The sequence below is a fragment of the Dipodomys merriami genome, unplaced genomic scaffold (genome assembly GCF_024711535.1).
Source record: "Dipodomys merriami isolate MVZ:Mamm:240054 unplaced genomic scaffold, mDipMer1.0.p SCAF_712, whole genome shotgun sequence".
Taxonomy (NCBI): Eukaryota; Metazoa; Chordata; class Mammalia; order Rodentia; family Heteromyidae; genus Dipodomys; species Dipodomys merriami.
Window position 1 is genome coordinate 317,705 of NW_027206305.1, and position 68,789 is coordinate 386,493.

The following is a 68,789-nucleotide window of genomic DNA, read 5'->3' on the forward strand; positions in this document are numbered from 1 at the left end:
CATGGTCTTGGCTGGATCTGAGGCTCCAGAGCTCTGGTATTTTTGTTTTGCCCCCAACTGACCCATAGTTGACACGGTGCCCGACAGAAAGAAGTGTTGCTGTGCAGAAGGTGCCCTGTGCCCCACTTTGGCACATGTGCTTTTCCCAATGCACCCCCCCCCACCTTTCTGCGTGATAGTCCTAGGGCTTGAATTCAGGGCCTAGGCACATTCCCTTAGACTTCTCTGCTCAAGGCTAGTGCTCTCCCACTCAAGCCACTGCTCCACCTGTTTTTTTTTTTAATTGGAAGTAAAGGTCTCATGGACTTTCCTGCCCAGGCTGGCTTTGAACTGCAGTCCTCAGATCCCTGCCTCCTGAATAGCCAGGATTATAGGCGTGAGCCACCAGCACCTGGCCCTTTCCTTTACCTGGCACCCTGGAATTTGTTTAGCACAGAGAAGTCCACTGTATGGAATGGATTCAGGTGACAGGAGGATTTGGGTGACAGGAGGCCAGGCCTGGGAGGGACTGAACCTACAAGGGGCAACAATGGCATGTAGGAACAAAGGGGTGAGGAAGGGTCAGGTAAAGAGGCGGCAGAGCCCGGAGCACTTGCACAGCCGGGCTGCCCTGCCAACCCTCTTATTCTGGGCCTCAGGTGTCACCAGCCCCAGCACCCACTGCCTCAACCCACAGCTGCTATGCTCTGCTGCCCAGGAAGGCATAAAGTCCTCCAGGTGTTGGTGAAGGCCAAGACACCATAGCTCCTCCTCTGTCCCACTGTGGGTCCTTGGAGAATCTAGCCACCCCCTACCCTCTTTCATCTGTGTCTGCTGTCCCTTGCAAAGAACCCACCCAAGACCCGGGGGTGGGGGGGAGAGGCGGGAAGGATCCTAAACTTCCATGCTCATGTCAGTCTCCCCCTTCCTCTGTATTGGCAAACCAAACCAATGGATCCTGCACTGCCCACAGGCAACCTGGATGCTTCAACTCTGGACCCCAAGGCTGCTGCTATCATAGACTGGAGGTCATCATTCAGGGGTGGAGGGACCCCGAGGTAAGGATTGGGAGAGGGAGGCTGCCCCCCACCCCTGCAATACTGAGGAGAACTCCAAAAGTCTTCAGTAACAGCAGGAAAAGTGACCAGCAGGATTTGGGGTTAATCCCAAGCACGAGGGCGGGCAGGGAAAGGATTTGGTTTCATTCCTTCAGATGCCCAAGCCTTGACCAGAGCTCCAGGGCGCAGGAGTGAAGGCAGGCCACCCCTGTCCAGCCCCTACCAACAAAGCCTTCCTTTATTAAATAGAGATTGTGTTACATTCCGTCCAAAGGAGGAAATCGGGACATGGTGAGGGACATGTCCAGGTTAGCGCCCCTAACCCTGGTCTGTTCTGAGTGGGCCGTGACAGGTGGGCTTGGGCCCAGGTCCTGCCCACTTCTCCTAGTCCCACATACAGGGACCCTCCCTTCCCCCTCCCCCCACTGTGGCTGCGAATATGTCCTGAGGCCCCCTCTGTATCACACTCTGGAAGGAAAAGGGCTCCAGTCCAGCAGCTGTTTCGGGAGCAGGAGCTCCTGAGGCCAGGAATGAGATGGAAAGGTCAGGGGGGACAGGGCAGCCTGAATGCACAGGGAAGATGGAGGGGCCTGGACCAGCACTTGTGCAGGTTGGAGGAGAGAGCTGTTAGGAAGCCCTGCTTGCACACAGGCCCTCAGAATAACAAGAGCCACTGGGGACAGTCCCAACACCCAAGCCCACCAGGGAGCAAGTTGAAGGATGGACACAAGGGGGCGCTGGTAGATGGCAGATACCCTGATATCACCATCAGCCCCTTTGTGGAGCTGTGGCAGTAACAGTAGCAGCTCCTGGGATGGGGGTGGGGAGCAGCTGTCTCCAGGTGTCTTCTCCCAAGGGCCAACCCCCCCCTTAAATATGGCTCAGGGCTCCTTGGTCTTTGGTGCTTTCTGGAAATTCTTCTGGTGGTTAGTCAGTGGAGAAGATAAAGGGTCATCTCATGCTGTCCAGGCCAGTTTGTCCCTCTGTCTGTCCTGGGAAGGACATTTGGTCCTGGCTCAGTGGTGCCTTCATAGCTTGGCTGTTTGTCCTTTTCAGCTTCTGGCTCAGGGCTGTTTTCAGGACCCTGTCATCCTGTTTGTCATGAGGCAGATGTCTTGCTCCAGCTCAGAGTCCCCCTCCAGGCCATGCGTGCTAGGCCTCCTGGGGGAAGAAGCCAAGCTTGGCCAGTGACATTTCCTTTCTCAGCCTCATGATCTCCCAGAACATTGGCTCGGCTGGGAAGAGAAGGGAGAGAGGGAGAAAGGGAGAGAAGGGAGAGAGGGAGGGGGGGAAAAGAGAGAAAAGAGAGAGAGAAAAAAGGGAGGGAGCTCATGGTCACCTCGAGCAGTGACCACATTGCCACATACTCTTCAGTGATAATGGGGAGAGACACAGCCATGGGGAAGTTTCTATAGAGCTTCCTTGGCAGAAAATACCTCTGGACCCAGGTACCCCGGTACCCATGCCAGCTGCAGGCCTCTTCCACCACTCTTTTCCCCATGGGACTCAGCACCAAGGAGGATTAAAAGCTAACCCACAACCTTAACCATCTCCTGGGGGAGCCCCAGTGTGCTGCCACTGTCCAGGGCAGGTATTCCCCGAAGGCATTTGTCTGCCCTGTCCCTCCCCTCGTCTCCCTGTTCCGCCTCTCTCCACCCATCCCGGCCCCTCAGCACCATTCCCGAAGCCTCCACCAGGGGGCGCTCACCATCCTGTCGCACCAGGCCTTGCTGGATGTAGCGAATGTAGGTGAAGAAGTTGCACACTGCAGTTATCTGTGGGCAGAAGGAGAGTGTGGCCTGATACCAGAGCAGGAAGCCCCAGGGACCTGAGTAGGAGTCCCTGGGAGTAGAAGTCCACTAATGTCCACCCATGGTCTAGAGGCTAGTGAGACACCATTCTGGTAGCCACCGGGAAGGACCCATCTGCAGAGATGCCAAGCAGATGGGGATGGACCTCTTATGGTACATGGGGACCCTACTGGAGCCTGTCCCCAGGTCAAGGCCCCATCCAGATGCTGAGAAGGTAGGCTGGTGTTAGCTGACAGGTGCCTTCTTCTGCACCCCTACCCCACCCTGCAGACCTCAGCCAATGACAGTTGACTGACTCAGAGGGAACTCAAAGCCACCAACTCGCCTGGTGGCACCAGCTCTGCCCCAGTCCCTAGGGATCTGACAAGGTGGCACAACTTGGCTCCTTTCCTTGTGCCCACTTGGCTTCTTCTGCTCTCAAGAGTTATGGGAGGGGCTGGGAATGTGGCTTAGTGGTAGAGTGCTTGCCTGGCATGCATAAAGCCCTGGGTTCAATTTGTACAGAAAAGGCTCAAGTGGTAGAGTTGCTAGCTTAAGCAGAAAAGAAGATCAGTGACAGTGCCCAGGCCCTGAGTTGAGTTTAAGCTCCAGGACTGGCAAAAAATAAAAGTTACAGAAAACTCAGTGAGACCAAAGAAGAATACGTAGGAGAGGAATACAAAGGCACAATGCTTATGTGACTCTGATGGTATAAAATAATATTTATAGGAATGAACTCCAGGTAATGGAAATAAGAGGCTTTTTTACTTTGTTGCCATTTTCGTTTTCTCTTTGTCTTGTTTGTTCATTTATCTGTCTTTGGGAGGGTAAGGGGGAGCACAGAAATGGAGGGACAAAGGGTGAACAAATGCAGCAGTGGTACTCACCGAGCACTATGTTGAAAATGAGCTATACAACTTGTGGGTGGGGATGGAAGGGAAAAACAGAGCAAGTAAGGGAAGGGGCGACATTGGCTAAAAAGGAATATAATCTTTTTTGTGGGGTGGTCAGTCCTGGGGCTTGAACTCAGGGCCTGGACACTGTTCCTGAACTTCTCAAGGCTAACATTGTACCATTTGAGCCACTTTGTGCTTTTTCTGTTTATATGTGGTACTGAGGAATTGAACCAGGGCTTCATTCATGCTAGACAAGTACTCTACCACTAAGCCACATTCCAGCCCAGGAATATACTCTTTACTTGACTTATATAATTGTAATCTCTCTGTATTATCATCTTTACAATAAAAAATTTTTTAATGAAAAAACACACATATATTCAATAACTTAAAAAAAAATCTCCTACTAGCCAGGTGCTGGTAGCTCACACCTGTAATCCTAGCTACTCAGGAGGCTGAGATCTGAGGATCACAGTTCAAAGCCAGCCCAGGCAGGGAAGTCCATGAGACTCATCGCCAATTAACCATCAGAAAACTGGAAGTGGCACTGTGGCTCAAGTGGTAGAGTGCTCACTTGGGCTGAAGAGCTGAGGGACAGCGCCCAGGCCAAGTTCAAGCTCCACAACCAATCCCCACACCCCCAAAAATCTCCTACTATATGTCAGAGATTATGCTAGCTAAAATTCTAAATAAGGAGCGCTTACAGTTCATGACTACAATAAAATGTTTCTGGTCCTATAATAGAAAAATAGAAAAAAGAAAAAAGAAAAAAAAAAGAAAACGAGTCACAAGGAAGTCTGTCACTCCAGGCTGGCTCTAGGGAATCCAGCCGAGGTAGTGGGAGGTAGCTGGCAGCTGGGCCCACAAGAGCCCCCACAGGACACCTAGGAGGAGCCCTATGTGTAAGGCACCCACAGGCTAGAGAAGCAAGGCTGGGTGGTGTGAGACTGAGCCCAGTGCCACATGGGAAGGGGAGGAGGGGAGGCTGCGGTGGGGTGGGGTCACTTCGGACAGTAGGTAGGTAGTGGACACCCATGAGAGATGCAAGGGCAGAGAGTGGGGGAAAGTGGTAGCTGAGATCTGAGGACTGTAGTTCAAAGCCAGCCCAGGCAGGAACGTCTGTGAGACTCTTATCTCCAAAAAAAAAAAAACCACAAAAAATACCAGAAAACCAGAAGTGGCACTGTGGCTCATGTGGTATGCGCTAGCCTTGAACTGAAGAGCTGAGGGACAGTGCTCAGGCCGAGTTCAAGCCCTATGACCAACCAAAAAAAAAGGAGGAAGAGAAGGAGGAGGAGGAGGAAGAGGAGGAGGAGGGGGAGGGGAAAGGAAGGGGAGGAGAAAGAAGAGGAGGAGGAGGGGGGAGGAGGGGGAGGAGGAAGAAGAGGAAGAGGAAAGAAAATTAAAGGAAAGAGCCAGGCACTGGTGGCTCATACCTATATTCCTAGCTACTTGGGAGGCTGAGATCTGAGGATTAAGGTTCAAAGCCAGCCTGGTAGGAAAAGTCCATGAGACTCATCTCCAATAAACCACTCAGAAAACCAGAAGTGGCATTGTGGCTCAAGTGGTAGAGCGCTAGCTTGAGCTGCAGAGCTAAAGGAGAGCACGCAGGCCCAGAGTTCAAGCCCTACGACCATCAACCAAAAGAAAAAAAGAAAAAAAAAAGTAAGAGTGAGGGGACTTGTGGCTCCCAAACAAGGGTGTGGACAGCCATCTACGGGGCAAGGGGTGCAGACGTGGTGGCTAGAAGCACCCAGATTGTACCCTGGGGTATATCTCTGTCCAGAGAGATCACATGGCAGGAACTGTGGGCAATCTTTAGCAGCTGAAGGGGTCGCTACCCTACAAAGACCCCATCCTGCAAGCATGTGGGACTGAATTTGACCACATTAAGCCCAGCCTGAACCACATGAGCTCAGAAGGGAATCCAGCCCTGCTTGACACCTGACTACAGCCATATGGAGTCACTGAGTAAAACCCCACTCCTAGCCCAGGGGACCGGTGAGAGCCATTGCATCTGGAACAGCAATTATGTCCAGAACGTTATGTCTGTCACACAGCAGTAGCAGACTAAGACACCTGACTTCGCTGTGGCTCACATTCATCTCTCCGTCTCTGAGCCCGAATCTCACACCCTGCAGATCTAGGCGAAGTCTTGAGTTGTGCTCCAGGCCTGGAGCCCCGAGTCACCCACCCTGGTGTGGCCCCAAAGTGTGACTCACCCTGGCCCGGGAGGATGGCGAGATGTAGTAGTGGCTTTCCGAGTCCCCTAGCCGGATGCGGTGGTGACAGGTGCGGGCCAGCCCGCTCAGGGCACACGTGCTGGAGGGGGCAAAGGTGGCAGCAGGAGCTGACAAGACTGCCTCCCCCCCCCCGCCCCACTCCCCGGTTCACAGAGAGGAGATGGCAGCAAGAACAGGCATCCAAGGAGTGGCCGGCCGGCCTGCCTTCCCACCCAGCTTCTGAAGGAGCCCACGGTCAGGCAAGTTGAAGGGTGGTCTCAGGAATCCATGCAGCAGACCTTAAATCCTGGGCCAAACCCCTTGTCTCCCCCTCTTTTACTGGGAGCTTCAGACCTGGCCACCTCTTTCCCCACCCGTGCAGGAACTGAGGTACTCAGCTGACACTAAATCAAGCCCCTCCAGAGTACTCAGTGGCCTGCCCGCCAGCCTCACTAAGGATCATTGGATATTTATTGGCAGGAAACACAGCCAACCACTGACAATTAGGGCCCAGAACTCTCATAGGACAGAGCGTGGGGGGGGGGGGGCGGGGAGACAGCCAACACGCATGCGCTAGGCTGGTCAGAAAGAGACACATCTCCCAGCCTCTCTGGAAAGCCTGCAGGAAGAGGTGGGGGGGGGGGGGAGGAAAGTCCATGACTGGGGGAGGGGGGACGGGCAGGCATTTTTGCCAAAAATGCTACCTGGCCCTCTCATTATGTCTCAGCATTGCCAGGCTAGGTCATATACCCCAGGGCTGAATGCCACAGACCTGCCCACCCTCAGGCCCCACACCAGGACTCAGGAGCCCTGAGACTCAGCCCATCCAAGCCCTGGGTACAGACTCCAGGCTGGGCGTCCGTGCATGGGCAGGGAGTGGACAAGGCCCTGAGCTTACTTGCTGCTGGAGCTACCACACTCAATAGTGGCCATCTTCACTGCGGGCAGTGTCTGCGAAGCAATGGGCTCGATGGTCAGTGTATTGTCTTCCACAGCAGCCCGGACAAGGGCGGAGAGCTGTGGTGGACCAAGGAGAGAAGTGGGGTGGTGAGGTAGGGTCTCTGGGTGTGTGTGGGGTCCCTGCCAGCCCCCCCGATCCACCTCACCTCATGCATGGAGAAGTCCAGGCAGGGGCCCACATCCTCTCGGTAGACTCTTTCCAGGAAGGGGCAGGTCTTGTCGAGGGTGGGCGATGCCCTCCAGGCCTGGAACTCTGCAAACAGGGTTGTGTCCACCTAAGGGGAGGTGAGCCAAGGGTGGGGACCGTCAAGGTCGAGGGCCAGTCAAGGGGCCAGTCAAGGGGAGAGGTGGGAGGGCCCTCTGTGTGGCTGGCAGCCATGCAGACAAGGACACCAGGGCTTCCCATCTGCCTTTGCACCCAAGACGTCGGAGCTGACTGTTCTCTCAGAGGAGTTTAAAATGTCTGGGTGCTTCAAGATCGCAGAACTGAGCCAATGGCTAATACCTGGAAACCTAGCACTCAAGAGGCTGAAATCTGAGGATTATGGGTCAAAGCCAACCCAGGAAAGAAAAGTCTCCACCAAAAAGCAGACATGGAGCTGTGACTCAAGTAGTAGAGCATTAGCCTTAAGCAAAAAAAGCTCAGAAACAGAGCTCAGGTCCTGAATCCAAGCCCCAGGACTGACACCAAAATAATAATAGTAATAATAATAATAATAATAATAATAATAAGCCGGTGCCAGTGGCTCACACCTGTAATCCTAGCTACTCAGGAGGCTGAGATCTGAGGATCACGGTTCAAAGCCAGCCTGGGCAGGAAAGTCCATGAGACTCTTATCTCCAATAAACCACTAGAAAACCGGAAGTGGTGCTGTGGCTCAAGCGGTAGAGCGCTCGCCTTGAGCTGAAGAGCAGAGGGACAGTACCCAGGCCCAGAGTTCAAGCCCCATGACCAACAATAATTATAATTATAATAATAATAATAAAGATTACAGAATTGGCATCATCCTAAAGACCCACATGGAGCCTGTAAGAATCCAATCTGCAGGTCCCTGAGGGTCAGGACATACACACAGGTACAAGCGTGCGCACAGGGGAAACACAGGTACATGCATGCACACAGAGGAGAAAACACTGGCACACGCATGCACAGAGGGGAAAATGCAGGCACACGCATGCTCCCAGAGGGGGAAACGCAGGCACACACGTGCGCACAGAGGGGAAAAACACAGGCACACGCATGCACACGGAGGGAGCACACCAGGTTGCCCTGCTGTATACTTAGAGGAGGAGAAGCCGGCCTGCCCGGGGCTGCATGCAGTTGAGTGAAGCCCAGAGGAGAACAGAAAGGGAAGCCCCTGGTCTGCAGCCATTACCTGTCGGAAAAAGGAGGAAGAGGTAGCAGAAGTAGGGGCTGTGACCGGCTCTCCAGGCAGGAGCTGCCAGGCCGGCTCATAGGTGAGGTGGATGGCCTTGCTGGGGATGACACAGAGGAGCAGGGAGAGTAGAGGAGGGAGCCCAGGCTGGGCCAAGGGAAAAAGACAGACACACAGACAGACACAGACAGACACACACACACACAGAGATAGACAAGAAGGAAGAGGACGTATCAATTTCTGGTTAAAAGCTCAGGTCAAGCCGGGCGCTGGTGGCTCATGCCTGTAATCCTAGCTACTCAGGAGGCTGAGATCTGAGGATCACAGTTCAAAGCCAGCCCGGGCAGGAGAGACCATGAGACTCCTATCTCCAATAAACCACCAGAAAACCGGAAGTGGCACTGTAGCTCAAGTGGTAGAGCGCTCGCCTTGAGCTGAAGAGCTGAGGGACAGCGCCCAGGCCCAGAGTTCAAGCCCACGACCGACAAAAAAAAAAGGGACACAGGGAGGAGAAGGGCTTTGCTTATGTTTCCTGCAGAGATGGAGGAGTGCACTAAGCTTGGGGGGGCTGGCTTGAGAACCCCTAAAAGCTGAATTCCTCCCAGTATTTCTCTCCAGTGTCTCTCCCAATGCAGCCCCGGCCGGCTCTGGCCTTGGGTCTTGGTAGTTCTTCCTGTGGCATAAGGGGTTCTGAGGGATGGCCTTACTTTCCCACTACAAGGCCAGGGCGACAGAGATCGCTGAGATCAAGGGGTGGTCCTAGGCCTCAAAGCTATAGCCATACAGGACCCAGGGGGCCTCACAGTCTACGCCAAGCCTTTTAAGGCTCAGGCAATGTGTGTCTTCCCGGAGGACCTAAGGAAAGATCCTCTGGGTTCAAAACCAGATTCCCATTTAGAGACCACAGGCCACTGCATGGAGTCAACAAGCAGTATCAGACCGCTCATGTTACAGGAGGCTAAGAAGATGGAACTTCCCAATCTTCATAGCTCAGAGAATATGGAGGCCCAGAGAGGTGCAAGGCAGGCTCGGGGGCACACAGCGGGAGGGGGGCGCGGCGGGGGTTAGGCTGGCTCTCACTGGCTTCTGATCTAGCTGGCACAGGAGCCCTTTCTCCATCCGGTGCCCATCGCCGGCCTGCCATCTCACCTCTTTGCCCTCCTTGTCTGGGGTGAGCGTTCTCCCTGCAGCGGGGCATACGACAGGGCAGAGGGCATTGCTGGTGCTCTTATGGCGTGAGTGGCCCTTTCGGGGCCCGGTCTTGGTAGGGCTCAGCAGTTGGGGGTGGAGTTCACGGTTGGGAGAGGCTGGCGTGGACGTGATGACCAGGGTCTTCAAGGCCGTCACCTCTGCCTGTAGCATGTCAATCTGGCAGGGATGGGAGGGAAGTCAACGTTAACTTAATGCCAGCCCATCCCCAGGGGCAGCTGGTACCAAACCCTTCCCGCCGCAGGGACCAACACGCCCCATTTTATAGATAGGAAAACTGAGGCCATATTCTGCGAGGTGGTTAGGACCAAGTGTCTAGAAGCTCCTGGGCTCTCCATGAGTGAGGAACAGCCCTGGCCTCCTATGGGGGCGGGGGGGGGGGGGGCGGGGGGAGAGGGAAGAGAGTCAAACAGCCTGTGAGAGAGGAAGCTACTGGAAGAAGGTTCTGCTTTGTAAGGGGTTTGGGAGGAGAGAGAGGAAATGACACAGTGTCCTCCAATTCCCTGGAAGGCTCAGGAAAGTCTCTGTTACAAGAGAAACACGGAGTTGGGGTATGGGCTATGAGATCTCAGACCCCTGGCCTGCCCTCCCTGGACCTGTGGTGGCCAATGACGGTTGAGCCGGGGGCCAGGCCAGAGCCCTGTGGTCCAGGCAGACAAAGAGCGGTTCTCACCTTGCCCCAGGCCTCCTTGAGCTGTTTTTCGGACGTAGCCTGCTTCATGTTGGCCTCCCGAACCATCTTATGGGCTTCCTGGAAGAGGGCAGCCTCTGCATCAGCGGTTCGGGAGTCACTGGACACCTGGGCCACCCCTTCCCAGGCTCCCCTGCCCGCCTGCCCACCCGGGTACCTCGAACAGGCTGGCTGTCAGTTCCTCTAGCTCCCGCTCCAGCTGTTCACGCACCTTGTACAGTCGCTCACATTCCTCATCCTTCAGCTTCAGCTCCTGTGCCGGGCAGAGGCTGTCAGCCCTGGAAGACCCTAGCCAGGCTCTGGTGGGGGGGGGGGGATTGGCCCCCCCAACCAGGCTCTGCCCCACCCACAAGCATCTGGTAGGTGACTCTGGACACCAGCCTACTTTCTTGGTGCCTCAATACTTTGAACTATTTAATTCATGGCACAAGGGTAAAATCTTGCGTGTCAGCCCATCAGAGCTTGGAGCAAGGTGGTTGTTGTTTTCTTTTGCCTATACTAGGTTTTGAACTCAGGGCCTAGGTGCTGAGCGTTTTTGCCCAATGCTAGTGCCCTACCACTTGAGCCATGCCTCTACTTCCAGAGTTTTTGGGTGGTTTATTGGAGGTAAGAGTCTCAGCCTGATGCCCGGTGGCTCACACCTGTCATTCTAGCTACTCAGGAGGCTGAGATCTGAGGATCATGGTTCAAAGCCAGCTCAGGCAGGAAAGTCCATGAGACTCTTATCTCCAATAAACCACTCAGAAAACTGGAAGTGGTGCTGTGGCTCAAGTGGTAGAGCACTTGCCTTGAACTGAAGAGCTGAGGGACAGCGCCCAGGCCCAGAGTTCAAGCCCCACGACTGACCACAAAAAAAAACAAGAGTCTCACAAACTTTCTTGCCCGGGCTGGCTTCCAATCACAATCCTCAGACCCCAGCCTCCTTGGGTAGCTAGGATTAACAGGCATGAGCTACCCAGGATGAATTTGGAGCAAGTTTTTTGATAGATCAGGATACAGCTCAATAGTTAAAGCAGATGTTCAGCAAGTCAAAGAGGTCCTGGGTTCTATCCCCAGCACCAGAAAGGAGAAGACATAAGAACTGGGCTCTTCCATGTCATTTCTGGTTGCACAGCACTGACTCAGTGTACAGTAGGCCTGGGTAAGTTTGCATAGACTCATGACCCCTTCCCTTGGCCACCTCCATGGCTCCTCTTCACTGAGCACCCCACACACTGCCTTGGGCCCCCACCTTCTGGGCTTTGTGCAGCTCCTCCTTCAGGAACTCTGAGCCCTTCTCTCGGATCTCCATGGAGCTGCTGCGCAGGCGTGACACGTCCAGGTGGGCAGCTGTGGGGCCCTCCTCGCCTTGGGCCTTCTCCCCTGCAGAGGTCTCCACCAGGGCTCCTGGGGATTCCCTGTGGCTCTTGCAGGGACCCACGCTCTTCCAGGAAGCTGGGACAGTGAGGGGTGGCGGGAGCCCCTCTTCTGGCTGGGGTGAGCTGCGAGGAATCAAGCAAACCATGGCATCAGCAGACACAAAGGTTGAGTTCTGCACAACTGAGCAGGAACCGACCCGGGGCAATGTGCATCTGCCACGTGGGCCTCAGTTTGACCATCTGTGAAATGGGATCACTGCAAGCTACAGCTAAGAGCTAGGACAGGGCTCAGACACCTCTGCCAACCCCACTGCCAGCCTAGGACCTACAGCTGCCTGTGGCACTCAGTGAGTGTTAAGCACATGCCCAGTGTTCAGTGTGCACTTATTAAACACGCAGGTGACTGTCAATGCAGCAGTGTTGGATGTGTGTGCTGGTACTGGGGCTTGAACTCAGGGCCTGGTAACTAACCGACAGATTTTTCCATTCAAGGCTGGTGCTCTACCATGTGAGCCATACGTGTACTCCAGCTTTTCTTTTTTTCTTTTTTTAGCTGGTCCTGGGGCTTGAGCTCTGGGCCTAGGCGCTGTTCCTGAACTTTTGTGCTCAAGACTAGTGCTCTACCACTTGAACCACAGCTCCACTTCTGGCTTTTTGTGGTTAATTGGAGATAAGAGGAACCACAGTCTGCAGTCCTCAGATCTCAGTCTCCTGAGTAGCTAGGATTACAGATGTGAGCCACCTGTGCCCAGCCACGCTGGCTAATTGGGGATAACAATCTCATGGAGGCCAGGTGCCAGTGGCTCATGCCTGTAATCCTAGCTACTCAGAAGACTGAGATCTGAGGATCTTGGTTCAAAGCCAGCCTGGGCAGGAAAGTCCGTGAGCCTCTTCAATTAACCACCAGAAAACCAGAAGTGGTGCTGCAGCTCGAGTGATAAGAGCGCCCTCCTTGAGCTGAAATACTCAGGGACAGTGTCCAGGCCCAGAGTTCAAGCCCCACAACCAACAACAACAAAAGAGAATCTCATGTACTTTTCTGCTTAAGGTTGGCTTCAAACCTTAATCCTCAAAGATCTCAGGCTCCTTATTTGCTATGCTTGCAGGAATGAGCTACCAGCACTCGACTCAATGGGGCCTAAGTAATTGTCCTAATTGTCACTGCTCCAATGCAGAAACCTGGGCACACAGGAGGCACTTAATGGGAGCAGCCTCATTGATACAATGAATATAAACTTGTTGGCATAGTTAACCTGATAGCCAATAGGACAAAGTCAATGTGGATGCAACCCTTTCAGGGAGGGCCAGAGAGGAAGCATGAGGCCTGGGCAGCCAGGGAAATTCTGCAAATAGCCCAGGCAAGGAAGACCCACTTCCTGACACCCCCTCTCCCAGACTGCATCAGGGGAAATTGCAATGACTTTGGGCAAACAGCCCCTTCTCTCCCTCCATCTCAGGATTCTCTCTCCTTTGAGATGAAAGACTCGGGAGGCCATGCGGGAGACCTTTGTCATCCATCTTTCCAAGTACACCCCCCCCCCAACTCGAAAAGAGACCCTGGAAGAGGGAAGAGAGAGGAGAGCCCAGCCAGTGGTGATTTGTGCCAAGACAGCACCTCTAGATTTGCTTGCTCAGCAAAAGTCAGGGGCTCCTGAGCCAGCAGCTTCTGAGCAGCAGGGGCTGGGCCGGCTGATAGCAGGGGGGAGGGGGGAGGAGGGGCTCCCAGACACCCGCACAGGAGGAGCACAAGGCCAAGGAGATGTAGAACAGCTGAGGAGGTGGGGGGAGGGGGCTGAGAGCCATCTCCTCTCTTCTCCTTGTCCTCAGCACCACAGGAAGGTCACCAGGCAGCCAGGCCTCTGTGCCTCAGTTTCCCTGAGTTACACAAAGAGACTAATGACCAAGAGACCCCAGCAATGAGTCCGTCCATGGGCCAGCCCTTCATATGACCTTGCCCCACTGCCCAGCTCTTGCCCTCTCCCCTAGAACTGGCCTAGTGTGTCATCTGGAAGCTTCCCAGCTTGGGCCCAGCTCTACCTTAGATGAATTAGGTGAGAACAGAAAGCTATCATTCTGCCAGCACTGCGCAGGCGGCAAGGGATCTCTTCCAATACCTTGGTTGGAAGGAGGGAGGGGTCTTATTGGCACACGGTCCCTAAGGCAATGGTGGCCCCATAGGCCACCATTCTATAAATGAGGGACAGGAACTTGGGGAAGGGAGGGGCCATGCGTGGGGTCACACAGCTGGCCAGGGCAGTGCTGAGACTAGTCGGCCACATCTAGGCTTCTTGCCAAGTGGCCCAGCGGTGGGGTGAGTTCTGGAATCAGTGCATCTGTCTCAGGATGAAGGACTGCTGGGCCCAGGGGGCCTCCAGAGGCTCCTCCTTGGCTGTAGCAAGGAAATTTGACCCAATTATGGCCCGAATTGGCTCCTCAGACTCTGCTCAGGTCCAGAAACCACTTTTCCAGGAGGGGGACTTGGGGGGGGGGGTGGCGAAGGGAGGGAAGAAGTAGCTAAGAATACAGTGAACTGGGAATGAAATCCTCGCAACCCGTGTTCACCCTGTAGTGTGGGCTGGAAACCTGCAGGAGGCGCTGTAAGCATCAAATAAGATCAATAGACCTGGTGCCAGCGGAAGAAATGCAATGATAACCATGTCCAGTAGAGGAAGCCTGGGTCCTGAACGTGAAACCTGGGGCCCCAGGTGTTCCCTGGAGACCTGGGGAGCCAGCCCCATTTCTGCATGTGGAAGAGGATGGCCATGGGCATCAGTGCCCACCTGGCCAGCTGCTCACTTCTGGCCCAGTCCAGGGTCTGGGTGATCCACACAGGACAACGTAGGACATGGTGAGGACCCCAGGCCTCAGACACCAGCCCGTGTGTCTTTCCCAAGGCAAGGATCCCTTGATTGCTCTTAAGAGAACAAGACTGTAAAGTGTCCCCTTCCAGCACCTGAGGGGCCAAGCTTTGTCTACCTGAGACCTGGGCCTCTGGGTACAGTGGACAACACTGAAGGTCTGGGCTGAAGGGTTCCATGTTCCCAGCAAGCTCTTGTTCCAGCCAGAGGACACAGCCCAGGAGGCCTGAGACCAGGTCTCCAGGACACCACACTTGACTCCATGGCAATACCCCACGTTCACATCCTAATGGCAGAAAGTACACTGGCATAACAGGTCTCTGTAGTCACCAACTTCCCCTCTTTCCTGGGCCAGGGGTGGCAGGAGCAAGAGGGAAAGAAGGGCTCAGCCAGTGCATGGAGGGAAGCCCAGGCACAGACCCTCCTCCCCTCCCACTTCCGGGCTTGGAAGCCAACTCCTGTGACTCACAAAGTTCAGAGGAAGGAGGCGCGGACTGGGGCCCTCAGGCCCAGCCAAGTCAGAGTCTCCCATCTTCCATGCACAGCACCCTTCCAGACCTGAGCCTCAAAACCTGGGCATGAGCACCCAAGCACAGGGTAGATCCAGCCCACCGCTGAGGTTCTTCTGCCCAGCCTCCCAGACCCTCCTTGGCCCTGTTCCCCACAGGAATGGTGTCCTGTATATGGAACAAACTGTAGAGGCTCCTGAGGTCTGCTCAGGAGTGAGAGATTCTAGAGTGAAGGTCGAGGCAGGTGTGGTGACTCACACCTGTAATCCTAGCCACTCATGAAGACACAGGTTTGGAGAATCACAGTTTAAAGCCAGCAGACGCAGAAAAGTCCATAAGACTTCATCTCCAAAAGAACCAGCAAAAAACTGGAGTGGAAGTGTGGTTCCAGTGGGAAGACTAGCTAAGCAAGCAAAAAAATCCTGAGTTCAAGTCCTGATTAAAAAAAAAAAAAAATCAAAGCTGGGTGCTGGTGGCTCACAACCTGTAATTCTAGCTACTTAACAGGTTGATGTCTGAGGATCACAGTTCACAGCCATCCCAGGCTGGAAAGTTCCCGAGACTCTTCCAATTAACCACATTAAAAAAAAAAAAAAAAAAGCTGGAAGTAGCCAGGCACCCATGGCCCATGCCTGTAATCCTAGCTACTCAATATGATGTGAGGAACAAGGTTTGAAGCCAGGACCAGGAGGAAAGTCTATGAGACTCATCTCCAATTAACCACCACATAGCATGAAGTGGAGCTGCGGCTCAAGAGATAGAGCACTAGCCTTGAGCACTGAAGCTGGGGGGCAGCACGCAGGCCCTGAATTCAAGCTCCAGGACCGGCACAAACAAACAAGTCTGGGCAGGTAGAGGTGGCCAGTGCCCCCCTTCTGGAACCAGCTCCTGCAGCCAGAGCCTCCTCAGCTCATACAGGAAAGGCTCCTCGAGGCCACTTCCCTAGGAAATGCAATGCCGGGGGGGGGGGGGGGGCACCAGGCCTGCCCTGTGAAGGCCAGCAAGGCTTTTGCCCTCTCCCCCAAACCAGCAAGATGAGCAGCACTTCTGCCTGTAGTAATTCTGCCAGGGCCCCCAGAGCCCAGCCAGCAGTCATCACGAAGACCCTGGGAGGCCTCCCCAGCCTGCCACCAGGTCTTTGTACCCTCTGGTGAATGCGCAGGTGGTCCCTCTGTGTGTAGCTCATATGCACCACGTTGACAAAATAAGCAGGGGAGGGGGCAGGGAGAGCAGCCTGCGAGCCAGGGAAAGGACAGGGCTAAAGGTCCATCAGAAGCACCAACCCTCTGCCCAGAAGCCCTACCCAGGGCCTAGCTCCCAGTAGGCCTAGGGGCCCAGTTCAGGTTCATCCTCACAGGTTCCCAGTATGGTCCACAAAGGATTAAGGCTGATGCCTACATGACAGGTATCTAGGGTCCCGGGGTGGGGGGTGGGGGTTCAGGAAGGCTCTTGTGTTCAGGCTTCCTAACCAGAAAGTTCAATCCAGATAAAGGACCAAGTCTGCAGGCTCAAAGCCACAAGCACACAGGATTTCTAGTCTCTAGGTCAAGTGTGTGGCTGCCTACTCTTCTGTCTCCACAGTCTCATTATATGGGGACAGCCTAGTTTTAATGACCAGGCATGGAAGGACCAGAGAGGGTTGGTAACTTGGCTAACACACAGTAAGGGAGTGGCAGATGGGGAAATGAACCCAGAACGTGTCATGGGACTTTTCCCTAAGAAGAAGGGCGGTTTCAGAGAAAGCAGGATGCAGCCGGGATGTGTGAAACAGTGCACCCCAAAGCGGGGGAGGGGGTATGATGGGAGAGGGTGATGCCCAGGGCTGGGAGGGGCCCTATAGACTCCGCTGGGAATTGTGGAAGGACCAGGAGGCAGATAAAGGGCAGGAAAAAAAAAAAATACAGTGTGGTAACTGATGGAGATATCAAAAGCTCAGGACAGGATGAATGGGAACAGCAGACCCCAGGGTGGCAAGGAGGAAGTGGGAGGGGGTCCACTGGGAAGTGAAAAGGGGTGGCATGGGCTTTCTGGAAGCAGCTCATGCGGAGACAGTAACAGATGTTGGGAGGGGCCGCTTAAGGGAGAAGTTCCAGCGGCCTGGGCTAGGGGTGACTGGAGGGAGGCCCTGAAAGCGGACAGGGCAACTTGTCTTACTGAAGGTAGGGCCTGGAGTCTGGCTAGGAGAGGCCAAGGGACAGGGAGGGGCCGTTCTCAGAAGTGGGGAGCGAGGGGGCTGGGGAGGTGGCTTAGTGGTAGAGTGCTTGCCTAGCATGCTTGAAGCCCTGAGTTTGATTCCTCAGTACCACATACACAGAAAAAGCCGGAAGGGGCACTGAAGCTCAAGTGAGGACGCTAGCCTTGAGCGAAAGAAGCTCAGGGAAGTGCTCAGGCTCTGAGTTCAAGCTCCAGGACTGGCAAAAAATAAATAAGCACAGGGCAGCAGTGGGAGCTGCAGAAGCAGCAGCAGGTGTTGGTGAACAGAGGGAAGAGGAGAGCAGGTGGCTAGGATGAGTCTTTCCCCATTGCCTCCAGCCTGACCACCCAGCCCAGCCCCGGAGGGGAATGGGGGCCTCTGCACAGAGCTGGAACCTCACTGGGTGTGAGGGAGTCTGGCTCTCTCTGCACAGGGCCTGGCATACAGCACACAGTTCGCATCCACCAAGCAAGTCCCTGTGCACTTCGTCTAAGAGTTGAGGCAGGCACGTGGCTCATGCCTGTCATCCTAGCTACTCAGGCAACTTGACAGCTAAGCATCACCGACGGAAGCCAGCTAGGCAGAGCATCTGAAAGACTCTTATCTCCAATTAACCAGCAAAAGCACTGAGCAGGGGTGTAGCTCCAGTGGTAGAATGCCAGCCTTAAATAAAAAAAAAAAAAAAAAAAATCTGATCAAAGAACTGTCAAGAACGTCATAAAGGCCGCCAAGCTAACTTACAATAAAAAAAAAAAATAGCCCTATTTGGAAAAAAAAAAAAAAAGGGAAGAGTATGAGACAGTGAGTTTAGGCTCCTATACCAGCGCACACGTGAGCACACACACACACACACAAAACACACCCCAGACCTGCCATCCAGCCATGCCTAGAGTGTTATTACCATGTGCCAGTCACCTCGCCAGCTCCAAGCCTTCCCATGGGGAGCAGGCAGTGGGACAAGATCTCCCTTCCACCTGTGGCAGGGCAGGATGGGTAGGCAGGTCGATCAGAGACTGCAGGACCCCCTCCCAGGGGAGAGTCCTGCCAGGTGGGCCCTGGGCCAACACCCAGCAATGTTATATGGCCACTCAATGGTAGAGTCAGCCCAGAATTCAAACTCTGGCCTCTGATGACCAAGTCCCCAAAGCCCAGTACTGTTGGCTGTGGACAGCCTCGTCCTGTCACCTGGAGTGGAGGGGGTGGGGAGGGAGAGGGCCAATCCCTTAAGTAGGGCTGGGATCAGAGTTCAAGCAAGAGCCCCTCCATTCCTGCCCCCTCCCCCTACATACTGCAGCCACTTCTGTTCACCCCCAGGATAGCAGCCCGAAGTCCAAGAATGGGCCTGGGATTAGGGGCTGGCCATTAACCATCACCCAAGACAGACATCTCAGTTCATCTTTCAGACCAGGAAACCAAGACTTAGAAACACCAGATGGCTCAGGCAGGATTTCCCAAACCCCCTGGTCTAGAACCAAAAGTCTACCAAGACATATAATATATAATAATAGAATTATAGTTACTATATATAACTTGTTTACTGTGTGTGTGTGTGTGTGTGTGTGTGAGAGAGAGAGAGAGAGAGAGAGAGAGAGTTTGTTATGGGGCTTGAACTCAGGGCCTGGGCACTGTCCCCGAACTTTTCTGATCAAGACTAGTGCTCTACCACTTTAAACCACAGCACCACTTCTGGTTTTCTGGTGTTTAACTATAGATAAAGAGCTTCACAGATTTTCCTGCCCAGGCTGGCTTCAAATTGTGATACTCAGATCTCAACCTCTAGAGTAGCTAGGATTACAGGCGTGAGCCACCACCCACCACCACCTGGCTTATTTACTTTTGTGCTAGTCCTGGGGGTTGAACTCAGGGCCTGGGTGCTCTCAGCTTTTGTGTTCAAGGCTAGTGCTATACTACTTGAACCATTTTTGGTGCTCAATTGGAGATAAGAGTCTCATGGAATTGCCTGCACAGGCTGGCTTTGAACCAAGATCCTCAGATCTCAGCCTCCTGAGTAGCTAGGATTACAAGCATGAGCCACTGGCACCTGGCTCTCCCTATATATATATGTATATATATATATATATATATATATATATATATATATATATATATATATATATATCTCACACACACACACACACACACACACACACACACACGCCGCCCTTCTCCCCAAAAGTTGCCCTGAGTTCCCAGAGGTCACAAACACAGAACACTTAAGAGTGACCTGGGCAAGTTGAACCCCAAGCAGAGTCCCAATCAATTGCTGTAGGAGTTGATGAACTCCTAAGCCACCAGTGGGAGCTGACAGCTTGGCTCCTGGTTCCCAAGTCCCGGTCTTTGTTGCCAAATGAGGAGGTTCATACAGCGTTCCAGGGACCCCAAAACTCTGCCTCTCACCCTCAGGTGACCACAGCCTCCTCCTGCCCCTCATGCTTTCCACCTGCATCTATGAAGTCCCTACCATGTGCACTGTGCCCCAGCAGTCCAGACAAGGGGGGGCGGGGTAGTGGTGAGAGGGGTTCGTGGGGCTGTATCTTAGTTTTCCCAGGAAGGCCCTTGGAATTTGGCAGCAAGGCCTTACCCAAGACCTTGAGACCCTTGACCCCCGTCCATCTCCTGGCCTTCCTCTGGCATGGATTCTCTCCCTGGAAGGAAGAATGACGGCCAGCTCACAATCTCGAGGCCCGGAAGGGAAAACGAACTTTTTAAGGGTCACCCAGCAAAATCAGCAGTCGTGTTCTGCCTCAGTCTACCTAAGCTTCTTCCAGCACTAAAAAGTTGATTCTGGAACACTGATCCCTTAGCAGGAACAGGGACACTGGCGTCCCCGCGCCCCCCCCCACCACCTGGACTTCTCCGGGTCCCACAAACCCACCCCACCCACACTTCACCCCCAAATACCAACAAACTCAGGCTGGGCTTCCAGGCTCTCGCGGCCACACTCCCCCCCCCCCGAGCCCGCCCACAGCACCCCTAACTGCCTCAGCTCCAGCTCTCCGGGGGGGGGGGATGGTCCACCCCGGCGCCCTGCCCAGGCCTCCGTGGCCACGGGTCCCGACCCTCCCCGGACCACTCACCCCGTCCAGTCGGGCGCACGACCAGCCCCCCACCCCGCGGGCGTCGGCCTCAGGGGGAGGAAGTGCTCGCCCAACTCCGCCAAAGACCTCCATCCCCCTCTCTGCGCCCGCGGGGCGCCGGGCTCCCGTCAGATCGCCCGGGAACGCACACCACGACCCCCGTCCGGGGGCCCGGGGGCCCCTCGCCCGGGACCCGGCCCTGCGCGCCCCTCCAGCCTCTCACCGCGGGCCACGACCTTGGAGAGCCCTGCCCCCCCCCTCCCCACCGCGCTGCTTCCCGGGGCCCGGGGGGAGGCGGACGGGGGTCCTTCCCCTCGGCGCGCGCCCCAGGTTCACTTTGGGGCGCGCCGGGAGCCCGAGCGGCGTCCTTCCACCGCCCCGCCGCGAGTCACGCCACCACGCGCCGCGCCGCTGCAGTCCGGTGCGGCGCCACCATCCCCCCACGCGGGGAACCCCCGACCCCCGCCCGGAGCCGCCGCGGCCCACGCTGGCGCGTGCCACCTACCCGCTCCACATCCCGGCGCCTCCGGGCGTCCGTTCTCCCCACGCCGCGTCCCACGTCTCGGCCACCTCCGCCCCGGGCCCGCAGCGGCCCCGCCGCCCACCAGTCCCGCCTGCAGCCTGTCTGTCGGTCCGTCGGTCCCTCGGTCCGTCTGGCCCAGCCCGGGATCCCCAGCCCCGCCCCGCCCCGCCCCGACGCTACCCCAGGCGGGTCACGTGGCCAGGGGGCGGGCCCCAGGACACGTGCCCGGCCCCGCCCCTCTGCGGAGCCCACCCGCCGCCCCGCCCGGGACCCGACCGCGCCCGCCCGGGAGGGGGGACCCCTCGCCCCCCGCCCCGTCCCGCAGCCCCAGCGGCTCCGCGGTGCCCTCGGGTCGCGCTCCGCCGGGGGCCAGCGCTGCTCCAGAGCCCTCGAGGGCCCCCCCTCAGCACCCATTGTCTCACTCAGGGCCCCCCTCTCGCCCCCTGCCCCCCCACCCCCCATCTGAGCTCCCTGCCTCTGTCCCTGTGTGACACTCGGCTGGCTGGAAGGGGCAGGCCCCAAAGCAACTTTTCTCAGTCTCTGAGCGTTTCAAGGGAGTCTGCCCTCTGAGCCCTGAATTCAGCCTGCCCATCCCTGCCTTCCACCATCTACCATGTGTCTCAGACCCTCCCCGTCCCCCCAAACTGGAGACCCCCACACACACTGGTGACCCCGCCCAGAGTCCCTTTGCCACCCCCCCCCACCATCCTGGGTCTGACCACCGATCTCTTCTACCAATCCAATCAAAGCACAACCATCTCTCTCTTTTCTCAGCTGCTAGGGTAGAACAGAACAAACTTCAGGAACACCCCTCACCCATCCAGTCCACTAAACTTCCAACTCTGATCACAGTCTACCCATCCAGTCCACTAAACTTCCAACTCTGATCACAGTCTAAGGATTAAAGGCCCAGACCTCCCTGGGGCTCCAATATGGCTTTTCTTCTGTCCTGTGTGTGTTTGATAGGCTGGTCCTGGGGCTTGAACTCAGGGCCTGGGCACTATCCCTGAGCTTTTTGTCTCAGCCACAGTTCCACTCTGGCTTTTTGGTGGCTAATCGAGATAGGTGGCTCACAGATTTTCCTGCCCAGGCTGGCTTTAAAACTGAGATTACAAGGCTCTTGAGCAGCTAGGATTATAGGCATGAGCCACCAGCTTCAGGGGGTCTGCTATGTTGTCCAGGCTGGTCTTCAATTTCTTGACTCAAGAGCTCCTGTCTCTTCAGCCTCCTGAGAAGCTGGGACTCACACAGGCACGTCCCAGTTTATTGGGCTCCAATATGGTGGGGGACATACTGCCTTCTCAGGACCTCTACTTCCATTACCTCTACTTGTCTAGGGTTTGCTTTTTGTTGTTGGTCATGGGGCTTGAACTCTGGGCCTGGGCGCTGTCGCTGAGCTCTTCAGCTCAAGGCTAAGTGCTCTACCACTTGAGCCACAGCACCACTTCCGGTTTTCTGGTAGTTTATTGGAGATAAGAGTCTCATGGACTTTAGTGCCCAGACTGGCTTTGAACCATGATCCTCAGATCTCAGCCTCCTGAATAGCTAAGATTACACTGGTGCCTGGCTTGGGGTTTGCTTTTACTAAGTAATGGTGACTTGGTTCAAACTAGAAAAGGACATGTCTTTCCCAAGTGGACCCAGCTGACACCAGGTACAGGACCTGGGGAGCGGAGGCCAGGGTTTATGTGACACCTCACCAGCTCCTAGGGCTGCTTTCTTATGCAGTGGACAATCTAGACAGCCTTTGAGGCCACCGGTCCAGCTTTCCAAATGCATTCAGCCTGGGCCTCCTATATATTTCACTGTGCTCAGTAACTGTTTTCTAGACTTTGGGCTTAGAGGGGTGTTTGTTCTTCTGTCCCTGCCTGGATTTCACTCAAATCAGATGTCAACATATGTTTGTTGACTTGAATCTACCCCCAGCTAAGCCTTGAAAAACTCCAGCTTTCCTGTCTTTTCTTCTCTCCAGGCGGTGAGGATGATAATAAGGGAGAGCTTGCTCTCCAAGTCTTTTTGAAAACCTGAGCAAAGATAAACTGTGGCAGGTAGACTAGAGGAGGATGAAGGGTAGATGGGGTGTCTTCCCAGGGCCTGCAGCCCCCCTGAGGAAGAATGTTGAGCCTGGGAGGGAGCAGGCTGGCTGGAGAGGCCCTTGAGGAAAGCCTCAGGGGACGTGTGGGTCCACTGTGCAAACACTGACATCCGATTACTAACCAAAAATATCCAGTCATCCAGTTACTATGGCCTCCCTCCCCCACCCGCCACACACTGTCCTGCCATTGCCACCCCATCCATGGCCAATCAATGGGCTCAGAGAAGTTAAGGAACCTGCCTGGTGTCACACTGCCAGGTTGAGTCTCCTAGCAACCAGAGGTTCGCTGGAGCACTGATCCTAAGGTGCTTTTTTTTTTTTTGTCCAGTCCTGGGGCTTGAACTCACGGCCTGGGCTCTGTCCCTGTGAGCTCTTTCACTCAAGGCTAGCGCTCTAACACTTTGAGCCACAGCACCACTTCCGACTCTTTGGGGGCAGTTTATTGGAGATAAGAGTCTCACAGACTTTCCTACCCAGGCTGGCTTTGAACTGTGATCCTCAGATCCTAGCTATTCAGCCTCCTGAATGGCTAGGATTACAGGCACGAGCCACCAGCACCCAGCAACCCAGGACAGGTGCCTTGCCCGCTCCAAACTGCAGTTCCCATTCAGTGTAACTATCGAGTGGGATGAGATGATCAGGGGTACCCCTCTTTTGGCGTTGACCCTGCAAGGAGGAGCCTGAACTTCCTCCCAGTTCCATCTAGCAAGCTGTCCAGAACCCTTCCTCTGCCCCTCTCACAGAGAAATGACAGATCCCAGCTCACCTGCCTGTAGTCCAGGGCTCCTCTCCCAAGTTGCTCTCCTGTACAGGGCCTGATGGGGCATAACGGACAGCCCCCGAGCGCATGGCCAGGTACACGGGGCATGTCCCTCTGGCAGGGCACTGGCGGAGCTCCTCAGCGGCGGCGTCCATGCCTGGGAGGGGGCCACTCAGGAGGGTTCTTCTAGAGATGGCTGGGAGGGCAGATGGCAGAGGCCGCTCCCTTACCAGACTGAGCCTCCCACTAACCTTTGCAATCTCTCCAGACCAGCTGCTCGGGAGGGCGGGGCCTCACAGCTGGGCCCCTATCTCCTTAAGTCATAATTATTAACTCTTAGGGCCCCAGCTCCAGCCTCTTTCTTGGGCTCTGGGCCTAGGGCCAGAGAAGGTAAAACACCTGGAGGGAGGTAGGAAGTCTTCCCTTTGCACCTAAGGCACCAGACTTCAACCAGGCCCAGCAAGGGGCTGTCTGTCCCCTAGCCACCCCTGCGGGCAAGCTGTACAGAGCCTGTGTCACCACTGATGGCTACATGATCTCTCCAGGCCTCAGTGTCCCCTTGCAACTTCCACATGAGCGCCTGTGCCTAAATCCCATCTCCCTTCCGCTCCCTCTTGGTTATTTATCATTGGTGCCGGTACTGGGGCTTAAACTCAAGGCCTAGGCACTGTTCCTGAGCTTTTCTTCTCTCAAGGCTAGTACTCTACCACTCCAGCCACAGTTCCACTTCTGACTTTTTGTTGGTTAATTTTTTGGAGATAAGAGTCTTATGGGGCTGGGAAGGTGGCTCGGTGGTAGAGCACTTGCCTTGCATGCATGAGGCCTTGTGTTCGATCCCTCAGCACCACATAAGCAAAAAAAAAAAAAAAAAGCCGGAAGTGGCGCTGTGGCTCAAGTGGTAGAGTGCTAGCCTTGAGCTGAAGAGCTGAGGGACAGCGCCCAGGCCCAGAGTTCAGGCCCCATGACCGGAACCCCCACCCCCCCACCAAAAAAAAAGTCTTATGAACTTTCCTGTCCAGATGAACATTGAATTGTGATCCTCGGTGCTCAGCCTCCTGAGCAGCTAGAATTACAGGTGTGGGCCATCTGTGCCCAGCTCAAACCACTCTTTTTCTCTACACAGGATATGCAAATACTCTCCCATTTTCCTTTATTTGTTCTTTCCTTTTCCTTTTCCCTTCCCCTCTCTCCCTCCTTCCCTCCGTCCCTCCCTTTCTTCCCTCTCTCCTTTCCTTCCTTCTTGGTACTAGAGCTTGAACTCAGGGCCCAGACACTGTCCACTTGAGCCACACAGCTCTACTTCTGTCTGTTTGGTGGTTAATTGGGAGTAAGAGTCTCACTCTGAACCTCAATCCTCAGATCTCAGCCTCCTGAGTAGGATTACAAGCACCTGGCTAAAAGGAAGTCCCCCCTCCACCCCCCACACACACCCTAGGCCTTGGCTGTGTGACCTTGCTAAGTGACTTAACCTCTCTAGGAGGTTAAATGAACACAGTTCTCCAGGTGGCTGTGAAGATGGATGGATCACCTGTGCATAGTGTCTGCCCCAGTGTAGGTGGAAAGAAAGCTCCCCTCCCCTCCAGTCGGCCATGCTCCCCTCCCCTCCTGTCATCCCTCTGGGGAGCAGCTTCAAGTCTCCACCAGTGCCTGACCCCACCCAGTCGGCAGATAACAGTATCTCTTGCTTCCTTACTTTGCTTTGGCCTGCAAAATCCTCTCAACCTAATGTAAACCAGATGCTGGCCTTCCTTTCCTGGCCGAGAATTTTCCATAGCCTGCTCCCACCCCTTTCCTGTTTTTGCTCCCTGCTCACCCCCTGCTAAATTCTCCCGTGCCCCCATCTTCCTCTGCAGGGCAACCTTGACCCCACCTGGAAACTATTAGGGGAAAACAGGATGTGTGGCAGAGGGAGAGCATCTCTTGATTCCCCCCAGCCACCCCCCAAAATGGCGGGATCACCAGGGGCTCAGCCTGGCTGAGGGCAGTTGCTGATCTCTCCCTGCTGGGGAAACTGAGTCAGAGTTGCTCATGTGGATCCTGGGCTGGGACTTTAGGAAAAATCAGAGCCAGAAAAATCCGCTCCTCCTCTCTCGCAGATGAGGAAACTGAGGTTGCAGCTTCAACCAGGGTCATTGAAGAATGGGGTTCCCGGGAGGCAGCTAGGCCAGGGGTGGCTCAGGGTCCCTCTGGGGCCTGCCATCTCCTAGTCACCAACTCATTCCTGCCCTCCCCCGCCCCCCCTCCTGCGGTGGAGCCCAGCCGGATCAGGAGGGGAGGTGAAGGGCTGCCCTCGCCCCGCCCCGCCTGCCTGCCCTCCGCTTGGACACCTCCCAGCCCCGGCAGCTGTGCACATCTGGCTGGGTCACTCGGGCTCTTCTCTGGCACGGACTGGTGCTTTGACGGAGGCCTGAGCTGTGTGCATGGCTGGGTACACAGGCATGCATGCCTGTCTTCTTCCTGTCTGTCCTCTCAGACAGGGAACCCACTCTGCCAGGCTTGGCCCTCCACTGGAGGACTTCTCCCTCGTTTTCATTAAAACAACAGCCCCAGCTCCGGACAGCCGCCTCTGGCTGCCCCTCCCTCCTCCAGCTGTGCAGAGTTTGGACAACTGGCTGGAATGTTTTGCAACCAGAATTCTCCCTGGATCCCAGCGCTCGGATTCCAGCAGGGAGGAGCAGCCCGGGAAGGATGGCTGGCTCTAGGGAGAGGAACGAGACTCCAGAGGTCAAACATGGGCCTCGAGACCATCCAGGTGCCCCCAACCCACACCAAAATGACCGACCACCTGCTTGCCTCTGCACGGGGAGGGGGGGGGAGACTGGGCCAGACTCCGGGGAGGGGGAAGGGAGGGAAGGAGGGCAGGACGGAAGGAAGAGACAGCCAAAGGGTGTCAGAGGTTTAGTCTGGCCAATGTGGAGCAGTCAAGCCTGAGGGACAATCCGAGCTCAGGGAGGGGCCAGCGCTTGGAGAATGCTAAGAATGCAATCTGTCCTGGCTGTCCCCTCCACACTCCCACTTTATAGATACAGATAATCGGGGTCCCCAGCACCTCTCTGCTGCATTTCCCCAGATGACACCCTGGTTGCAGACCTGGAACTGAAACCAGGCTACCATGCCAAGCTCGCTTTTCTCCCTGTCCAGGAAGGCTACGCCCTCCCCCCCCCCCCAGAGACCTGTCCCCTCCCCTCCCCAGCCACTGAATGGTCAGCCTGATTCTTCCTCATGCAACACAAGCTAAGTAACAGGTATGTGCTTACCCTAAGTTCATGAAAATGCATGCACACATACCCTCCCCCCACCACACCACACACCACACACACACACACACACACACACAGTGTGTAGCTTCAGAGTGACATCAACCTCCTCGTGGACCAGAAGGCTCTTTCTTGTTCAATCTCCTGCTATGGGCTAGTTGCTCACACCTCCCTCTCCCCTCCTGACACCCCCCCCCCCCCGGCCTGGCTACAAAGATCCATCATACAGTCTATATCCAAGTACATGGATGTTAGTTTGAGCCTCAGTTTACTGAATTTAAAACATTTAAAACGGCAAGGATGAGGTGCTACTGAGTCACGTCTGTAACCCTAGCTGAAGATCTGAAGGTCACAGTTCAAAACTAGCCTGGTAAGGAAAGTGCATGAGACTTCTATGTCCAGTTAACCAGTGAAAAACCAGAAATGGAGTTATGGCTCAAGGGTTAAAGTGCTAGGTTTGAGAGGAAATGCTAAAAGAGTGCAAGGCCCCGCAGGGAACCGGTGGCTCACACCTGTCATCGTAGCTACTCAGGAGGCTGAGCTCCGAGGATTGTGGTTTGCAGCCAGACAAGCAGGAAAGTCCGTGTGACTTTTATCTCCAAATTAAATACAAAAAGCTGGAAGTGGAGCTGTGGCTCAAGTGGTAGAGTGCTAGCCTTCAGCACAAAAGCTCAGGGACAATGCCCAAGCTCTGAGTTCAAGCCCCAATATAGGCACGTTTAAATAAAATAAAATTGGAAAGGATGCTCTTTATTTCATACTTGAGGGGTGCTGATGGCATAAGATGAAGGATTTCCTCTTTGGAGACAATCTCATGAGAGACAAAAGAAGAGGAAAGGAAAGAGGGGGTTTGGAGTCCTATGGGGGTGGGGCTAGGCTGGGTTGTCAGAGATGAAACCTGTCCAACATGACAGCTCAGTCACTCACTGGAAGTGAGAGTCAGGCAGACAATCAGAGGAGAACACAGACACTGCCACCTGAAAGCTCTGAGCAACCCACAGTGCCCGGCTCCTGCCCAGATGACAGCTCATGGCCACCACTGCACAGCCATCGCCAGCACGGAAAAGGCTAAAAGGGTTTGGCCAGTGGCAAACAAGCGAAGGTGAGTGGAGATTCTAATTCAGATGTGTGTCTAATGTCAAAGCTCCACCCGTGCTCCGTCTCTGCCCCCACAGGAAAAAAAAAAAATAAAAAATAAAAAAAAATAAAAAAAAATAAATAATGTCAAAGCTCATCTTTGCCCTTCCAGAAGGAAAAGTTTCTTTCTTTCTTTCCTCCTTGCCTGCCTGCCTGCCTGCCTTTCCTTCCTTCCCTTCTTTGTCAGTTGTGGGGCCTGGGCGCTGTCCCTTAGCTCTTCAGCTCAAGCCTAGCACTCTACCACTTGAGCCACAGCGCCACTTCTGGCTTTTTCTGCTTATGTGGTGCTGAGGAATCGAACCCAGGGCCTCATGCATGCAAGGCAAGCACTCTACCACTGAGCCACCTTCCCAGCACCCTTTCTTTCTCTTTCTCTCTCTCTCCCTTCCTTCCTTCCTTCCTTCCTTTTGGGTCCGGTCGTGGGACCTGAACTCTGGGCCTGGACGCTGTCCCTCAGCTCTTCAGCTCAAGGCTAGCGCCTCTACCACTTGAGCCACAGCGCCACTTCTGGCTTTTTTCTTTTTGCTTATGTCGTGCTGAGGGATCGAACCCAGGGCCTCATGAATGCAAGGCAAGCGCTCTACCACTGAGCCACCTTCCCAGCCCCCATTCATTCTTTCTTTCTTTCTTTCTTTCTTTCTTTCTTTCTTTCTTTCTTCTTTCTTTTCCTTCCTTCCTTCCTTCCTTCCTTCCTTCCTTCCTTCCTTCCTTCCTTCTTTTCTTCTAATATTGGGATTTGAACCCAGGGACTCTCACTCTTGCTTGGCTTTTTGGCTTAAGGTTGGTGCTCTACCACTTGAACCACAGCTCTATCTGGTTGTTGTTGTTTTTTTTTTTTTGCTCAGGCTGGCTCTGAATGGCAGTCCTCAAATCTCAGCTTCCTCATTAGCTAGGATCACAGGCTTGAGTCACTGGTGTCAGCAAAGATGAGGCTCTCTAGAGAAACTAAGGCTTGAAGGAAAGTTAAGATGGAAAGCTCTATTTAAAAGTGGAGGTTGAATGCTGCTGATCACATGTATGGTGTATAACATGTGTACACCGTTATATGTTATAGACTGTGATAGACAATTTGCTCCAGGAAAGTTAGAATGAACTTGTGACTTTAAATGAGCATCATTATTCCACAATACTGTGAAATTTGGGAAATTATGTAATCACTTAATCACAATAAAAAAAAAAAAAAGAACCTGGGGGAAAGTAGGGAGGGAAGGGATGAAGGGGGAAAACAATGGAGGGGGTAACAATGCTCAATACCTTACTCATGTAACTGTAACCCTCTGTATATTATCTTTACAATAAAAAATAAATTAATAAAAAAAAATAAAAGTGGAGGTTGAGCATTCTTGGCGCTGGAGAGGGGGAGGGGTGTGGAAGCAGGGACAAGGCTGGGAGGTGGGAAAAAATGGATGCATGCACAGAGAGTAAACTCTTCATTCTGCTCAGAGCTCAGCTTCAGTACAGGGAGAGAAAAGAACAAGAAAAAAAGGCTGGGAAGGGAGGTTCAGACTGGGAGCTTGACAGGCCAAGTTAAAGAAGTTGGACTTTATCCTAAAGGCTGGAAAGAGACTGTTAAACATTTTTTAGCAGTAGAGGAAAATGACCAGAGAGTCTTGCTAAGGACAACATGCACAAAAAATAGCTGTGAACATTTGCTTATCAAATATCCTGTAAGAGAAAGACTTTCTAAACTTGGAAGTGATAAAAGAGATCTCCACAGAAAAGACTCAATAGATGTGTGTGTGTGTGTGTGTGTGTGTGTGTGTGTGTGCGTGCGTGTGCGCGCGTGTGTGTGTGTGTGTGTGTCAGTCCTAGGGCTAGAACTCAGGGCTTGAAAGCTGCTTTTAAGCTTTTTTGCTCAAAGCTAGCTCTCTACCATTTAAACCACAGCTCCACCTCTGTTTTCTTTGAGGTTAATTGGGGATAAAAGTCTCATTGACTTTCTTACCTTAAATCTCCATCCTCAGATCTCAGCCTCTTGAGTTGCTAGGATTACTGATATGAGCCACTGGTGCCCAGCTAGGAATCAACAAATTTGTTGAAATAAAAATTTTAAACTTCTTTATACTCTTCCCACCATCCATGGGGGAAAAAATAACCCAAACTGAAAGGCAAGTAGCCTTCATAAAACACTTTTACCGATGGCAAAGTGTCGGCATCTTTAACAAAGAGTTTGCCAAAAGCTGGGTGCCTACAAAAAAGAAAAAAAGATAGGAAGAAAAGAAAAAAGAAAAGGAATTCACCAAGCCAGGTGTGGTGCTTATGCTTGTAATCTTCACAATCGGGAAGCTGAGGCAGGAAGATCAAGAGTTCCAGGCAAGGGGCTGGGAATGTGGCTTAGTGGTAGAGTGCTTGCCTAGCATGCATGAAGCCCTGAATTCCATTCCTCAGTACCACATAAACAGAAAAAGCCAGAAGTGGTGCTGTGGCTCAAGTGGTAGAGTGCTAGCCTTGAGCAAAAAAAGCTCAGGAGCCAGGTACTGGTGGCTCACACTTGTAATTCTAACTACTCAGGAGGCTGAGATTTGAGGATCTTGGTTCAAAGCCAGCCCAGGCAGGAAGATCAATGAGATTCTTATCTCCAATTAACTACCAGAAAACTTCAACTGGCACTGTGGCTCAAGTGGTAGAGCGCTCCCCTTGAGCTGAAGAGCACAGGGACAGTGCCCAGGCCCAGAGTTCAAGACACACAACTGACAGAAAAAGGAGGAGGAGGAGGAGAAGCAGCAGAAGCGACAGCAACAAAAGAAGCAGCAGCAGTTCAAGGACAGCATGCAGGTCCTGAGTTCAAGTCCCAAGACTGGCCAAAAAAAAAGGAAAAAGGTTGTTTATTTTGGCCTGTAGTTCTGGAATGGAGATTGACAAGTGCCAACTCCTTCAGCCACAGCTGCTGAGCACCACATGCCATAAGAAGCTGAGAACCTCATGCTGCATCAGAGCACACAACACCACGAGCAAGAGTGTGCACGCGTGGAAATGGCCCGACTTCCTTCCTCTTTACTTTGCCTCTATAGCTGGACTCACGCTTGGGAACTACCAAGTTTTTCACATTAACCTTTGGAAGGACAAACCACACACAAACTGATTCAGACAGTGCACAAAATACAAATGCAAGCCCAGTGCTGGTGGTTCATACCTTAACCCTGGCTCCTCAGGAAGCTGAAATCTGAGGATCTCTGTTTGAAGCCAGCCCAGACAGACAAACTCAAAGGACTTTTAGCTCCTGTTAACCAGCAAAAGGTGGAGTGAAGAAGTGTGATTTAAGTGGTAGAGCCCTAGCTACGAGCAAGAAAACACCCTGAGTTCAAGCTTCAGTATTGGCATACAAACATGAAAGATGGAGAACTAACCTCCCTATCTCAAGATTTCTAAATAGCTATAAAATGAAAACAGTGTGGGACTAGCCTAAAGATAGACACATCAATCAGTGGAGTAGAATCAAGAATCCCAAAATAAGGCCATGAGTCTATCGCCATTTGATTTTCAACAACAGTGCCAAGACCAGGCAATGAGGAAAGAAGATGCTTTTCCATGAATACTGTGTGGACACAACTGGATGTCCACATATAGTAGAAGGAAATTGGGCCTTTACCTCATCCCAACAGACAGAAACTAACTCAAAATTCCTCAAACCCCAAGCATAAGAGCTAAAGGTAGAATATTCATTTTTCCAAAAAAAAAGTTTGTAGCCAGTCACAGGTAGCTCACGCCTATAATCCTAGCAACTCAGGAGGCTGAGATCGAAGGATTGCAGTTCAAAGCCAGCTTAGGCAGGAAAGTCTGTGAGACTCTTATCTCTAATAGCCACCAAAAGGTAGAAGTAGAGCTGTGGCTCAAGGGGTAAACCACTAGCCTTGACCAAAAAAAAAAAAAAAAAAAAAAAAGCTCAGAGATAACATGTAGGCCCTGAGTTCAAGCCCCACAATTGGTGCCAAAAGAAAAAAAAATACAGAAAATTATTTTAAATTTTGTGTGAAGTTTTTGAGACAGGGTCTCACTGTGTAGTGGAGACTGATCTTGAATTTTCAATCCTCCTGCCAGCCTGGGCAGAAAAGAGAGGGGGAGAAATGGAACTCATGATGACAGAACATTATCCTTTACAAGCACTTAGCGCACATCTTGGCACCCAGTAGCTTCTCAGATGGTAAGAGACAGACACGGGCGGAGGTAGAGAGAGAAATCCTAGAGCCCAGAGACACTGTGCTCACCTAGCAGGTTAATTCTTCCTGCCTCCTTCTCAGTGACTTATAGCCAGGCCATTTTCTTCTCTCTTGACCTCCTAGTCTTTGTCTGGGATGGCAGACAAAGCAGCATGGCAGGATTCAGCAGGCACTCGCTCATGGTCATTGAGGAACTGTGCCTGTGACTTTGGTGTTTGCTTGCTCAGGGCAATGAATGCCTCCTTGCCCTGTGCCCTTGAGCCTGGAGTCCGAGCTTGGGATGGGGAATAGGGAAGGATGGAAGGGGAAGGGTCAGGGCCTTACCTGGTTGGCCTCAGGGAGCCAGAGTCCATGGGGGATAGGACAGGCTGGGGGTCCCAGGGTTCTCTTCGAGGCACTGGTGAAGTCTCTCACCCAGGGTCTCTCGTTTGTTGGGCTGGCTCTGGCCTAGTCTATACTATTCTGTCATTTCTGGCAGGACCAGGCCTGGTGAAACCGGATCGAGATGTGTCGCTCGTGGATTCTTCCCTGCCTCCCCTGGTGCCTGGGGTCCTCCTGCAGTGGTCAGAGGTTACAGGTTCATATCTTCGAATGCTTAGTCTTCCCAAGCCCTTCAGGGATAAGGGCTGCCTGACATCAGGGCCGAGGTGGCGTTCTGTGTCTTCCTTCTGTGCCCTGGACTGCCAGTGTCCCTTCTCCTTCCTATCCTGCTGTGCCAAGCCCCCTCCTGTCCTCTCTTGGCCTGTGATTGGCCAAAGAGAGGGGTGTGGGCTGGCAGGCACCCTACACAGAGCCTGGAAGCAGCATCCAGGCCTGGCTGGCCCACCCAGGGCCTCCTGCCCACTGTCCCCCTCCCCCCCCCTCCCGGCCAATCTGGGTTCCCATCTACCTGGAGCAGGTCCTCTGTGATGCTCCTGTTGCCATGGTGATCCTAAGGCAGATGGGCCTAACATTCTGCTCTGGAACCTTCATCTTCTTGGTTCTGCTCTGCCTGCCCCAGACACAGCTGGCTATCAGAGGTACTAGTGAGCAGCTTCCGCCATAGTCAAGGCCTCTGCAATGAATCCTCCATTCCTCAGGCCTCCCTTCAACCCTAACAGCCTAACAGGCTCCCCTTTTCCATCTCAGAAACTCCTGTCTGCTGCAGAAGTCTAAGGGGGAATAAAAAGGCACCGAACCCAAGAATGAGAAGATTGAGATTTCAGCCCCAAGTCATTGATAGCTCTGCAACATTAGCCAAGGAAGACTTTGAACTTCTGCAGACTCCTATTCATGCTTCAAGGACCCAGTTCCAATGCTCCTTTCTCTGTAAAAGTTTCATTGACCTCTATGAATTTGGCACAGATCTTAGGCTCTGTCATTCTGTGTTTGAGGTATTTAAGTATTTTCCTGGCTTTCATTTGACTATGGATTCTTGGAGGCAAGAGTGAGAATAGTTCTGTTCTGGCACCAGGGATGTTTGGCTGAACAATTACTTTGTGGAACAGAAACTGAAGAAGGTCACTGTGAATTAGGTACCATTCTCTCTTTCTTTCTTCTTTTCTTCCTTTCGCACCAGTCCTAGGGCTTGAACTCTGGGCCCGGGCACTGTCCCTGAGCCTTTTTGTGTTCAAGTCTAGTGCTTTACTACTTGAAGCATAGCACCACTTACCTCTTTTTCTGAGAAGTTTATTTGAGATAAAAGTCTCATGGACTTTCCTGCCTGGGCTGGCTTCAAACCATGATCCTCAGATCTCAACCCTAGGATTATATAGCATAGCTAGGAGTGCACCAGTGCCCAGCTCTTCCTTTCTTTTGTGTGCCGGTATTAGGGCTTGAACACAAGGCCTCTCCATCTCATTTGGCTTCTTTGCTCAAGGCGGATACTCTACCACTTGAGCCACAGCTCCACTTCCAATGCTTTAGTGGTTACCTGGAGATGAAGCCCTGTCTGGCTTCAAACTGTGATCCTCAGATCTCAGCCTCCTGAATAGGTAGGGTTACAGGTGTGAGCCATCTGTGTCTGGCAGTATACCAGTCTTTTTTTTTTTTTTTTTTTTTTTTTTGGTGGGGGGGTCCAGTAGTGGGGCCTGAACTCTGGGCCTGGGCGCTGTCCCTCAGCTCTTCAGCTCAAGGCTAGCGCTCTACCACTTGAACCACAGCACCACTTCCAGCTTTTCTCTTTTTGCTTATGTGGTGCTGAGGAATGGAACCCAAGGCCTCAGGCATGCAAGGCAAGCGCTCTACCACTGAGCCACCTTCCCAGCCCAGGATACCAGTCTTACAGGCTCAATCTTTTAGCCCTTTGTCCCAGTACAGGTTGGGTCATTTGGTCCTTGGCTCAGGCTTTACCATGTGCCTGAGGGCTGCCAGCTGGTGGGAGAGACAGTGACTTGCACTGTTCTCAGCGCTGGGGTGGGGCCAATAGAAGCTGCTCATGGGGTATGTCTGAGGACCTCCTAAGGCATCTGAGAGGGGCAGGGACACAGGAACCTCTTAGGTGGTCCTGGATTATTAGTGCCTAGAATCCTGGCATTCTGGGAAAAAGGAAGCTAGATACTCCAGAGTATCTGTGTCTCTGTAGCTGCTGACAGAACCTTGCAACATCTGCTCAGTTTGCCTAGACACTGACCAGCTATACGGTTCCTCAGCAAGAACCAACTAATCACATGCGCCCTCCCGTGGACACTACAGGGAAAGCAGAAACCTGATTTTACCAATTCTCCCCTCCCCCCCCCCCCCCCCCCAGGGAGAGGGGGACAGACTAGAGATGGAACTTGCCAGGAAGGTGATCTTCCATTTGAGCCATGCCTCCAGCCGCTTTTTGCACTTGTTATTTTTTCCCAACTTAGCCAAGTATGAGAGTCTACACACAAATCATACGTGTACATCTGAAGTGCCCAAAGCTCTGAATCATGGGCTCCAGCGTACAGCCAAAAGGTTATGTAATGCCAATCTAGCATGCCCTGTTACTTGGCACTAACTCTCTTGGCATTAACCTTCTTTCATCATCCTGCTTTATCAGGTAGGTGGCTGGCCCTGGGACACACACACACACACACACACACACACACATACACACACTGGACAGAATAGTGGTAAGTACACAGAATAGTGGTAAGTACACAGACCTGGACACAGAGACACACTTATGCACCTGCTTCTTTTTTCAATATCTTCTTCTTATAATATGGTTCCTCTGGCAGAGTCTTCTTGATGAAACCATTGGTAAAAAGGGGTCGGATTAACACACTGGTGTGCAACTGCCTTCATATGAAGACTGGCCTGTGCTATGATCTATCTACTTGTGCTTTCCTGTGTCACTGGGGATGACAAGTGCACACCTGTGTGCCCAGCCATTGTGCTACTCCCACAGCTAGGATGGCAGGCGTGTACCACTGCATCCAGCCAATAATGGAGATGGAGTCTTGTGGACTTTTTTTTTTTTTTTTTGTCGGTCATGGGGCTTGAACTCTGGGCCTGGGCATTTTCCCTGCACTCTTCAGCTCAAGGCCAGTGCTCTACTGCTTGAACCACAGCATTTCAGGTTTTCTAGTAATTTATTGGAGATAAGAGTCTCACAGACTTTCCTGCCGGGGCTGGCTTTAAACCGTGATTCTCAGATCTCAGCCTCCTGAGTAGCTAGGATTACAGGCGTGAGCCACTGGTGCCTGGCTTTTTTTTTTTTTTTTTTTTTTTTTTGCCAGATCATCTACTTCTGATCTGTACCTCCTGAGTATTTAGGGTTACAGGATTGAGCCACTGAAAATTAATAAAATAAACTTCTAGATTTATTGTTGTTGTCTTTTGTGTGTATGTTTTTTTTTTTTTTTTTTTGAGGGGTTGGTTTTGGCAGTATAGAGGCTGGAACTCAGGTCCTCATTTGCCAAACAAGGGCTCTCCATAACAAATAGTCAGGTGAGTTACTCCAGGCATGATACCAGGCACATATTTTAACTTTAATTTTTTAAAAATGTAGGTATTAGCTGGGCTCCTAGCTATTCAGGAGAATAAGATCTGAGGATCTTTGGTTTGAAGCCAGCTAGGACAAGAAAGTCCATGAGACTCATGTCCAACTAACCACCAGAAAGCCCCAAGTGGAGATGTGGCTCAAGTGGTAGAGCACCAATCTTAGTGTTTACTACTCCAGTAGTAAACGCTAAGGAAGAGTCTTGAGTTCAAATTCCAGAGCTAGCCCCAAAATGAAAAGAATGAAAAGTAATCAACCAAGGCCATTATGAAACAGTTATATGTATATATTATAAAGGCAAAAAATATGCAAATATCACCTGCAACTCAGCGCACTTAGCAACTATGTCTGACAGCGTGGGCAGAGGAAGGGGAAAAGAAGGGAGAGGAGAGTGGATTCATTTTAAGGCTCAGGGTTGTAAATCAGGGCCTTTGGAAATGCAGTCCCCAAACCACTCACACCCCAAACCCCTGTAGTGCTTGGAAAAAATTCAGGAGCTGATTGTAGAGAAGCAGCAAGTTTCATACACACCCTGTAGACCAGCCACGCAATGTAAGATGAGCAGGTTGTAGATACCACCAGAGCCTTAGAAGAAGTCTGGAAGGGGAGTAACGGATCAAATAAGCTTCAGATGCTAACTGCCTCCCTTAGAGATCTGCACCCCTGGGGATCTACAGCCTTGGCCGTCTGCTCTGGGTGGCTGGGAGCCAGCAGCACAAGCCCCTGGACACACCCATCAGGTCACACAAGAGGGCTCTCTAGGCTGGGCTCTCAGGCCCTGGTCGCCTACCCTAGCTCTGAAGCCCCGCCTAACCAGCCCTTCCAACCAATCACAGCCTGAGAGGCCTGTGATGTCACCATCAGCCAATCAGAGCTCCTCACCCTTGTGTGCAGAATTCTATCACTCTTACTAACATGATGAAATTCCAAAGTAACACTACCAACCGTTTCACACGGGGACACTGAGGCAAAGAGGAGAGGAGGCCGGCCCAAAGGCAGCACACAGAAGCCAGGACTTCTCATTATAACCCAGATTGGCTTTTGCATGGCCAATGAGACTGCCAAAGCCCTGTCCCCAGGCAGCTCTGACACAGGAGATGAGGCCTGAGGCTCAGCCCTGCCTCCCTCCCCCCCCCCCCCCCCCCCCCCCCCCCGCTTCTTCCCTGCAAGATCTCAGGGGTCAGGACAGGAGATTGTGGGTGCAGACTCAAACTCTTGGATTCCAGGGCCGTGGCTGGGAATGTTGTCCCAGATTCTAGCCTTGGTCTTAGGGGGACTTCCCCAGGAAGGAATTAGAGAGGCCTTGGCCAGGCTGTGCTGGCTGCTGCTTCTGAGCAGATTACAAGAAAAGGAGCCAAGATAAGGAAGTCTTTGTGGAGGCCCTGGTTTATGCCATCAGCTGACCCCTTGGTACACATGGACGTGGGCAGTGCTGGCCTCTAAGTGTGGGTAGGGGCACTGGCCACAGGGTCTCAGAGAGTCCGGTCATCCCAGTGGCCAGACCTTTCGTGGGATCACTCAAGCAGCCTGGAGCCCTACTTGTGAGTAGGGGGTACCCTGGGTAGAAAGGGCTAGGGCTTTGAGAGCCTTTAGGGGATGGATGACTTCCCTTGCGTATGCACGGGCAGCACCTGTGGGTGTGAAAAGGTCCTGGGTGGGAATTACCTTGGTGTGTTCAAGGTCCAGGGAAAATAGCCAGTTTGGGGTAGCATTAAAGACAAATGGAGGAGGGGGAAAGGGTCAATTATTGCTTTCATGAGTTTTTACTGAGGATCTGCTCTGCGAACACATGGAAGCTTCTGGTGGGAAGAGACACACATGGCAAACTGCATGCAGATATCCTGTCTAATAGAATTTTGTGTCGGGACACATGCTGTGTTGAAAATCAGGCCAGCCAAGAGGACAGGCTGGTGGCGATGGGGCATCGTTCTCAGTAGGATGATGGGGGGGGGGAGGAAAGGTGACCTGAAGTGGGAATGAGCCATGCTACCCCCTAGGTAGCTGAATCAGCAAGTGGAAAGACCGTGAGGTCACTAGTGGACATCCTCTCTAGCCAGGCCCTGTGCTAGGAATAGGGACACAGTGATGAAAACTGACTGGGCCCCTTGCCTATGTCTCACTTCAGAGAGGTTGAGGGAGCATGGGGAAGTTGGTGAACAAGACAAAGTCAGAACCCTGCCTGGCTCTGAGTGGCTGAGCTCAATGCCTACATCATCGTACAACTTAGAGGTCCCTAGCAATTCACAGGCCTGGGTTTCCCTGCCAAGGCTGGGGAGGCAGCCTCTGGCTTTGATTTCCTGGGTTCCCACCTCATTCCTCTCCCAAAGTCAAGGCCCGGGGCAGGATCCTGGCCAAAGTCACACAAGCCTTCCAGACAGGAAGTTGGCTTGTGATCTCTACCAAAGTCACCATCTGCTCGTTCACCAGGACCCAGGTGCATCCGCAGCAGCCCGGTGTCTGGCCATGACCATCACCTATACAAACCAAGTAGCCAATGCCCGTCTGGGCTCTTTCTGGCGCCTGCTGCTGTGCTGGAGGGGCAGCATCTACAAGCTGCTCTATGGCGAGTTCCTCATCTTTCTGTTCTGCTACTATGCCATCCGCTTCATCTACAGGTATGGGTGGTGGGGCTGGGGCCTGGGCCTGGGAGGGAGGGGGCCAGGGCAAGTTTGAGGCTTCTCCCAGTCAGTGCCAGTTAGCTATAAGGCTGCGCTAACATCTTGGCCAAGCCTTGGAGAGCTGATGAGAGACAAGAAGTCAGACTGAGGGTTGAGGTGTCACCTAGAACATGCACAGTGCCTGGATTTGCATTCCTAACACAGGAAGAACAAAACACAAAAATCAGACTAGGAAGATAGGAGCTTGAGGTTAGGAGTACCTCAAGCCCTGTTCCAACCCAGGGAGCACTCTGTACCTCAGGCTTGAGCTAGTCTCACCGGGTCTGCCCATTTTATGAGTCTCTCCTACAGGCTTTCAGGCTCTGACTGTGCATTTGAAATAGATATGTACTTCATTAGGTGCTGGTAGATCATGCTTATAACCCTAGCTACTCAGGAGGCTAAGATCTGAGGATCATGGTTCAAAGTCAGCCTAGGTATGAGACTCTTATCTCTAAAGAACTAAAAAAAAAAAAAAGCTGTAAATCCTCTGTACATCACCTTTACAATAACAATAAAAAAAAATTTAAAGACCCACTGAAAAGCTGGAAGTGGAGCTGTGGGTCTAGTAGTAGAGTGTTAACCTTGAGCAAAAAAAGCTCAGGCTGGGGCTGGAAAGGTGGCTCAGTGGTAGAGCGCTTGCCTTGCATGCCTGAGGCCCTGGGTTCGATTCCTCAGCACCACATAAGCAAAAAGAAAAAAGCTGGAAGTGGCGCTGTGGCTCAAGTGGTAGAGCGCTAGCCTTGAACTGAAGAGCTGAGGGACAGTGCCCAGGCCCAGAGTTCAAGCCCCATGACCGGACCCAAAAAACAAAACAAAACAAAACAAAAAAAAGCTCAGGCCTCAGTTCAAGCCCCAGAACCGGTACACACACACACACACACACACATACATATATATATATGTATATATATATATACATATATATATGTATATATATATCTTTGTGTATATATATATATGTATATATATACACATATATTTTGATAAAACTAAACAATAAAATGTAGGAGAGAAGGATGAATACAACTGCAGAATATATGCTACATTTTAAGGTGAGAAAGTGTATTAATGACTAGAATGTATTGGTAACTATCGAATACCTAGAATTATTTTATTATTTTATTGTTGGTCATGGGTGTGAGTCATCAGTGCCTGCCTAGATTTTTTTTTTGGATAGACTTTTTTTTTTTTTGTCCGTCATGGGGCTTGAACTCTGGGCCTGGGCGCTGTCCCTCAGCTCTTCAGCTGAAGGCGAGCGCTCTACCACTTGAGCTACAGCGCCACTTCCGATTTTCTGGTGGTTTATTGGAGATAGGAGTCTCACAGTCTCTCCTGCCCGGGCTGGCTTTGAACCGCGATCCTCAGATCTCAGCCTCCTGAGTAGCTAGGATTACAGGCGTGAGCCACCAGCGTCCAGCTTTGGATAGACTTTTTACCAAAATAAGTAACATCCTGGTGGGGTAGCTTCATGCCCATCTCCTCACTATTCAGGAAGTTGAGATAGAAAGGATCATGGTTCAAGCCAGCCAGGCAAGAGTTCATAGGACCCCACACCATCTCAGCCAGTCTGAGTTTTGTTTGTTTGTTTGTTGCCAGTCCTGGGGCTTGAACTCAGGGCCTGGGCTCTGTCCCTGAGCTTCTTTTGCTTAAGGTTAGCACTCTACCACTTGAGCCACAGCACCATTTCTGACTTTTTCTGTGTATGTGGTCCTGAAGAATGGAGCCCAGGGCTTCATGTATGATAGGCAAGCACTCTACCACTAAGCCACATTCCCAGCCCCAGTTTGAGTTTTTTTTTTTTTTTTTTTTTAAGAGCAGTTTACTGGCCCTCCCTTCCTTCCTTCTTCTTCTTCCTCCTGTCCCCATCCCCTCCTCTTTCTCCTTCTTCTTTATGGTCTCAGTACTGGAGCTTGAACTCAGGGTCTAGGCACTATCCTGAACTTTTTCACTCAACGCTGGCATTCTACCACTTGAGACATGCCTCTGGTCTTGCAGTTGTGCTAGTGAATTGGCGATGGTGTCTGATGGACTTTTCTGCTTTGAATCACGATTCTCCAGATCAATCTCAACCTGATTTTGAATGCTGGCTCCTTGATTTTTAAAAAGAATCTCTGTTGCCCATAGCTGGCCCATCTTTCTACTCCTCAGTCAATGGTCAGAGGAGGATTTGTGCAGGAATTGCACTAGGGCCGGCTCATCACCTGCTGTCATTTGTCCTGGCTCAGGGAGAGGAAGGGCTCTGGGTCCAGGCCTCGTGGAAGGGACAGCTCCACGGCGAAGCTGGACCTACCATCTCCTCACCGTGCCCACTCACCCCCATGCCCTGCCCCCAGGCTGGCTCTCTCCCAGGACCAGCAGCTCCTGTTTGAGAAGCTGGCTCTGCATTGTGACAGCTACATTCAGCTCATCCCCATTTCCTTCGTGCTGGGTGAGTGCTCCCTTCGGCTGGCCCCCGGCCCCAGGCCTCTGCAGGCTCCACCTAGACCCTGGGGCTGACCAGGAGGAGCTGGGAAAGGAGGGCAGGAGGGAGTCAGGAGTGCCTCTGTGTCCCTCAGGTAAAGGTAGATATTAGGAAGGACGTCTTGCTGTTGGCGCTCAAGGGAGGAGCCTGGAGCCCCCGCCGGCAGCTGTCTGTAGGATTTCTGGGGCCCCAGCAATCGAGGCTTGCGGGCCTTCAGGAAAGGAGGCTTTGATTGCCTCCCCATGCCAGGAAGGCTGGGCTGGGCCGCTCTCATCAGAAAGATGGAGGAAGCCAGGCCTCAGCCGGCGCCGGTCTCTGGCCACAGCCAGACCCCTCGCCCCGCGTGCTCCAGGTTTTTACGTGACGCTGGTGGTGACCCGCTGGTGGAACCAGTATGAGAACGTGCCGTGGCTCGATCGCCTCATGAGCCAGGTGTCGGGCTTCGTGGAGGGCAAGGACGAGCAGGGCCGGCTGCTGCGGCGCACACTCATCCGCTATGCCAACCTGGGCAGCGCGCTCATCCTGCGCAGCGTCAGCACCGCCGTCTACAAGCGCTTCCCCAGCCTCCAGCACCTGGTGCACGCAGGTGGGCGCGTGGGCGTGGCCGCGAGGGCGGGGCGTGAGGCTGTGCGGGCGGGGCACAAGTAGGTGGGTGGGCGGGGCCAGAGCCTGAGTGGCTGGCGGGAGCGGACGGTGGGTGGAGCCAGAGTCTCTCAGATTTGAGGATTGAGTGGAGGGCAAGGGGGTGGGGCCAGCATCTGGGGGCGGGGCATGAGCTGGAAAGTGGGGCCAGGCCAGGGTTTGAAGCAGGGTCAAGGACTTTCCTGTGATAAGGGAAGGAGCCCCAGGGACTTGGGAAAGGATTGAGGGTCTTGGATCTGCTTCACTCTGTTCCGATCTCTGGGGAGGCCTTGCCTTAAGTTGACTCTGGACATTAACACAGCCTGTCCCTCGTGCTCAGCCAAAATCAGCAGATGGCAATGTATTTGTTCAAAGAAAGAGAATAATCTCCAGGAAATGGAAGTTTTTTTGTTTTCCATTTGCTGGTTTTGTTTGCTTTTCCTTTTGTCTTGTTTGTTCATTTATCTGTCTTTGGGAGGGTAAGGAGGTGCATGGAAATGGAGGATAAGGGGCTGGAAATGTGGCTCAGCGGTAGAATGCTAGTTTTGCATACTTAAAGCTCTGGGTTTGATTCCTCAGTACCACATAAACAGAAAAAGCCGGAAGTGGCACTGTGGCTCAAGTGGTAGAGTGCTAGCTTTGAGCGAAAGAAGCTCAGGGACAATGCCCAGGCTCTGAGTTCAAGCCCTAGGACTGGAAAAAAAGAAAGAAAAAGAAAGAGAGAGAGGGAGGAGGAGAGAGAGAGGAAGGAAGGAAGGAAGGAAGGAAAGAAGGAAGAGAAATGGAGGGACAAAGGGTGAACAAATGCAGCAGTGGGACTTACTAGACACTGTTAAAAATGAAACTATACAACTTGTGGGTGGGGATGGGAGGGAAGAACTGGGTGAGAGCAAGGGAAGGGATGACATCATCCATAAAGAAATGTACTCAGCTGGGAGCCAGTGGCTCACATCTGTAATCCTAGCTACTCAGGAGGCTGAGATCTGAGGATCACAGTTCAAAGTCAGCCTGGGCAGGAAAGTCCGTGAAATTCTTATCTCCAATAAACCACCAGAAAACCGGAAGTGGCGCTGTAGATCAAGTAGTAGAATGCTAGCCTTGAGCTGAATTGCTGAGGGACAGAGCTCAGGCCCAGAGTTCAAGCTCCATGACCTACAAAAAAAAAAAAAGAAGAAATGTACTCTTCATTTGACTTATGTAACTGTTAACCCCTTTGTACATCATCTTTAGAATAACAATAAAAATTTTAATTAAAAATATAAAAAAGAAAGAGGATAATAAAGAAGTACACATATCCTTATGGGCTCAGAAGGGCCTTAGTGCCAGTCACCTCTTCCGCAGTTCCTCCCGTCTGTTGCTGTCTTCGCTCTTCTCTGCAGGCTTTATGACCCCTGCAGAATACAAGCAGTTGGAGAAGTTGAGCCTGTCACACAACATGTTCTGGGTGCCCTGGGTGTGGTTTGCCAACCTGTCCATGAAGGCCTGGCTTGGAGGTCGAATCCGGGACCCCATTCTGCTCCAGAGCCTGCTGAATGTGAGCCCATTACACAGATGGGGCTGGGATGCAGCCGGAAGGGTGGAGCCTCTGGTAGAACAAGATTTCCTCCACAGAGAAAGCTGCAGCCCCCAAGGATCTTCCTTTTTTCCTCACAGGATTCCACAGCCCAAGATGGCCCTTCTCCAAATGCCCCTTCCATGCCTCTCTAAGTGAGCCTGTGACATCCTGGCTCCTTAGTGCTAGATAAGGAAACTGGAAGAGGGAGGTTAATGAACGGTTTGTGGCAACAAAGTCAGGGTTGTTCCATGAACACCGGACTAGGAAGAGCTGAAGATGAGCTTGGGGGAACAGGTAGTATCAGAACCCCATCCTTCCTTCCTTTTCTGCCCCCTAGGAGATGAGCACCTTGAGAACTCAGTGTGGACACCTGTATGCCTATGACTGGATCAGTGTCCCACTAGTGTACACGCAGGTGAGAGCTAGGCTGGTGAAGGTGCGTTCCTTTAGGAAATGGAGGCCAGGAAGCCCCCAGGAAGTGGACTCATCCTAGAGGCTGGGGGCGGGGTGGGGGGGTCATGCTGGCAGCTGTGTCTGGAATGTGAAGGTTCTATTTCATGCCAAGTCCAAAGCATTCAGGTTCCTGCCTGGTCCAGCCTCGTAGGGACACTGATTATCTTCATCTGTGTGTGTTGGAGCTGTGTGTGTGTGTGTGGGGGGGGTAACTGAGGTTTGAACTGAGGGCCTTAATTGTTCATTCAACATTCTCACTCACAGCTGGCATGCTATGCTATTAACCATGCCTCCAGTCTGGCATTGTTTTTTGTTGGTCGTGGGGCTTGAACTCTGGGCCTGGGTGCTGTCCCTCAGCTCTTCAGCTCCAGGCGAGCGCTCTACCAATTGAGCCACAGCGCCACTTGTGGTTTTCTGGTGATTTATTGGAGATAAGAGTCTCACTGACTTTCCTGCCCAGGCTGGCTTTGAACCTCGATCCTCTGATCTCAGCCTCCTGAGTAGCTAGGATGACAGGTGTGAGCCACCAGCGCCTGGCCAGTCTGGAATTTTTTCTGATTAATTGGAGCTAGAGTCTCACTGTAATTCTCTGGATCCCAGCCTCTTGGGTAGCTAAGATTATAGGCAGAACCATTGGTACCCATCTTAAAGAGGAGAAACCGGGTGAAAGTCAGAACAAAGCTTAAGACTCTCACCCTGAGAACTCTTCAGTCTGGGAAGTCCCTGCTCAGTCCCCCCCACCCCCATCCCTTCCAGGTGGTGACGGTGGCAGTGTACAGCTTTTTCCTGGCTTGTCTAGTGGGGCGGCAATTTCTGAACCCAGCCAAGGCCTACCCAGGCCATGAGATGGACCTCATTGTGCCTCTGTACACATTCCTGCAGTTCTTCTTCTACATGGGCTGGCTGAAAGTGAGTCCTTCCCACACCCACCAGGCCGGGACCCTGGCTGGAGTGGTCACAGCCAGGTGAACCCTGATCTTAATATCTCAGCCTCCTGAGTCAGTAGCTAGGATTACAGGCCTGAGCCCCTGGCCCCTGGCCATATGCTGTGGCTTTGAAGACACCTTGTCAGGCAGATGTGGAGATAATAGGCTCTAAGAGTTAAGAATGGGGAACAGAGCTGGGTGTTTTGTTGGCTCACACCTGTAATCCTAGCCACTCAGGAGGCTGAGATCTGAGGATCACGGTTCAAAGCCAGCTCGGGCAGGAAAAGCTGTGAAACTCTTATCTCCAATAAAGCACTCAGGAAACCGGAAGTGACCCTGTGGCTCAAGTGGTAGAGCACTAGCCTTGAGCTGAAGAGCTGAAGGACAGCACCCAGGCCCTGAGTTTAAACCCCATGACCAAAAAAAAAAAAAAAGAATGGGGAACAGAGCTTCAGGAGGTTTGACTCAGGGTTCCCAGGGTCCCATCTGTCCCCCAAGGTGGCAGAGCAGCTCATCAACCCCTTTGGAGAGGATGATGATGATTTTGAGACCAATTGGATCATTGACAGGAACTTGCAGGTATGGGGGAAGGGAGGGAGGACACATTATGGAGCCGTCCCAAGCTGGACCCAAGGAGAGGGGGTGGTCCCCCACAGTTCTGTAGGATGCCTTATAGTGAACTGTGCCCAGTCCCAACCCCCTTCATAGCCAATCATTCGCTCACAGAATTCTCACCTCAACTCTGTGTGTGTGTGTGTGTGTGTGTTAGCACTGAGATTTAAACTCAAGGCTTTACACTTGCTAGATAGGTGCCCTGCCATTTATTTGAGCCGTGCCCTTAGTCCTTTGTGCTTTTGTTGTTTTTCTAGTAGGGTCTCACTTTTTGCCTGGGCTGGCTTGGACCACAGTGCTCCTATTTGTGCTTCTTTCATAGCTGGGATGGCAGGCATGTACCACTGCACCCAGCTTTCTTCTTGGTTGAGATGGGGGATTTCTGTGAACTTTTCTACCCAGGCTGGCCTGGAAACACAATCCTCTCAATATCAAGTTTCCAAGTAGCTAGGATTACAGGTGTGAGTCACTGTTAGGCTCATCTCCACTTTTGAGGATAGAAGGAAGCATCTGTTGAGGTAGGTCCACAGAGGGGGGGAAAGAAAAGTGACTTCACTAAGTCATTAGGTAAGTGCATGGTACTGCCCAGGCTGAACTGTCTATTGGATTGCCCCCTCTGTCGCTGGAGACCAGGTGTCCTTGTTGTCTGTGGATGAAATGCACCAGGACTTGCCTCCTTTGGAACGGGACATGTACTGGAATGAGATGGAACCTCATCCCCCCTACACGGCTGCCTCTGCTCAGTCACGCCAACCTTCCTTTTTGGGTTCTACCTTCAATATCAGGTGAGCTGTGCCAGAAACTTGGTGGGAAATCCCTCAGGTGCAGGTTTCTTAGCAACTTAGAATAGCCTTTTTTTGGTCCAATCTTGGGGCCTGAACTCTGGGCCTGGGCGCTATCCCTAAGCCCTTCAGCTCAAGGCTAGCACTCTACCACTTGCACCACAGTGGCACTTCTGGATTTTTTTTTTTTTTCTGCTTATGTGGTGCTGAGGAATCGAACCCAGGGCCTCATGCATGCAAGGCAAGCGCTCTACCATTGAGCCACCTTCCCAGCCCAGAATAGCCTTTGTTAATAATATATAATTAAGATGCCTAATAAGGGCCAGGCAACATAGGAGGCTCTTCAGAAACATAAATTGCCTTTGTTTTTCCTCCCCAATTATGCTAGTTTGTTATGTCCAGTTTTCAGACAATTAGGTACAAGTTCAAAGAGGTTAGCTAAGCTGTCTGGTCCAAAGCCACATAGCTAGCAAAGGGCACATCTGAGCCCGGTATGTCTGCCTCTACCATCTCATTCTTTTTTTTTTTTGCCAGTCCTGGGGCTTGAACTCACGGCCTGGGCACTGTCCTTGAGCATCTTTTGCTCAAAGCTAGCACTCCACCAATTGAGCCACAACACCACTTCTGGCTTTTTCTGTTTATGTGGTACTGAGGCATAGAACCTAGGGCTTCAGTATGCTAGACAGGCACTCTACCACTAAGCCACATTCCCAGTCCTACCATCACATTTTTTTTTTTGTCGGTCATGGGGCTGGAACTCTGAGCCTGGGTGCTCTCTCAGCTCTTCAGCTCAAGGCTAGCGCTCTACCACTTGAGACATAGCACCACTTCCAGTTTTCTGAGTGGCTTATTGGAGGTAAGAATCTCATGGCCTTTTCTGCCTGAGCTGACTTTGAACCATGATCCTCAGATCTTAGCCTCCTGAGTAGCTAGGATTACAGGCCTGAGCCACCATGCCCTGCAACCATTGCATTCTTTTTTTTTTTTTTGGGGGGGGGGGGAGGTCCAGTCATGGGGCCTGAACTCGGCTTGGGCGCTGTCCCTCAGCTCTTCAGCTCAAGGCTAGCGCTCTACCACTTGAGCCACAGCACCACTTCCAGCTTTTTTCTTTTTGCTTATGTGGTGCTAAGGAATCGAACCCAGGGCCTCATGCATGCAAGGCAAGTGCTCTACCACTGAGCCACCTTCCCAGCCCCAACCATTGTATTCTTATACCACAGCTGAGGCCCGGAGAGAAAAGAGACATGCTCAAGGGCGGCTGAGCACCTGTTCCCTGACTCTGTCCTGATCTTTGCTTTCTGACAAACTGGGAGCTTAACAGGAGCAGGGCCATTCAGCACCTCCTAGGTACACTTTGTAAGCCAGACACTGGTGGCTCGTGTCTATAATCCTAGCTCCTCAGGAGGCTGATATCTGAGGATTGCAGTTCAAAGCCAGCCTAGATAGGAAAGTCTGTAAGACCCTTCTCTCTAGCCACCGAAGAGCTGGAATTGGAGTTGTGGTTCAAGTGGTAGAGCACCAATAGCCTTGAGTGAAAAAGCTAAGAAACGGTGCTTGGGCCCTGAGTTCAGGCCCCAGTACTGACCCAATTTCCTCTGCCAAGTCCCATTTCAGTTTGCTTAGGTCAGAAACATTTCTGCAGGTTGCCTTGGAGCCTTCCATTGTCTGCACCCCCACATTTGAAGGTTAGGGTGGGGAGGGGAGGGCAGATGACAGAATAAACAGTGCATAGATGTTGCCTGCAAGGAACACACAAGTGTGTAGTAATACTCAAGGCCCCAAACTCTGGGAACAAGGCATAGAGAAGAGAATGCTTAGGAAGGGACAGGATGGAGAATGGAGATTGCCTTTGGGTGGGTGGGAGGCCTCCTGAGCCTAAAGTTAGGCCTTGGAGCACGGAGGACTTGGAGGTGGGCAAGGGCAGGCCGCTCTGGAGTAGGTGAGCTCTCCCTTGCAGAGGGAAGGTCTTGGGGCCACAGCAGGTCTGCTGTGAAGAAGCCAAATGTCTTTCTTGGCAGGTGTTGCTTCTAAAAATCCCTTGAGGAGGGGCTGGGAAGGTGGCTCAGTGGTAGAGCACTTGCCTTGCATGCTCGAGGCCCTGGGTTTGATTCCTCAGCACCACATAAGAAAAAAGCCGGAAGTGGTGCTGTAGCTCGTGGTAGAGTGCTAGCCTTGAGCTGAAGAGCTGAGGGACAGCGCCAAGTGGTAGAGTGCTAGCCTTGAGCTGAAGAGCTGAGGGACAGCGCCCAGGCCCAGAGTTCAGGCCCCACGACCGGAAACAAACAAACAAAAAAAATCCCTTGAGGAACCACAAATCCCTTTGTCTTGCTCAAGGGATTGTCACTCTTGGACCTACTGTGAATGGCCCAGGGGGACCAGGAGTTCCTTTTGCCTGGGGTTAGAGGTTTTAGCTGGAAGATACTCTTACATGCCAGGCTTGGGAGTTGTAAGTTAACAGTGGACAAGGAGACAGAATAGTGAGAGGAAGTGGGCCTGGAAGGAGTTGCGGGATGTCAGGGGAGAGTTGGGCCATTCATTGGAAGAAGACAGAGCCAGGTGCTGGTGGCTCATGCCAATAATCCTAGCTACTCAGGGGGCTGAGATCTGAAGATTGTAGTTTGAAGTTAGCTAGGACAGTAAAGTTTGTGAAAATGATCTCTGACGAACTACTAAAAAGCCAGAAGTAGAGCTGTAGCTCAAGTGGTAGAGCACTAGTCTTGAGTGAAACAGTAATTACACACACACACACACATACTCACGCACACATGCATGGGTGGCTTTGGCTCCAGACCCAGGGAGGGAAGGTCAGCTTTTGTCTACCCACTCAGACCTGACTGTCTCCGTTCTTTTTATTGCCAGCCTGCAGAAAGAAGAGATGGAGTTTCAGCCAAACCAGGAGGACACTCACAATGACATCATTGGCTGCTTCCTAGGGCTGCAGTCCCATGACCACTGTCTTCCCAGGACAGACTCCAAGAGCAAGCTACTAAGGTCCAAGAAGGAATCGTACCTGGAGGGCCGGCCCACCAATGCCAAGCAACATCCAAGGGGACAAGAAGACAGCAAAGCTTGGAGACTTAAGGGGGTGGATGCGCTCAAAGCGGCATCATTCTATGAGAGGCCAGGCTACCACAGTGCCCCTCAGACACCCCTCAGCCACACCCCCATTGTCTTTCCCCCAGAGCCATCAGTACCCTTGAGGCTTCACAGTATGGCAGGCACAGACACAGAAGACCAAAGCCTTTTAAATCCTGTGACTTCTGAGGCCAAGGAAAATTTTGAATTGCTCCCAGATGATGAGACTTTGATGGCGCACCAAGGTCACATGAGGAAAAAAACTGTGGAGTTTAATCTAAACCATATGCCAGAGATCCCCAAGAATTACCTCAGAGACCCTTTTCTGGAGCAATCACCAAGAAATCGACACACTATACTCAAAGATCACACAGATCCCTTCTCAGCCTTGGAGAACAGGTATGTCCTCCCAAAGCAGGTTGATTGCATTCCCCTCTGTGAACAACCTTCCTCCAGTTGTCTGGCATGGTATATAGGTCCCTCACACTATGGACTTAGGAGGAGGGTGGCTGTTTACTGTACCCAAGATCTTATCACCACTCCCCTGGAAGCCTGGGAGTGGCAGACCAAATTCAGGTGGGCCAATGTTATCAAAGGGCCCTCTTTATTTTGTGCAGAATGGCCTGGGATTCTATGTACTGTACCCAAGGGTCTAAATGATGGTGACTCTTGTTAGTCTTCAAGGTGGGAAAGTAATCCAGTCCAGAAGCAAGGCAGGCAGGTGGTAGGGAGTATTTTTTTTAATGCTTTAGGGATCCTGCCTATACTTCTAAAACTTTACTACTTCCTTAAGCCTCCAGCTGTCAAGAGTTCCCGATTCTAGACTTCTCTGCCCAGTGAGAAACTCTACCTCATTGTAATCACAATATAGGAAGTATGACTTCCCATTTCTACATCTGTAAGCTATTTTTGTGGTCACAACACCCAGCTTGTGATTGAAATGCAAAGGGTAACATAGGGTAACAATTTCAGTTCTGCTTCTTGAGCTAGACTATCCCAACTAGTATAAGAAAGATGGCCCAAAATCTGCCTCAGCTTTTCTAACAAAATTAACTTTGTTGGGCGCCAGTGGCTCATACCTGTAGTAACTATTCAGGAGTCAGATTTTACGATTGCTGTTTGAAGCCAACCCTGGTGGGAAAGTCCATGAGACTATTATCTCCAGTGAACTAACTACCCAGAAAAAGCCAGAATGGCCCAAGTGTGAAATGTTAGATTTCAGCAGGAGCTCCCAAGGACAGCACCCAGGCCCTGAGTTCAAGCCCTAGGACCAACCACCCCCCCCCAAAAAAAAAAAAACAAAACAAAAATCTTCTCACACCTTTCTTACATCTTCCACAGGGATGAAGCCTGTACCTAAATGCTTGCTAAGGGGCACACCTGGTTGCCAGTGTGCATGCCACTGAACTCTGATCTGGTTATGCAGACATACAACTATCGACACAGTAGATTACTTCAGCCTCTAAATGCCTTAACAGCAGTAACAAAATGTAAGCTAAGCTGGAATGAATCCCTGTAAGCAAGTAGCTCAGAACAATTAATTCAGAAGCAGGAGTCTTAAGTGAACTTTACACACCTATAACCTGGTATTGTTCCTAAACTAAGAAATTTAATAAAACAGATTTCACAAACACAACAGCTAGGTACCAAATTTCTTTATTTGAAGGAATGGTACAAATTAAAAGAACTTAGGATGTTCTGGTACAACTTATAGAAAAGGTAATGATAACCCCAAACATGCATGCACAGCCCTGGTGACCAGAAGTCACGTGTGGCTTTGGGGCAATCAGCCCAAGGCTTAGCTCTCATCACTTTCTCCCAGAGTGTGCTTGTCAAAGAGATACTCTGCCATGCCAGATTCAGGGGCTCCCATCTTGCGCAAGTTGGTGACATGGTCACCCAATTCTTTGATGGATTTCACCTGCTCATTCAGGTAATGAGTCTCAATGAAGTCACACAACTACAAAAAAAAAGACCGAGGAAGAATGAGTAGTCATCTGCTTTCCCAGCCACCATGGCAAAAAATTACCTCTGTGTACCCCCTAGGTTTCCCAATACTCACGTGGGGGTCATTTTTGTCAGTGGCCAGTTTGTGCAGTTCCAGTAGTGACTGATTCACACTTTTTTCCAAGTGCAGTGCACACTCCATTGCATTCAGCCCGCTTTCCCAGTCATCACGGTCTGGTTTCTGAATGAGAGGAAGTTAAGCCAATTTAAGATTAAGTTTCTCAAAGCAACAGCGTCTGCTGTAATACCTTTCTCACTATTCTCCTACATTAGAAAGTAGGCATAAAAGAGCAACTACTGACTTGTAAGACCACACCACCGGCCCCCTGCTCACCTTGATATCCTGCAGGAAGATGCGGCCACCTCTCTGGTTCTGCAGCTTCATCAGTTTCTCTGCATGTTCTCTCTCCTCATGAGATTGGTGAAGGAAATACTTGGCAAAGTTCTTCAAAGCCACATCATCTCGGTCAAAGTAGTAAGACTGAGAGCAGAACAGGAACACATTTAGGTATTGGAAGGTCCTACAAGGAGGCAGCTGGGATCAACCATGAGTAGTAATGGCTGACAGCCTGCCTTTCTCATGGCAGTGGTGTTTGAACTCTGGACCTTGAATAGGTAAGTGCTTTACCACTTGTGCTTGCACCCCTGGCCCTCAGCATTTCCTCAAAGTAAGAAGACTGTGGATGGTTTTGTTCCTATAGTGAACACACCAGTTTACTTTCATTCTGAAATAGAGAACTTAACTTGATCTTCAAAGGTTACTGCTTCAAGGAACTTTTACAGCATCATGGGAATTGCCATCAGCAGTGTCTTATGGATCTGTACTCTTTCAGAACAAACTTATGGCAGGGCCAAATTTCATTGTCTGAAGTGAGGGTGCTGGGGCATTCACCCCAGCACTGTTTTGTCCAGTTTAACTCTCCACCCTGACTATACTAAAACATGGTTAAAATGAGCTCATGAGACTGCCATGTATACAGGAAGCTTGCTGATTTAAATTATTCTTCCGTTGGGCGTGGTATGTTGTAACTTAAGAAAAAGCAAAAACTTGACTTTCAATCTTAAAACTTTTTTTGGGTATTTTTGTGAAGGAATGTCAGTTACAGAAACCCAGACTTTTATCAGATCCATTAGAACATGTCTAAAGTATGGGTTTCGATAACTAGGGAGCCACAACCCCAACACTCTCATGCAATGAAACGATAAAGAGGTACCCCAAAGTGCAAGGATGGTGGCACTTTGGTAACAGAGAGATTTCTAGAGATAAGGCCTCCACACAAGTGAGTCTAAGAGATAAGTGGAGCAGAGGTAGGGACTGTTGCTCAGGAGGGTCGGATAAGCAAGCACACAAGAGATAAACCACCTCCCACCAGCCCCCAGAGGTTGCTATTGGACACCATTACCCAGCAGTCCTTGCCATACTCGGGGGGGGGGGGGGGGAACGGGAGCTGGATATCCAAACAAGACAAGAGGGCCTAAGGGCGACCAGAAAAACAACCGGGTCCAAGAGTGCAAAATCCAACTTCTTAACCTGACCACAAAGTTGAACGTAAAGGGAGGCGAAAGGGGAGCGGGGGGTGGGGGGGAGAAAGCGGTGCAATTGTGGGGTTTCGGAAACCAGGCTCTCTTTGGAGAAAAGTGTGCAGAAACGGGTCTAGCCTGCGGGAGTCCTCCTAGGGGACAGCCGGAAAGCACCAATCGCCCCGAGACTTCCCGGGCCGGGGAGGCCTCCATTTTCTCACCCAGAGGGCGCCCGGGCCCGCGTCTGGCCACACCCCCACCCCGCCTGGTCCCCAGCGGGCCCGGGGATAGGGCGGGTGCGGCCTCGGCCGGGTCCCCGCGTCGCCCGCGCTCACCATGGACAGGTAGACATAGGAGGCGTAGAGCTCCAGGTTGATCTGGCGGTTGATGGCGGCCTCCGAGTCCTGGTGGTAGTTCTGGCGCACCTGCGAAGGGGATGCGGTCGTCATGGCGGCGGCTAGGAGAGACGGAGTAGCGGCGCGGCGCTGGAGTGGCGGCGGAGGCCCGGGGGCGGTCCGAGGACGCGGTGAAGAGGTGGCGGGAGGTTGGTGGCTCGGAGCGGGCGGCCGGGATGGGAGAGGTGGAGGGGTCGAGCGCCGGGTTCCGTTCAAGCACTGTTGAAGCAGGAAACCGCGGCGACTCTCGGCGAGGATCGTCTGGCGCAGGCAGCCCGGCCGTGTGGTATTTATAGCGGGAGTTTGCGTCAGACACGTCCCGACCAATCAGCACCGTGCGCCCACTGAGCTCCGCCCCTCTCGGTGGCGCGCGCGCGGGCCACGTGACCGCCTCCCCGTTTTTCCCGCCCCCTCTTCCCCCACCCCGCGGCCGAGGCGGGGACGCCGGCGGGCTCACCCACCGAGTGGGTGAGGGAGAAGTAGGTGTGGGCATACGAAAGAAAGAATCACTCGAAGTCTGCGGGCAGAAACACCGGGGAGCCGGGACTAAGAGCCCGGGGCGCACCCCCTTCTGTCCCCGGGAACCAGGGGCCGCGTTTCTGCAGAAAGCCAACATGGCTCCGTGTGTGCAGCGGGTGTGGCCCCGGGGCTTGAGGAAATCCCCACGGGGAGGTGGGGGGGCACTTGAAAGGAGGCTGGCTCCGGGGTTACACGGACGGGGGGGGGGCGGGAGGAGACCTGGAAAAAGCCATCTGGCACAAACCCATCTCCTCCGTTGCCGAGGCCATTTCAAGATGGCCTCCTTTGTCTTTCTCTGACACCCTTGCGGGTGTCCTTGGGGAGGATCGGCTGGGGCTGCGGGGCAGATGGCGGGTGTAGGACATCCTGCAGGCGCCAGGCCGCCGCGTGTGGCCTTGTCCACCTGTGGCCGTGCCTTGGCGGGTAGCAGAAGGGGAGGTAGGCCACACAGACTCCCTTCCACGAGTTTGGACGTCGACGGGAGACCTTTTCAGGGTACTCGTAAGTGTGCAACTGGCAGCAGAACTTCCAGACGTCCTAAGGTAGTCTACTGGAACATGAAGACGAATTGTCCGTGTAATGAGAGATTTCTTGGGTCGTTATTCATGGTCGTTATTCATTTCAAAACTAACCAGAAAGGTAAATATTTTTGGCAGTGTTGGGGCCTGTATTCATGACTTTATATTTGACTGGCAGGCACCAGGCACTGTAGTCTTGAACAGCTCTTTTAGCTCTATTGCAGTTGAAAAGAGGGTTTTTGCTTGTTCGTTTTTGCTTTAACTCAGACTGATCTGGACTGAGATCCTCCTATTTTAGGCTCCCAAAGGTCGCTGGGATGAGTCATGTTCCACTGGGCCCAGCTACTATCCTGCTCTTCACCTATGGAGTAGATTACAGGTCAGGTAGTCCAGGCACAAACTAGGAGTAAGATCTAATGGTGCCACAGCTGCAATAAAGTAAGCAAGAAGTGCTGCTGGACAGGGGTACTCTATGTAGACTGGATAGAAAGTCGGGGTATAGGGCTGGGGAGGTAGCTTAGTGGTAGAGGGCTTGCCTTTCATGCCTGAAGCCCTGGGTTAGAATCCTCAGTTCCACATAAGCAGAAAACCCCAGAAGTGGTGTTGTGGCCCAAGGGGTGGAGTGCTAGTCTTGAGCAAAAGCTCAGAGACAGTGCCCAGGCCCAGAGTTCAAGCCCCAGGACTGGCAAAAAGAAAGGAAGTCAGGGGGCTAAATGTGAAGAAAAAGTTTCTACTGGGGGAAGTGGAGGAGGAAGATGGACAAGGCAAGGCAGTTCCAAGTAGATGGAATAGCAGATGCAAAGATGTGAAGGTGTGGAAATGCCCTTACAGTGTGTCCATTGGGACCATGGGAGGCATGTTGGGAAATGCAGCAAAGGGCAAAATATAGGAGCAAGGATGTATGCTATAAAAAAAAGTGGCTAAACCTTATGTGGAGACAAATGTTTTTAGAAAATGGACTCTCCCCACCCCCCAGTCAAATGACTGGGAATCCAGTAAAGTCACCATATATAGGGTGTTAAAATGCAGATTTAGGGTGAGGCTGTTGGACAAGTCATCTTGATTTTGGACTGGGCCTCTATTACATCCAAGAGGACAAGAGTCAGTACAAAGCTGGCCTGTGCTGTTTGTGCCTGTATAATCCTAGTTACTCAGGCTGAGATCTGACGGTTATAGATCAAAGCCAGCCTGGACAGACAAATCTAAGAGACTTTTATCTCCAGTTAACCAGCAAAAAAGCTCGAAGGCATGGCTGAAGTGGGGCTTTCTACTCTAGCCTTGAAAAAAAAAGCTAAGCAAGAACATGATGCCCTGAATTCAAGCCCCAATACCTTCCCACCCACCCCCCCAAAAAAAATTTGGACCCCACTGGGAAGAAGTCTGTCTGCGCCATAAAGTAGGCTTCATGAAACCATATGGGGCACTGTGCTGGGTAGATAAGTGCACAGCTGCAGTGACAGAGACATAGCAAGACAAGGGCAGCTTGTACTATGTTGAGGTCACTGAGAGAGGCCAGCTGGGAGGAAAATGGAAGGTGTGAGTTTGTATTTGCTTGGGTCTGTTCGTCTTAGGAGAACTGAGGGTCTAAGGTCTAGATGCAGCCTGGTCTTTGGGCCTTTGTTGACAGGCCTTCTGCCTTCCCACACCCATCTGGTTCCTCATGACTTCAGAAGGCGGGAGTTTGGCTGGCCTCCCAGCAAAACAGCCTCTCAGGGCCAGGAGCTGTGGGAAGGACTACAAGGCAGAGAAGAGTAGGTTGTTTCTGGAATATACTAGCTCATTCCAGAGTGAAAAGGAAGTGGGGGCTGGGCAGGAGCTGCTGTCCCACCGTGACTCAGCACTCTGCTGATATCCCAGGGTGGGGCCTAGGCTGCAAAAGTGCTTAGTCATGGAGGGGAGGAGAAATCACTTGATCTGGAAGGATGTCTTTTTACTGTTGGGAGACAAAGGGCAGGAGGCCTGTGGTTTCTTCCTATTTCCTTCACGGACAAAGGCCAGAGGAGGCTGAATCTGGAACAAAGTAGTTTTGAATTTGGTTTCGTTTTGGCTTTTTGCCAGAAAAGAGGTATCACTTCTCATATTGGGTCTGTCTTCTAGCCATTGCAGCATTTCCAAAGCACCATATTTTGTAGATTAGTAAGGAAGGCTCAGAGAAGGTGAGAGGCATAGTTGAGGCTGTAGAGTCAGTGGCCAAAATGCAAGGTAAAAAGTAGGATAAAGCCCAAGGGGAAGCACCATGTGATCATTAAACACGATGGGGTACAAGAATAATGAGGAAAACCGCAGAGTCCAAAAGAGTTCCCTCAAGGAGATTACAATGAAGAAAGATCACAGGGGTGAGGATGGGTTGGAAGACATGTTGAACTTAAGAACCAGTGTTGTGAAAGTATGGGATTTCCCTTGAAGTGAAACATGAAGGAAATTAGACCTCAGAAATTCCAAACTTGGAGGAAAAAACAACCAACACCAAAAACCCACTATTCAATCTGTTTTGGGTACATTTCTGGATGATGCAACTATGAACTTTTCCTTAAATCATTTTTTTTAAATACTCTTTTTCTCTTTTAGTTCTTTATTTTTTTACTGAGGAATCAAACCCAGGGCAAGCACTCTACCACTGAGCTTCATTCCCAGCCTTAAATCTTTTTTTTTTTTTTTTAACTTAGATTTACGGTAAAAGTGTTGAACAGAGGTGTTTTAGTTTAGTTTTATTGTAATATTATACAGAAGAGTGCTAAAGTTACGTAAGCTAATAAGTACATTTCTTCTTTTTTTAAAAATTTTATTTTAGGGGTCTGGGAAGGTGGCTCAGTGGTAGAGTGCTTGCCTTGCATGCATGAGATCCTGGGTTCGATCAGCACCACATAAGCAGAAAAAGCTGGAAGTGGCGCTATGGCTCAAGTGGTAGAGCGCTAGCCTTGAGCTGAAGAGCTGAGGGACAGCGCCCAGGCCCAGAGTTCAGGCCCCATGACTGACAAAAAAATAAATAAATAAAATAAAAATAAAAAAATATGTATATTATTTTGTTGTAAAGATGCTGTACAGAGGGATTACAGTTACATAGGTAAGGTAATGAGTACATTTCTTGTTGAACATTGTTACCCTCTCTCGTTTTTCTCCCACTTTCCCTCCCACCTTCAATCATTTCTTGAAAGCTCTGGAGGCCATGTAGACTCCCAAGTCTAGGTACCCAGAATTTCCCCCCGCCCCCTGCCCCCAGTCTTCCAGAAGGCTAAAGGTTGACATCTACAGCCTGGAGAGTAAGTGGACAACAGTGAATGGAAAGTTCTGGAAAGGCCACTCCGGCCTTCCTACCTCTGGGAACTCTTCCCAGCTTCTGACCAGGTAGGCCAGCACCCTATGTCTCTGCCAGAGGCCATACCTTGGGGCCTTGACTGTTTGTTTGCTCTACTGGCTTCCCTTTGGACTTTGAGACTTTTACACTGTGTCCACAGAAGCTAGCATAAGAGGAGGTCCTTCCTGTCTCAACAGCTTGATCACTGTCCTTGATCCATTTCTGTGTTGGCATGTAGGCCCCTGGAGAACAGGGGTTTGTTTTGTTTTGTTTTGCTAGATCCCTGTGGTAATCCTTCCCAGTGATCCCTCTGCCCCCATCTGCTCACATCCTAGAAGCTTCAAAGAGACTACCTGGCCCCTTGGAGCTGTGATTTCCCCTATTTATCTATGGTATCTGGAGCTGGACCTTTCCTAGGCTACTTTACCACAGGGGATGCTGTCAGCTGGCCCCAGTCACGTGGTGTGCCCACATCCCTCAGTTCTGGCTCAGCCATGTCTACTCTGGCCAAGTGAAGGGAGGCCCTGCTAGGCAAAGGGCAGCCAGCAGCTTCTGAGGGAGTCAGAAGAGAGAATGCCGCCTCTGCAGAGGCCTCTATGGAGGCCAGAAATCGCGCTGTGGCTAAGTGGTGGAGTGCTAGCCATGAGCAAGAGAAGCTCAGGGAACAGTGCCCAGGCCCTGAGTTCAAGGGACTGGCAAAACAAAATCTTCTGGCTCAAATATCCTCCCTTTGGTTTTCCTCACTCCCTTGCAGAGTGAAGAACTCTCATTCTTCGTGTCCTTCAGGGCCCCTCAGTTTTGCAATGACCCTGTTGTATCTCTCCCTAGAAGTCCCCACCAGAAGGGGCCTTCCTGCCCTGTTTATCTCGGCAGTGCCTTTTCTGTCTCCTCTGCAGACCCAGCAAAGCTCCAGCTTCAGAAAGCTGAGAGACACATTGGATTTACTTTGGTTTTAGCTCCTCGCCCAGTGCTTCTGATAGGCTGCAGACATGAGCAATGGAAAATGTGAAGGGAACCTAGAATGGAATATAAGACCATGGGTCTGAGAGAAAGCAATGCAGTTAAGCCTTACAACTTACTTGTGACCAGTCTCTGGCCACCAGGGTCATTCAGTGTCACAAGATAGTTGCTTTTTTGTTTTGTTTGGGTTTTGGGTTGTGGGTTGTGGGTCTTGAACTCTGGGCCTGAGCGCTAATCTCTCAGTTCTCCAACTCAAGGTGAGGGCTCTACCACTTGAGCCACAGTGCCACTTCCGGTTTTCTGGTGGTTAACTGGAGATAAGGATCTCAAGGACGTTCCTACCTGAGCGGTCTTTGAACCCTGATCCTCAGATCTCAGTTTCCTGAGTAGCTAGGATTACAGGCGTGAGCCACCTGCACCCTGTATAGTTTTTTTTTTTTATTTTTAATTTTTAAGTACTCCACCTGGCTAAGGATTAATGATAGGCTTCACTTCAGCCCAAGATGGGTCAACAAATAGTTATAAAATAACAGTTCTTTAACATCTTTACCTGGACCTCTAAGCTATGCCTTAGGGGGTCACATGAAATTCAGAATATCTTCTCAGCCCTTGGGAGAGGCCCTACCCCATGGGCTGGTCAGCAACCACCCACCAGCCACACTGGGAAGGGTCTTAATGCTTCTGAGGTCACTTTGTGGCCATCTTGCAATCCAAAATGGACCAGACTATCTGTCAGGCCTTAATGATCCTTTGTAACGAGGTCCTACCTGATCAATCCTGAGACAGTGGACTAATAGACTCTCTGAAGCTACTCAGACCCTGTCTGTGACTTGTGACTTTCTCATACCCTGCTCTCAGTTCTTATTTAACCAGTGGCTAATGTAATACCCTAGAAGACAGAGATAGCTAATGGGAGACTAAGATGTTGGCTTCCTGTGGTATATCTATGCCACATAGCCTTCTTTTCTGCTCTATTTCTTTCCTAATAAATTCCCTCTGTTTTCACTTAGCCTGAATTCTTCTCATGTTGGACCAAGGTTGACTAGCTATGCTAATTTTCTGGTAACACTTGCTCACCTTCCTAATATTGAGGTGTAGTCTACTCCCTCTTGCCTCAGGTTTGCCTGCCTGCCTGCCTGCCTGCCTGCCCGCCCGCCCGCCTGCTGTGGTGCTGTGGCTCAAGTGGTAGAATGCTAGCCTTGAGCAAAAAAAGAAGCTCGGGATCAGTGCCTAGGCCCTGAGTGTAAGCCCCAGGACTGGAAAAAAAAAAAAAAGGAGAGAGGACAGATGAGAGAAATATCAAGAGATAAAAAACAGGATTCTGAAAAGTTTCACAACACACTAGTGCATGTGCACACCACACAGACACAGTCATGTGCTGCATGTTGTTTTTGCCAACACAAAGGACCATGTGCATGACAGTGATCCTGTAAGATTATAATGGAGCTGAACCTTTTGAATCATCTTGTGATGTTATAGCAAAACTGCACTCCACTGCTTTTGCGTTTGTGGTGATCATAAACTGACCGCACTGTCAGTCCTGGAGACACATAGCTCCCATAATTATGTACAGTCTGCCATCCTTGGTGATGATAATAATAACTGTGCTATTGGTTTACATATTCATTATACAAAACTGTTTTTTGGCTATTATTTTAGGGTCTGCTCATAAAGAAAATACTCATGGTAAGACCTTGCACTGTGTTACACGGGCTACAGTGTTGACTTGGTCTGTCAAGAACCTGGAGAGGAAGGGAATAGCTTAACAAGATATTCATTCAATAAATATCTAACCAGTAACCTGGGCTGAACTTGGGGTCACGCCACTGAGACAAAGTGACAAAGAGAATAAGGCTGGGGCTGCCCTTAGGAGCTTCTACCCTGGCCTAACACATTCCTCATGAATGTCTTTAATAACCACCTTGCCAGCCACACCTTTGGACTAATCAGGCTGCAGAAGATGCAGCCATCTCCCCACTAGGACCTCCCTGGGAGCCAGAGCATCAATTAGTAACCATAAGCAGAGCCTACTGAAGTACCTTCCATATCTGAACAGGGTTTCTGTGCAGGGCAAATGTGCAGGGCTTCTGACCAGTATTGGCTGAAACAGGAAATGAAAGTCAGGATCAGGCCAATAGGGAGCCTGTGGAAGGGCTGATGGAAGTTCCTCACCTAACCTGGTTGCCTTTTCCTTCATGCTGTCTTCCTCTAGCTGACCTTTACTTACCCTTGAGGGGTTGCTAATTAACAGCTGTTCCTGGATGATGCTGGCACAGTTGCCTGACAGGTGGCAGGGAAGGCAGGGACTGCCTGGATCTCCTCCCTGCCATCTCCCCTTCAGGCTCCACTAGCCCCTGCTCCATCTATACTAGTCACTACGGGGCCCAACAGGGGCCCCACCTCTGTCCTTTTCCTTAAGTTTTTCCTTCCAAACCTGTCCCCTTTTGACTATCAAGCACTGCCCTTTCTCCAAACTCTAGTTCCAGTCTTTCCTTGTTCCTCACTTCTTGGATTTGGAGTTGATCTGTTCCCATGAATCTGCCAACATCCCTTCTACATTAGTTGAGTGATAGCAGACACTTGTGTTGTGGCATTGTTATTCCTCCAGTGCACAGGTTTATTGAGGGCTGGGGACACAGTTCCTGGTTTTCCAGGCCTCGACCTGGCACAAGGCTGGTGCTGCAGGCTTGAACTCAGGACCTTACATTTTGCTATGAAGTATATATGTGTGTGTGGGGGGGTTAAATTTAGGCTTTCTATTCTATCTCCTTGGTCTACCTGTCTATCTTTATGCCAGCCCCACATTGTTTTGATTGCTGTAGATTTGTAACATGTTTTGAAATTAGATAGTTGGAAGCCTCCAACTGAGTTCTTTTGTCAAGATTGTTTTGGCTACTCAGATCTTATATGGATGTTAGGATTTTTTTTTCCTGTAAAAAAGTGTCATTGGAATTTTTATAAGTATTTCATTGAATCTGTAGACTACTTTGAGTATTATGAGAACACAGGATATCTTGATTTAGACATGTCTTGTGTGATTTCATTTAGTGGTGTTTTATGGTATTCAGTGTTTACATCTTTTACTTATTTGGTTAAGGAGTCGTGTGTGTGTGTGTGTGTGTGTGTGTGTGTGTGTGTGTGTGTGTGTGTGTGCGCACGCGCTTGAACTCAGGGACTGAATGCCATCTATGAGCTTTTGTGCTCAAGGCTAGCACTTGAGTCACAGCTACACTTCCAGCTTTTTCAGTGATTAATTGGAGAGAATAATCTCATAAACTTTCCTTGATCCTCAGGTCTTAGCTCCCGGCTCATATTTCTTAAAATAAAAATAAGTTCTATTTCCATTTCTGAAAGACTGAGCTTTATTGAGCAATGTAGACACAATGAGCACATCTAATAGCAGATGGCCTCTGACTAACATTTCCTACCAAAGGAACATGACTAAGTGCAAGAGTGAAGAGTACAAATAAATATGCAAAGTGAGTAGAGTTCAGATGTGAGGTGCCTCACTCCTGTCATCCTAGCTACTCAGGAGGCTGAGATCTGAGGATTAAAGCTCAAAGCCAGTCCAGGCAGACAAATCAAAGATGTATATCTGTAATTAACCAGGAAAAATCAGGAAGTGGAGATGTGACTGAAGTGCTAGAGTGCCAGTCAGCAGTGGAAAAGCCAAGTGAGAACATGGCTTTCTGAGAGTATTATTCAAATGTAGAATTCTGGCTTTTGAGCCAGGTAATCCTGGCTATTCAGGAGGATGAGATCTCAGGATCATTGTTCAAAGCCAGCCCAGGCAGGAAAGTATGTGAGATTCTTATCTACAATTAAGAACTAAAAGTGGGAAGTGGAGCTGTGACTCAAGGGGTAGAGTACCAGCATTCAGCCAAAAAGCTCAGGGACAGCTCCTAGTCTCTGAGTTAAGCCTCAGAACAGATAGATGGACAGATACATACGCACATACACACACATACATATAAACATATACACAAAGACGTTTGGGGTTTGAACTTAGTCAGAGTTTTTTCTACCTCACTTACATTTCTCCCATACCCCAGTTGTTAGTTCCTGAGGACATCCACAGAATTATTACACTTATCTATACCACATCTATACCAATCATAGCATAACAGTCCCAAACAGTCATTGAATATAGCTTACTGTAGTTTTCTTCTTAGAGTTAACTCCACTGGGAATTTATAGTAAAATTAATTTGTGTGAAAGTCACTTGTAGTAGTTCCATTACACAGTTAGGGATATTTACTACATTTTGCTTTCAAGTTTTAGGAATTGAGTTTTTTTGTTTCTTTCTTCTCCTTCTTTCTTTCAGGTTAGGGATTGAGTCCAGGTCCTTGAGTGCACTAAGCATTCTCCACCACTGAGCTACACTGTAGCCTATAGATTGCTTTAAATTTAATTCTATAATGAGGTGAAATAGGTACATGATAAAGTCAAATCTAAAATATAAGGTAGATTGAAAGGAATCTAGAGCCTAGTCTTTTCTGTCCAACCTTTTGTTTTGTTTAAACTCTAGTGTTTTATTGGCTGGTGGATGATTGATCCCAGAGTCTCACTACGTATCCAGCGTAGCATGTGTTGGGATTACAGATACGTACCCCATGTCTGGCAACCACTGTTTAAATTTGAAAATTTACACTTTTAAATATTTTCCATTTTTTAGGAAAAAAACCAACTATTTCTGAGTATATTACATAAGCATTTCTCCACCTCACTGTGTGTAGTGTGTGTGTGTGTGTGTGTGTGTGTGTGTGTGTGTGTGTGTGTGTGTGTGTGTGTGTGTGTGTGTGTGTGTGTGTGTGTGTGTGTGTGTGTGTGTGTGTGTGTGTGTGTGTGTATGTGGTGGTCCTGGGGCTTGAACTCAGGGTCTGGATGATTAGTTGGAGATGAGTTTCATGACCTTTCTGCCCATGCTGGATTTGAACCATGATCCTCAGATCTCAGCCACCTGAATAGCTAGGATTACAAGTGTGAGTCACCAGCACCTGGCCACTTTTTTTCTTTTTTTGTAATACAAAGTCCTGGGGATCATTTCATTTGTTTTCATGTTGTTCTCATGGCTACAAAGTAGGCCATTGTGTGGATGGACTCCTGATGATTTCTTCAGTACCTTATTGTGGATATGTGGCTTAGTTCCAGGGTTGGGTTATTACAAAGAGAAATGTAGTAAACAGCCTGGTCCCTGTGACTGTTGTATTGTGTGCATTTGGTCACTGGGATGAGTTCCTAGAAGTGTGATTATAGGATCAAAGGGCAAATAGGAGTGTGGATTTTCTAACCATGGCCAAGTTCTCTTCTTCATATTCCTCTAGCAGTGTGTGAGGATGCCATATTCTCACTGCTTAGACAAGAGAGCATTTTATTAAGTTTTTGGATGTTAGCCAGTCTGATCAATGAGGAATAGTTCTTTAAGTCAATTTGTATTTTACTTACTATAAGCGAGATTGGGTATTTCTTCATACTGTTTTGTAATATTTACCTTTGTCTTTCTATGAGTTATTTGTACTTCAGTGAATTTTCTGGGTCATTGGCCTTTCTTTTCATTTATGTTATAAGTTCATTGTGCACTAAGAATATTTGTATATATTTATAATGAATATATAAACATGTATGATGTAGATCATAGTATCCTTTTTTTTTTTTTTTTTTTGTCGATTGTGGGGCTTGAACTCTGCGCCTGGGCACTGTCCCTCAGCTCTTCAGCTCAATGCTAGTGCTCTACCATTTGAGCCACAGCGCCACTTCCCATTTTCTGGTGGTTTATTGGAGATAAGAGTCTCACAGACTTTCTTGCCGGCCTGGCTTTGAACTATGATCCTCAGATCTCAGCCTCCTGAGTAGCTAGAATTACAGATATGAACCACTGGTGCCCAGCTTATTCATTTATTTTTTTAAAAATAAAATCCTTAGTGGCTCATGTCTGTACTGTAATCCTAGCTACTCAGGAAGCTAAGCTCTGAGAATCACAGCTTGAAGCCAGCCCAGGTAGGAAATTCCATGAGACTCGTGTGTGTGTGTGTGTGTGTGTGTGTGTGTGTGTGTGTGTGTGTGTGTGTGTGTGTGTGTGTGTGTGTGTGTGTGTGTGTGTGTGTGTGTGTGTGTGTGTGTCCGGTCCGTGTCCGTCATGAGGCTTGAACTCTGGGCCTGGGTGCTGTCCCTGAGCTTATTCACTCAAGGCTAGTACTCTCTCACTTTGATCCATAGCACTACTTCCAGTTTTCTAGAGATAATAATCTCACACTTTCCTGTCTGGGCTGGCTTTGAATCACGATCCTCAGATCTTAGCCTTCTGAGTAGCTAGGATTACAGGTGTGAGCCATTGGCACTGGGTTTGCTTGCTGAGCTTTAAAAGTAAGTGAGCAAGGCCAGGCCACGCTGAAGGAGCCGGGGTTCCTTCTGTTTGGGCTGTCCCTCTATAGTCATTCCAGAATCTCAGATCTCCTGTCACACTGCTTGGCTTTGTCCCTGTCAGGCTACCATTACCTGCAGGTCATCCCTGGGGGTGACTCATGGTCAGGTGGATCCTTTCAGCCAAAGACAATTCTGTGAGTTCATATCATTCTGTGATATTCATAGTGCCTGGGTATTGGGGCCCACTACACTGTGGCAGAGACTTGGGTAAGGGGCATCTCTAGAGTTTCTTCTAGACCCCTACTGTCCCAGAGTAATTTGCACGCACTCCTCTCTTGAGATGATTTGGCCTGTTATCCTTGCCCCTAGGACCCTTTTCCTTTGCTCTGAAAGTCCTTCTCATTACCTATCCTACCCTTTGATTTTGGTCCTGTTTCTGAATCCAACTCCTCCTCATACCAGATGTATGAAGCTTGGGCCTTCAGGTTCTTGATAATAAGCTAGGGCTTTGGGTCTTTACCATGTACCTGGGCTCCTATGAGGTAGTACACAACTGAATTTGGAAGACACTAATGAGTTTAGAAGTCAAGCCACGAGTCCTCCTATAATTCCAGTTAGAGTACATATTTTCTAACTCATTCACCTGGTTTCAGTGTGTCTTGGGTTTCTGGGTGTGAGAATTACTGAGATTATAGCCTTTAGGGAACTCAAACATGTGTGTCATCTTACTGAAGTTGATCTACTGCAGAGAACCTGTGAACCAAAACCCCCAGGGGAATGAGGACCCACATACTGTAGAAGCTTCAGCGATCAAGTGCAGGAATTTCCACAGGAAGTGAAAGCTTGACCTCCACACCCACATGGACATCCAGACCAGCTGTTACAGCACCGCTCAGCAGCCCAGAGCTGCTGAGTCCCACGGCTGACCACAGACCTGGGAGGTATAGAAAGCAGAGAGACTTGGGGCTGAAAAGATGGCTCAGTGGTAGAGCGCTTGCCTTGCATGCATGAGGCCCTGGGTTTGATTCCTCAGCACCACATAAGCAAAAACAAAAAAGCCGGAAGTGGCGCTGTGACTCAAGTGGTAGAGTGCTAGCCTTGAGCTGAAGAGCTGAGGGACAGCGCCCAGAGTTCAGGCCTCACGACCGGACCCCCCCCAAAAAAAAAAAAAAAAGCAGATAGACTTGTCCTCCGTCCTTCTCCCTCCTTCTTTTCCTCACTTCTTCTCTTGAGCAGTTCCCTTCAGAGTTAGCTCAGGATGTCCAAGAATGGATGGAAGGAAAGACAAAAGGCAGAAAAGGTACTTTCAGGACAGCTTGAAGGCCAGTGTTATCACCCTCCTCTCCATGAGTCCTGAAAAAGGTCAGGTCTGTGGGCAACAATCTGAACCACTACCAAGTCCCCTGTGGGGCTGTGCCTCCAGTCCAGTCAGGAGAAAGAAAATAGTGCAAAGAAAGGTGTGTCATTCAATGCCACAGACAGCCCCTCTTTTCTGCCTCATACTTCTGCTCCCACTTCTCACCCCCAATTCTTCCCGCCCACAGGCACCATCTTTTTCTGTCTCTTTGTCGGTGTGGGGAAAATGGGAGAACTGGCTGTCACAAGTCCTCCCAGGCAGCTGATTGTGGCCTGTAGGTGATCTAGTCTCAAAGGAATGACCCAGACACTCCCCAGGCGACCAAGGGATTTCCTCTTACTTGAGCCGTTCGGCTGGACTCAGAACTTTGTCCTTTAGAGGGCTTATTAGTAGAAAGGGCTCTGATAAGATATGGGGGTTATCAGCTTCTCCAGGGATAGTAACTCACGAGCTAAGACCTCTAAGAGTCTATGAGTGTTTATCTGACTTGGACAGTTGAAAAAGAAGAGAGCCTTTCAGCACATGTATGAGCCCTTTCCCAGAAGATGTTCTCTGGAAAAGTCTAGAAACTGCAGTCATATCAATATTCAAGGTTCAAAGAGGAAAATTTGTTGCAATATCTTCCATGAATTTTATATATATATATATATATATAATTTTGACAAAGTCAATCTAATACACTGTGATGAATTGTGTGTCTATGTGTTCCATTATTAAATTGATCTTTCAGCAGATCATGCTTATAATCCTAGCTTCTTAGGTGACTAAGATCTGAGGATTGTGGTTTGAGGTCACCTGGGCAGGAAAGTCTATGAGACTCTTATCTCCAACTAACCACTGAGAAGTCAGAAGTAGAACTGTGGCTTAAGTGGTAGAGTGCTAGTCTTAAGCAAAATGCTTAAGGACAAGATCTAAGCCCTAAGTTCAAGCCCCAGGACTGGCCCCCCCTCCCACACACACACTATGTAAGATGATATAGTAATTGTATAAGATTTTTTTTTTCATTCATGGCCTTGCGCTTGCTTGCTGGGAAAGTGCTCTACCAGTCCTAGGAGATCTTTTGTGTGTATGTATGTATGCTGGCACTAGGCTTCACTCAAGGCCTTGTGTGCTTGCTCAGGTTTTTTTGCTCATAGATATTACTCTGACCACTGAAGCCATGCCTCCATTCCATGCCATTGGTTACTTTATTGGAGATAGAGTTCACATACTTTTCTGCCCAGCCTGGCTTCAAAACAGATTCTCAGACCTCAGCCTCCTGAGTAGCTAGGTGCCAGCCTTTCTTTTCTCTTTTTGTTTTTGTGCTGGTACTGGGCCTTGAACCCCGGGCCTGAGCACTGTTTCTTAGTTTTTTCACTTAAGGTTGCCATTCTGACACTTGAAGTGGTTGACTGGGGGTAAGTCTCATGGACTTGCCTGTCTGGGATTGACTTCACACTGTGATCCTCATATCTCAGCCTCCCAGGTAGCTACAATTATATGCATGAACTACTGGCTTACTCCTGGCCTCTTGATAGGTTTTGTCTTTGGCTCCCTGGGAGGCTGAGCTGTTGGGAAATTCCCTGGAGGTGACTGCACACCGTGCTGCCAGCTTTCCTGGAACCTTCTGTAGACTAAGCCAGGAAAAGATTGGCCTACAGGTTGTAGCACTGCAAATCTGCCCTCTTCCCTAGGCCCAGATGAACCAGGAAGAAAGCTCCTGTCTCTTTCTTGCATGAATGCCTTCAACAACAACAATAACACACTGGAGTGGGTTTGTCCTTTAGTGAATGCTTTTCACGTTTCAGACAGTGCTCCTAAATATGAATTACCTCACTGAATTCTTCTTTACACCACAATAAAGAAGTCTTATGATGGGAAAACAGGAAGAAAGGGGTTGAGTAATATTTGCAGGGGTCATCACAGTCAAGAGATGCCATAGCCAGAATTCCACTTAGGTGTATCAATCCCATTCTTTACTTTAGACGGGCTGTCCCCATCACCTAGAAGGTAAAATTCAGGTGTACAGCCCAACACATAGAGCCCTGAAGGGTCTGGTCCCCACTGTTCACCTCCTTCCAATGCTTCAGCCAGTACATGTGCTCTGCTACCCGTGTGTGGCCTGTTTTTCCCAGGAGCGTCCTTGTTACTTTGTTCTATCTTCCCATTCTTGGCTAAACCCTCTTAGTGCCTCAAGACTCCATTCCTTCTGGTGGGCCTGCGTCTTTGGTGCTGGTTAATTTCCAAAGTTAGGGTATGGGCACATTCTCACATGGAAGGTCATCCATGTCATTCCTCCACTGAGTGACCAAGCCAGTATTTCCTTCAGCCATGCAGTGGATTGCCTGCTCTTCTGCTGAGCTTCAGGGGAAGAAGTGACTGCATTTAGGGGTCATCTTGTATATTAGAATTATACTCAGCAGGGGCTGGGAAGGTGGCTCAATGGTACAGCGCTTGCCTTGCATGCATGAGGCCCTGGGTTCAATTCCTCAGCACCACATAGGCAGAAAAAAAAAAGCTGGAAGTGGCGCTGTGGCTCAAGTGGTAGAGCGCTAGCCATGAGCTGAAGAGCTGAGGGACAACACCCAGGCCCAGAGTTCAAGCCCCATGACCGACAAAAAAAAAAAAAAAAAGAATGAGGCAGGGTAGATCAGGGAAAATGAGGCATGGGAAAT

General features: G+C 50.9%; 3 protein-coding genes and 1 long non-coding RNA gene across 6 annotated transcripts; 1 reads left to right on the forward strand and 3 right to left on the reverse strand.

The window, feature by feature from the left end:
• Window positions 1–1,257: 1,257 nt before the first annotated feature.
• LOC138818113 (guanine nucleotide exchange factor for Rab-3A) lies at window positions 1,258–32,956 on the reverse strand. 3 transcript variants are annotated; one of them, XM_070009022.1, is made up of 11 exons: window positions 32,431–32,956; window positions 23,562–23,751; window positions 11,413–11,662; window positions 10,339–10,434; window positions 10,164–10,241; window positions 9,431–9,649; window positions 7,052–7,180; window positions 6,844–6,962; window positions 5,946–6,045; window positions 2,746–2,812; window positions 1,258–2,272 (listed from the first exon to the last, which is right to left on the reverse strand). In XM_070009022.1, the coding sequence occupies exons 2-11, from the start codon at window positions 23,708–23,710 to the stop codon at window positions 2,190–2,192; spliced, it is 1,290 nt and encodes a 429-aa protein (XP_069865123.1). In that variant the 5' UTR covers window positions 23,711–23,751; window positions 32,431–32,956; the 3' UTR covers window positions 1,258–2,189. The 3 variants fall into 3 exon arrangements, with proteins under 3 accessions (XP_069865123.1, XP_069865124.1, XP_069865125.1); XM_070009023.1 differs by lacking the exon at window positions 23,562–23,751; XM_070009024.1 differs by lacking the exons at window positions 23,562–23,751; window positions 32,431–32,956 and adding an exon at window positions 20,683–20,814.
• A 5,562-nt stretch (window positions 32,957–38,518) lies between these two features.
• On the forward strand, window positions 38,519–50,636 carry LOC138818122 (bestrophin-1-like). Its single transcript, XM_070009036.1, has 10 exons — window positions 38,519–38,670; window positions 41,049–41,143; window positions 41,529–41,762; window positions 43,177–43,331; window positions 43,690–43,767; window positions 44,562–44,714; window positions 45,230–45,310; window positions 45,977–46,128; window positions 48,985–49,599; window positions 50,542–50,636. Exons 1-10 carry the CDS (start codon window positions 38,519–38,521, stop codon window positions 50,558–50,560), a joined length of 1,734 nt encoding a protein of 577 aa, XP_069865137.1. The 3' UTR covers window positions 50,561–50,636.
• Window positions 42,159–49,131, reverse strand: LOC138818123 (uncharacterized). Its single transcript, XR_011368983.1, has 3 exons — window positions 48,889–49,131; window positions 43,128–43,188; window positions 42,159–42,949 (listed from the first exon to the last, which is right to left on the reverse strand). It is a non-coding gene; the product is annotated as an uncharacterized lncRNA (long non-coding RNA).
• A 204-nt stretch (window positions 50,637–50,840) lies between the features above and the next one.
• On the reverse strand, window positions 50,841–53,265 carry LOC138818121 (ferritin heavy chain). The gene is made up of 4 exons (XM_070009034.1): window positions 53,064–53,265; window positions 51,542–51,688; window positions 51,263–51,388; window positions 50,841–51,160 (listed from the first exon to the last, which is right to left on the reverse strand). Exons 1-4 carry the CDS (start codon window positions 53,175–53,177, stop codon window positions 50,999–51,001), a joined length of 549 nt encoding a protein of 182 aa, XP_069865135.1. The 5' UTR covers window positions 53,178–53,265; the 3' UTR covers window positions 50,841–50,998.
• Window positions 53,266–68,789: the final 15,524 nt, after the last annotated feature.

Bases quoted from the DNA above. Each gene is read 5' to 3' on its own strand.
- LOC138818113 (XM_070009022.1), bottom strand. From the start codon at position 23,710: ATGGACGCCGCCGCTGAGGAGCTCCGCCAGTGCCCTGCCAGAGGGACA. The intron at 9,650-10,163 runs GTGAGAACCGCT...CATCCCTGCCAG, and splicing joins TCAAGGAGGCCTGGGGCAAG to ATTGACATGCTACAGGCAGA. The intron at 6,046-6,843 runs GTAAGCTCAGGG...TGCCCCCTCCAG, and splicing joins TGTGGTAGCTCCAGCAGCAA to CACGTGTGCCCTGAGCGGGC.
- LOC138818122 (XM_070009036.1), top strand. From the start codon at position 38,519: ATGACCATCACCTATACAAACCAAGTAGCCAATGCCCGTCTGGGCTCT. The intron at 43,332-43,689 runs GTGAGCCCATTA...TCTGCCCCCTAG, and splicing joins TGCTCCAGAGCCTGCTGAAT to GAGATGAGCACCTTGAGAAC. The intron at 44,715-45,229 runs GTGAGTCCTTCC...CTGTCCCCCAAG, and splicing joins TCTACATGGGCTGGCTGAAA to GTGGCAGAGCAGCTCATCAA.
- LOC138818121 (XM_070009034.1), bottom strand. From the start codon at position 53,177: ATGACGACCGCATCCCCTTCGCAGGTGCGCCAGAACTACCACCAGGAC. The intron at 51,689-53,063 runs GTGAGCGCGGGC...TTCTGCTCTCAG, and splicing joins CCTATGTCTACCTGTCCATG to TCTTACTACTTTGACCGAGA. The intron at 51,161-51,262 runs GTGAGTATTGGG...TTTTTTTTGTAG, and splicing joins CTGACAAAAATGACCCCCAC to TTGTGTGACTTCATTGAGAC.